The sequence below is a fragment of the Saccopteryx leptura genome, chromosome 11, assembly GCF_036850995.1.
Source record: "Saccopteryx leptura isolate mSacLep1 chromosome 11, mSacLep1_pri_phased_curated, whole genome shotgun sequence".
In the NCBI taxonomy this organism is placed as follows: domain Eukaryota; kingdom Metazoa; phylum Chordata; class Mammalia; order Chiroptera; family Emballonuridae; genus Saccopteryx; species Saccopteryx leptura.
The window spans coordinates 6763690-6835778 of record NC_089513.1 but is presented as its reverse complement, the minus strand read 5'-3'; the positions used below and the strand labels follow the sequence as shown (position 1 = coordinate 6835778).

The following is a 72089-nucleotide window of genomic DNA, read 5'->3' as shown; positions in this document are numbered from 1 at the left end:
TTTTCTCCTAAAATATTAATATTAATTTTTGCAATTCTTTAGTACCTTATCACAAGAGAACCAGAGAGGGAACTGCAAGGCAGCAAAAAAGTGGGATAAAGGAATGTGAAAGAAAGTGTAGGGGCCTGGCTGGGTCGTTCAGTTGGTTAGACTATAGTCCTGATGCACCAAGGTTGTGGGTTTGATTCTTGGTCAGAGCACACACAAGCAACCAATGAATATATAAATAAGTGGAACAGCAAATCAGTGTTTCTCTCTCTCCCTTCTTCTCTCTAAAATCAATCAATCAATCAATTTCTAAAAGAAAGATCAGGAAATGCTATAAGGTTAACAAAGATAAGTATAAAAATTGCCTATTGAATTCAGAGAAGAGAGAGAGATTTGGGGAGACTTTTGCACTGCCATGCCACATGACTGATGACGGCCCGTGTGGAAAGGGTGCATTATTGAGTGTACAATGCTCCACTTCCTTAATCTCAACTGGGAAAGACAGGAGCCAGAGAGGTCGAGATGGACAAAAGACATAGTTAAGGGATGGCTTTATTTTTATTAAGATAGAAGGGACATGCAAATAACTTAAGTAAACGTAACAGCCCACTCTGTAACCACTAAGTAGCCAGAATAGTCTTGCCGAGTGGCATTCAGCACACCCTAAGAAACGTGCATTCGAACAGATCATCAGAATCCATGTTCAGGGTGTCAATCCCTGGGTTCTGCACAATCAGTGTAACTGCCTGCATTTTCACAAAGATAACACTTCTTGTCTGTCCTGCTTTTCCTCAGAAGAGTTGTGAGCCAAGGGGCACTGGGAGGCTCCCACAGAGAGTGCCACAACACCCCTGCAGGCAAGCAGAGGGGACCCCTGTGGTGTGTGAAAACAGCTGGGAGGCTGGCACAGCCCAAGGGCAATGCATCATCCAGCCAAACACCAGGTATGATCTCTCAGTCAGCCCTTCCTCAGAAAAACTGCATCCTAAATAATGACAAGGAATTCTTCCTCTTGAACAGAAGATCACTCTGTAGGGGGTAAGGAAACCTGGTTTATTTGAAGACATTTGCATCTGCACTGATAGAATGCAAAGCCAGCATTTCTAGCTTTTTTTTTTTTAAGATTTTATTTATCCATTTTTATTGGAGGGAGAGAGAGAGAGAGAGAGAAGAAAGAGATAGAGAGAACAGGGGGAGGAGAAGGAAGCATCAACTCCCATATGTGTCTTGACCAGGCAAGCCCAGGGTTTTGAACCGGCAACCTCAGCATTTCAGGTTGAAGCTTTATCCACTGCGCCACCACAGGTCAAGTGTGCATTCCTAGCTTTTGTAACACAATGCCCAAGCACAGCAGGTCAAAGAAGCTCTGAATGACCATTCAATTCCTTTCTTTGCACTTCTCACCCCCCACTGTCCACAGGATAACATCAACCTGCTTTATTCAGGGCCCTGGGAAGCCAGGCTGCAGGTCCCCTTTGATTTGGTTCTCGGGTGCAGCCACCTGGTCTGTCCTGCTAGCTCTCTGCCTTTGCACATACATTCATTGGCCCTCTACCCCATGCTGCTCCCTGCTTCCTGTCTTCCACCAACAGGTGCGCCTGCCTACCAACTTCGGAAGCTCCACCCTCTGTCTCTTAACTCCACAAAGCACCACTTTTTACACCAACGTCAGAAAAGAGTTGGGGACCACATGTAGCCTCTTATTACCTTCCAGGTATTTAGTCAACTACTATTTATTGAGGAATTCCTGGGGGCCACAGGGTACGCATAAAAGTTCTTTTCTTCTTGAAAACTACAGTTCCAGCAGGACATATAAAGGGACAATTGCATATGTTATTTAAATCCTTATCTTTTGACCCTCAATTACCAGAAGACTGGAAGACAGTGTGCTGTACTGAGTGGAGCATGAACGTCCAAGTTACATGCACTGAGTTGTTTCAAGTCTCAAGTCTGTGAGAATGGATGAGCTAATCAGCTTCTCTGATGCTCAGGGTAAAACCAGTAGCCACGGCCACCATCATAGCCGCCTGGCCCATGCAGGTTTGCGTTTGATTCGGACAGACAGTAATGAAACAACGGAGCCAAGAACTGGTAGGCCATTACCTTTAATCCTAGCTTGCACCCGGCAGGCAAGAAATACACATACTGGGCTCCAAAACCCACTCATTCAGTGCTCACAAAGCCACTGACTTATCCAAGTTTCCTAGAATCAAAGGTTTCTACCTCACCAGCCTTATTCACCTCTGTTCCCATCTCCTTCTCTCTGCACAAACTCTGCACTTACTGGCTTCTTCCTCAGTACTCCGCCATCTTGGCTGCTTCTCCTGGCCTCCTCCACATGGCCTCTCTCTGCTCTCCTACAGTATGGGTTCTTCCTAGATGACATTGTGCATCGTGTAATCACTCTTTTCCTAGAACAACATGATCTCTCTTCCTTTTAAAACCTTTTGGCACAAAAGCCCTCCCCCAAAACATATAAACATAATCACATGCATCCCAAGCAAGAAGGGTAACTAATGTTATCACCTGGGTGATGGGCTTCCATGTGGGCAATGTCATCTTTAACAAAGTGAGCATAATCTATTTTATCTGCCCAACACTCAGTTTCCCCACTTGTGAAACGAAGCTGCTACTACTTCCTTTTTAGGTTTCTTGAGAAGGTTATGGAATGCAACCTACATAAAGTTCTCTTATGCTAAGTGGTTGCTCATGAAATAGGTACTGAACGAATGAGTTAATCTTCAGGTCTGTGAAATTATTGATTGTAGTGACATCTATCTATGAAAATAAGTCTATTGCAGCTTCCCCCAAATATAAAGAAAATAAACACAAAAATATAAGCAGATTAAAATATTTTGAATCAGAAAAAAAATCCTTTAAAGATTTCATACTGTTATTTATCAAGTGCTTAATCTGTGCTTGGCACTGAGTGAGGAATGTAATTTTATCACCTTGTGTACCTCTCAAAACCAATCTGTGTTTAACCTCTTTTTTCTTTTTTTTTAAGTGAGAGTAAGGGAGATAGAGAGACTTCCATATGCACCCCAACTGGGATCCACCTGGCAACCCCAGTCTGGGGCTGACGCTCGAATCAGTTGAGCTCTCCTCAGCACTCGGGGCGATGCTCCAACCAACTGAGTGACTGGCTGCGGGAGTGGAGAGAGAGAAGGCGGGGAGGAAGGGGAAGTGTAAAGCCAGTAGCCGCAGCCATCAAAGCCGCCTGACCTGTGCAGGTTCGCATTTAATTCGGACAGATCGTAAAGAAACTGTGGAGCCAAAAACTGGTGGTCCATTTCCCTTTATTCTAGATTCACACTCGGCAAGCGAGTAAACACACACAGCGGGAAACACTTCCCTTTCCATTCAGGGCTCCCAAAGCCACGGAATCATCCAAGTTTTCCTAGAATCAAAGGCTTCTACCTCACCAGTCTTATTCTCTCTGCACTCACTCTGCAAACATGGCTTCTTTCTCCTCTCCTTCTTCTCTCTTTTCAAAACTTTCTGGTGCAAAAACCTCTCTTCCAACAAACATTATTAAAACAATGGCCCCTCTCAAGCAGGAAGGTAATTGCAATTTCACAGACCACATACCTGGTGCTTCCCAGCCCCCAATGCAAACTATAAGCGAGCAAACATAAAAATCATATTACATACATATTTGACTAACACTTTACAATTTGTGTAATACACATATCTTTTTTCTGCATTTGTAAAATTGGGGCATTTTCATCTTTTAAAACTGAATGTGATTTCTGAAGATGATCAAAACTCACTGCAGACCAAAGCAGGAAACCAAAGGGTGTGATCAGGCTGAGAACAACTGTGAAATTACTATGAAGTCATACAACAGTTTCTCACTCTAAGTGAAATGCAGATAAAAGATTTATAGCAAACACTCCTTTGCTGTTGTGCATATGGTCTCTTGCTGCACTCAACTATATGAGAGATTTGATTGATGCATAAAACACACCACGGGAAGAGTGCAATTTACCTCCATTTTTATTTCTGCTCCATTTGGAGGAAATGCATAATCAGCACATGTAGAACCACTAGCAGAATCTATCTCAATACCTTCATCTGTCATTGTGAGTTATAACACTTTACATTTGTAAAGAGATTTATAGTTTTAACATATTTTGCTGTGAGCTACCATCACAGGACCTTCAAGGGATAGCTGTTTTTTTTTTCACTTTCTTTTTTTCTCTTAAGATTTTCAAGGATGGCTTCCTCATAATACCATTTCCTCCATACCATTCTAAGCCTAGAAAGTAATTTTCTTGTGTGGGTTTTTGCATTTTTTTCTTTGTGGGGTTTTGCAAACTATACTGACTTATATAGCATTTATATCACTTTCAACTTGATTTTAAGTTCTAAATATTACAACCTCATGCATGTTCAGAAAAAGCCACTTTCTTTACATGGAAGTCAACACTCATCATAATAACACCATACCAGAAGTAATGAAAAATAAAAAAAAGATAGGCTGATATAGTTACATAATTTAAAAATAAAAATTCTTCTTCACCTCTCTGTAAATATCACAGGCAAAGTCCAAAGTTAGGTGACAATTAGTGAAATCATTTGGACACCTTACATGACATTGTGTAGCATGTATTTGTACTCGTGCAGTGATTTATGATTTTAATACAACATAGTTACATAACAGTTGCTCAAATTCATATCTTTTGGCCAACAAAACAGGACCCTGGCAAACAAGATGTTGTACTTGGTAGAGCAAGCATGGTCTTTAGAGTGGGCCACACCCAACTCAAACATCAACTCTTTCTGGAATGGGGTGACCCAATTAACCTTTCGAGGCTCCAGTTCTTCACTTGTAAAATAAAGCCATTACTATCTATTTCTTAGATTATTTTAAACATGCATGTGCAAGAAAAAAAGAGACAGATGATTTTTTAATATAAGCGTTATCACCAATATGTGCAATCTCAGAAAAAGTTTTTTTTAATCAAACTCATAGAAATAAAGAGTAGAAAAGTGATTATCAAAACTGAGGGGCAGGAAAAATAGGGAGAGGGTGGGGAAAGGGTACACACTTTCGCTCATAAAGGAAGAACAAGGACTGTGGGTCTAATGTGTAACATGGTGCCGGCACTTACCAACACCACACTGTGTAATTTAAATCGGCTGAGGAAGTAGAACTTAAATATTGTCACCAAAAACAAAAAGGCAAATGCCAGGTGATGTATAATGTGTTAATGAACATGATGGGGGATGCTGTCACAATGTTTATATAGGTCAAACCATCATGTTGTGTATGTTAAATACCTTACATTTTTAGTTGTCAGTGATCCCACCATAAAACTGGAAAAGCAAACAAACAAATAAATAAATAGATTCAAGTATCAGAAAGGGTGATGATGGCAGGGATTAAAAAATACCAAAGACCTTACAGGCATGAGTTGTTATTTATTACTACTAGCAATGGTAAATAAACCAGCTTGCCGGGATCCCATATCCTGGCTGGTGATGGTAAGGGCACACAATTGCAACTTCCTTCAGCTACATTCACACAACTAAGACAGTTTATTGATATCATATTCCCTTCCATGAGGGAAAAAAGCACTGGGGGCCCAAAGTAAGATTCCGTTAGTATTTTATTTCCTGTTATTGAAAATACAAAGCAGAAAGCATTTCTCGGTAAAAATGCACAAACCAAAATGATTCCTAAACAAAGTGGATTTAAAACAGCAACGTGCAGATTTTATTGTGTTTCAGAGCCCATATGCAATAGTGTTTCAAGAAAGTAAATCAAGACAATACCAACCATGTTTAAGAGCAAGAGGTAATCTACTAGGGCAGTGCTTCACCAAGAAGGAAAAATAATTCCGCAGTGGTGCCGAAAGTTTCACATCTGTCGGGCAGATAAGATACATTTTGCTCACTGTTAAAGATGGCACTGCCCACATGAGGCAGCTGATTGCCTTTTGGCTTGGGAAGGGGCTTGGTTATGCTAATGTGTGTAGGGGGAGGGCTCTCACACCAAAAAGTTTTAAAAGTAGCAGCTAGGAGGCCATTTTGGAAAGATCATGTTGTTCCAGGGGAGAGAGAGAGGCCAAGTAGGGGAGAGGAGGCAGCCAAAATGCAGGCAAAGAGGTGGGAGCCTTTGATTGTAGGAAAACTCAGATAAGTCAGTGGCTTTGGGAGCCCTGAATGGAAAGGGAAGTGTTTCCCACTGTGTGTATTTACAAGCCTGCCGATTGCAAGCTAGGATTAAAGGAAAATGGACCATGAGTTTTCGGCTCCACAATTTTATTACTGTCTTTCCAGATCAAATGTGAACTGTGTTGGCCAAGTGGCTTTGATGGCAGCCCCGGCTACTGGCCTTACAGCGTCCTAGTCAGAAATTTCCCCCAAGTGCCCTGTCATAATGGCCTAGCTGGAAATTCATATGTTGATATATTATACTAACCACAAGCAACTCAGAATGTGATGGTGTTTGGGAACAGGGCCTTTGCTGAGGTTGTGTGAAGACAGGGTCACCAGGGTGGGCTTTAGTACAATATGACTGTTGTCATTATAAGTGTAGGAAGATCTGGACAAAGCTACAGACAGCAAGAGGATGTGGTATCACCAAGAAAACATGGCCATCCACAAGACAAGAAGAAAGACCTGAACACGTCTGCTCTCGCGGCCCTGGGAAGGAACCAACCCTGTCCACATCTGCTCTCAGACTTGTAGCCTCCAGAATGGGGATAAATGTCTGTTGTTTAAGACACTCAGTCCACGTAGCTTTCTTACGGCAGCCTTTGCAGACTAACGCAAGGGCTGAGCCACATCTTATCCAAGTGACAGTTTCCTAACAGCCCTGAGCCATATCTGGAGCCTTCATTGGGACAGTATCCTCATGAAAGACAAATGGAGAGGTAACAAGGAACAAGAACATTGCGTTGTTATAAAAGGTAGATGCAGATGTGGAAATTCAAAGAGAAACCATTGAATGACAAAACCACGTTTTGGATCCTTTTTTCTTTCCTGTTCATGTATTGTGCTTTTCCCTGGAAACATCAGGAGACTTTTGCTAACTTGTTAAAAACCAAAGAGTTAGTTACTGCATGCCTCAAAAAGAAAGACTCTAGTTTTTATTGTTCTAAACAGGAAGCTTAAATTAAATGATGCAAATATGTCCTTATATCTGTAATTATCCTGAAATGTATTATTCATGTCAGAACTTTTGAGATTGGAGTGAGTCATCTGAAATATTTAAGGGAATGGAGAATTGTGTGCCTTTCTCCAGCAGAACGTGTATTAAGAAGAAGTAATTGTTTGATGATGTGTGGGACGCAAGCAGATCTATTTGTATTCTGCCCTTTGAAAAAAGTCCTTGTACATACATATTTTTATGTCATACTGCTCAAGGGCTGGCGATTACCTCTTTAAAGAAACTGCTAACCATTTCAGGAAATTGTTGAATATCTGAAAATGATTTCAGAGTGTGAAAACATTTTATATACTTTGCAAATAAAATGCATTCAGCTGGAAGGGACTAGCTTCTGTTGCTGCTCTATTTTGCATGTTTTTAATATTTCTAAGAGTTAGATGGCTTAATCTTTGGTTTCTTTGATAAGATACAGGTGCAATTACATTGATACATCTCAGTAAGTGTCTTCCCTTCATGTCATGGGAGTTTTCAAGTTTGCCTCATGACATGGCGTTCTCTGCAGATGACAAAATAGTAAGAAAATTAATGGGTCTTTTCATATAGGATTTTTTTTTTCTTCTTCCAGACACACCTAGAATTAGTGAACATAAAAAGTTCATTTGGAATTGATCCAAATGGAAAAAAGAGAAATAGTACAACTGCAAGCAATAATCTCTCATATATTTGGGCTGGAAGCCAGTTTTGATGTAATATCCTAAATAGCTCATTTTGCTGACAAGGGAAAACCAGTCTAAGGGAAAACAGATGGACATGCATAGCCATTAGTGTAGATGTGCTGCTCCTGTCGACCTCATCACAACCCTATGAGACATGGGCTTGGGTCTAGACCACACTCATCTATACTTTACATTATTTAAAAATACACAGTTCCAGTCAGGTATTTAGGAAGAAACTGTACCTTTATCTCATTTTGCTATGAACTTAAAATTGCTATAAAAGTTGTCTTAAGAATTAAAAGAAAAACAAAACAAAACCCTGCAGAAAAACGAATTAAAAGAAAAACAAAACAAAATAACACTATTCAGAGACAAGCCATAGACTGGGAGGAAATATTTGCAAAAGACATACATAATAAAGAACTGGTAGCCTAATAGATACAAAAATTTTAAAACTCAACACTCAGAAAATAAACAACGCAATGTAAAAATGAACAAGATCTGAACAGATACCTCATCAAGGAAGATATGCAGATGGCAAATATGCCTATTTTGAGGAAATCATAAAATAAGGCAACACTGAAGTGCTACTCCGCACCTAGTAGAATGGCTAAAATCCAAAACATTGACACCGCCAAGTGCTGACGAGGATGTGGAGCAACAGGAACTCTCCCTCACTGCAGGTGGAAATACAACATGGCGCAGACACTTTGGAAGAAAGTTTGGTTGTTTCTTATAGAACTAACTAAATACTCTCTTACCATTTGATCCAGCACTTGTGCTTCTTGATAGCTACTCAAATTGGTTGAAAACTTATGACCACACAAAAATCACACTGAAATTTTACAGCATCTTTATTCATAATTGCCAAAATTTGAAAATAACTTCAACAGGTGAATGGGTAAACAAGCTGTGGTCTAACCAGATAGCGGGATATTACTGAACAATAAAAAGACATGATGGCCCTGGCCGGTTGGCTCAGTGGTAGAGCGTCGGCCTGGCGTGCAGAAGTCCCGGGTTCGATTCCCGGCCAGGGCACACAGGAGAAGTGCCCATCTGCTTCTCCACCCCTCCCCCTCTCCTTCTTCTCTGTCTCTCTCTTCCCCTCCCGCAGCCGAGGCTCCATTGGAGCAAAGATGGCCCGGGCGCTGGGGATGGCTCCTTGGCCTCTGCCCCAGGCGCTGGAGTGGCTCTGGTCGCAACAGAGCGACGCCCCGGAGGGGCAGAGCATCGCCCCCTGGTGGGCAGAGCGTCGCCCCCTGGTGGGCGTGCCGGGTGGATCCCGGTCAGGTGCATGCGAGAGTCTGTCTGACTGTCTCTCCCCGTTTCCAGCTTCAGAAAAAAAAAAAAAAAAAAGACATGAGCTGTCAAGCCATAAACACAAACACACACAAACAAACAAAAACTCCATGGAGGAGCCCTAAATGCACATTGCTAAGGAAAAGAAATCCAATCTCAAAAGGCTACAGACTGTATAATTCCAACTCTATAACATTCTTGGAAAGGAAAAAATATGGAGAAAGTTAAAAAAAAATCAGTGGTTGCTAAGGTTTTAAGGAGATAGAGAGGAATAACTAGGTTGATCATGGGCAGTGATACTACTCTGCATGATCCAGTAATGGTTTCATGTCATTATACATTTGTCAAATCTCAGAGAATGCACATCCCAAAGAGTGAACGTAATGTAATGTGTGGAAATAACAATGTATCAGTATTGGCTCAACTGTTACAAATGTGCTACATTAATGGAAGATGTTAATAATAGGCGAAATTCCACAGCAGTGGTGGTGGAGAGGGGTTATGTGAAAACTTTGCTGCTTGTTCAATTTCTGTAAATCTTAAATTGCTCAAAAAATTAATTTAAAAATCTATGTAGTATCATAAGACATTGAAAGAAATACTTAAGATGGAGACTGTAAGCAATGGGTTATGTTTTATTTTTTGTGGGGAATCAAATAATGCCAATGAGGTATTGTTTCAAGATTTCCACCCATTTTTACTTAGGAGGTTTGAGCTCTAATGGCACTCAGAAATGAAGGGAATAGATACTGTTTCCTGCCATTTTTCACATGTTCCTCTTCCTTCACTACCACAGTGTTAGAAAACAATGGGGAAATCTAATAAAAGTTGTACACAAAGATACAATGTTCTCAGCTGTGGTAAGTGCTTCCTGAGCAATGGGAGAAGGAAATAATTTCACTTTCGCTCAATGCACAATACTCACCCATTTGGACAGTAGTGAAGTTTCAGGCACTGAGATGCACACCTATGTCCCATGTCCTTAGGAGAATTAGTATCATGAGCTCTTATCCTCTCCCCTCTTTCTCCTGTGACTTTTTAAAATCACGTATTTTTATTCCCTTTGCTAACTTTCAACTCAACAAAACTCAACAAGCAGAACTTAATCACCTATACAAATATACAACAAATGCTAGGACTTGTGATGCAAAAGCACATAGACATGTATCTTTATCCTTATGCCATTTCTATTTCTTTAAGAAAAGAAATATAACCATGTGTCATCTAAAATATAGCAAATTAGGGTAAGTTCCCTTCCCAATTTAGAGGTAAAACAACCTGATATGAAAGCGAGCATGCATATGGCTGAGCAAACACGTGTGCGAAGGAGACACTGGGCAGGTGGCACAGAAACGGGACACAGTGTTTACACAAACTAATCAGAAAGGCTCAGGTCATTTCTGGGAGTGACAAGAAAATGATGAAAGGGATAAATTTGATTTTACAACTGTGTAATTCCTTAAATGCATAGGCCCTGGCTGGTGGGCTCAGTGACAGAGCATCAGCCCGGCGTGTGGAAGTCTTGGGCTCGATTCCCATCCAGGCCACATAGGAGAAGCGCACATCTGCTTCTCCACCCTTTCCCCTTCTCTCTCTCTTTCCCCTCCATTCTGCAGCCTTGGCCAGAATGGTTTGAGTGAGTTGGCCCAGGTACTGCGAATGGCTCTATGGCCTCTGCCTCAGGAACTGAAATGGCTGCATTGCTAAGCAACAGAGCAGCAGCCACAGATGCACAGAGCATCACCTTGTAGGACTCTTGCTGCATGGATCCCGGTCAGGGCGCATGCAGGCATCTGTCTCTGCCGCCCTCTCTCCTGCCTCTGCATAAGTAAATAAATAAGTGCATTTACACCTTTTTTACAATTTAAGCTTGGACTATATTTGTTTTACTAATAATTTTGGTTTGGGTTCAATCTGGTGGTTGAGGATATGCCAGCATCATGTTTCAGACTGAGAAAATTTCTACCTTTTTTCTATCATCTGGAAGACAGTAACATGGAAGGAAATTAACTCTCACTAAAAGTTGGTAAGACTTTCCCTTTAAGTTAACTAAGCCCATTTCCAAAATTATAGATCAAACTAGAATGCTTCTTAAACACCTTCTATGATTTTTGGCTCTGTAAGCTTGACATATTTTATTCTATTTTTGATACATGGTATTTACTCAGAAATTATCCATTTGATCTATAAATATGAAATTCCATATATAGTGTATAACATTCAAGATAAAATTCTCTAATCTTTTTAAAAATAACCATAGACTTGATTTAATATCTTCTGTTTCCAAGATCATTAGAAAAGTAAAAAAAAAAAAGAGAAAATTCTAACAGTTGAACAAAAGGCTGAAATAAAAGAAAAAATACTAAATAAGAAAATGAAACAAATAGAGAATAACAAGTAAATATCAATAAGACCAATAGTGATCATTATTCTAATAAATATAAAAGTATCAAAAGTAACAGACTCTCAAATAGGGTTAAAATATTCTATTGCAGTCCCTTATTTTTTTTAATTTTTATTTTTTTTTCCTTTTTGTATTTTTCTGAAGCTGGAAACAGGGAGGCAGTCAGACTCCCGCATGCACCCAACTGGGATCCACCCGGCATGCCCACCAGGGGGCGATGCTCTGCCCATCCAGGGCGTCGCTCTGCCGCAACCAGAGCCACTCTAGCACCTGAGGCAGAGGCCACAGAGCCATCCTCAGCACCCAGGCCAACTTTGCTCCAATAGAGCCTTGGCTGAGGGAGGGGAAGAGAGAGACAGAGAGGAAGGAGAGGGCAAGGGGTGGAGAAGCAGATGGGCGCTTCTCCTGTGTGCCATGGCCGGGAATTGAACCTGAGACTCCCACACGCCAGGCCGACGGTCTACCACTGAGCCAACCGGCCAGGGCCTATTTTTTTAATTAATTATTTTTTTTAATTTTAATGGGGTAACATTGATAAATAGGATACATATGTTCAAAATAAACATCTCCAGATTATTTTGACATTTGATTATGTTGCATACCCCTCACCCAGTCAAATTGTCTTCCGTCACCTTCTATCTGGTTTTCTTTATGCCCCTCCCCTCACCCCACCCCCTCTCTCTCCTTCCTCTGCCTCCCCCCTTGGTTACCATCACATTCTTATCCAAGTCTCTGAGTTTGATTTTTATGTCCCATCTATGTATGGAATCATATAGTTCTTATTTTTTTCTGATTTACTTATTTCACTCCGTATAATGTTATCAAGATCCATCCATGTTATTGTAAATGATCCAATTGTTGCAGTCCCTTTAAAAGTGATTCATCAAGTGGGAAGGACATTGTACACTGAACTATAAAAGTATCCTGACTTTCAACCACTAATCTGCATACAATAGCAGAGATTAATTTTTAGGTGAAACAAACTTATAATCACTTACTAGTTTGATCACAGAATAAATATGCTGTTACAAGGTCCCTCAGCAGGAGGCAGGTTAGAAAAGAGCAACAGTGTTATTGTCTATAATCACTAGGATGGACATGACATCTGCAGGAATTATCCACTAGTTTAGGGGTTTGTACCCTCCAACACCATGTCCCCAGCTCTCCTACCGCCCAGTCCCGGGTAATCATCATTGTCCTCTCTGTTTTCACAAGGTCAGATTGTTCATGTCCCGCACACTAGTGACATCAGGAGTGATTTTTCTTAACGTTTTTTTTGTTTCCTTTGGGTTTGCAGAATGCAGAGCTGGCTGGCGGGAGCATCGGAAGGAAAGACTAGTTGAAAGACAGCCACTGTGGGTTTGCTCCTGCATAATGAATTCGTACACTTCAACAGAGCATAGTGCCCACGGGTCGGCACACTTTGGGTTAATGTCCTTGCACTGGTTCTGCCTCCTTCTTCAAGAGGGTCTGTGTGCAGAGCTACCATTTTATTTCAGAAATATCGCTCGGCATGGCTTAGAGATAATAAACTTAACTGGGGAGCCAAGGGCATAGATTTGTCCCTGGAAACCTGCTCTTTCTGAGTTCTGCTGTTTTATTGGAGAGTCACGGAGTTAGTACTTTTTCCTCCAGATAAAATCTTCCTCTAAATAACCACCCAATAATGTGTGGTTAGAGATGAGTGACAGGATGTAATGAGAATGTTGTGTGCTCAACCCCTGGATTTTTTTTCTCCTAAGGAAGAAATACAAAACTAAATAATTCATACAACATGACCAACTCCCACACTATTGATTATAACTGTCATCATCAATTCAAGGCCCCTTCAGCCCTCCCAATGGGTTATTACTTACAGATTGTGGTATTCTTTGCTGCCAGGGTTCTATTTTTAAAAATATGTATCAACAAGAGAAAATTTTTAGCACACCAGAGAGTTCCTTTCCTCTTGAAAATAACCCAAGCCTGCACGTCTGGTTTTTAATTAATCTGACACCAAGAGTGGATCCTAAAATTTCAAGCAAGATCCAAAGGAGTGGCAAATAATAAGGCTGAAATAATTGCATCGATTAAGGGGGGAAAAGTTATTAGCATGAGTTTACAATTTAAGACTATTGACAGGGCAACCAACTATTGATCATTTTCATTGACAAAAGACTACATTTAAATGGTATATTTACTGATTGAACTATAAGATGACAACACTTTCTTTTATTATCAGGTCAGGCTCTTCGATGTAGAGAGAAAAATTTGAGAAATGGCAAGGTATAAAAAGTACTTATTATTGACTAGCTATTAGATGTTTCATTAAATATGAAGGAATTACCTTGAAGAGTTTTCTTCATCAGAAGGCTGAGAAAATTCTATTAAACCTTTCTCAATGGTCAAGTTAATAACAAGTTAGGCAACCTGTCAGGGTACGAATCTCTGCAGAGGTGTTACTATGAAAAAAAAAATCACTATTACATCATACAACAAAAAGGATCCTCTGCATCGTATACAAGCAATACTGGGGGCCCTTTCTACTTCCCACAAAATGCTTAGTTAGCATTGAGCAGCTGTTCACTCTAAGTCACGCAAGCAACCAGCATAGTAACAATGTCTGATTCCAGATTTCCTTGGAGTGGGTCTACCATGGTTTGTCAATGCAAATGTCTCATAGTGTATTCTAAGATTTGTGACAAGTATTTTCTTACCTTCAGAATTATCCCTAAGGTATGATTTCAGCCATCTGAACTCTAGATGGATAAGAGAGACTGCTCCAAGACCCCAACAGACAACAAAACCAAAGGCTTTATTCAACAATAGTCCCTGACCCCTGATGACGGGTGGGCACAGGGGAAGGCTGGGTCGTGTTCCTGGGTTTCTTACAGTCTTAACCACCTTCTACAATAAATTCCTCCTATGTATCTCCCACCTTAACAACCCATTTTATTATATATTTTACTATATGATTTATTATAGTCTGAGAGGGACCCCTTATGTCTAAGGCTTTCCTTATTATTCTAGCTTCCAGATATAGCATTTGCTATAGAGTGGGTGATGAATGTGGAGTAGCTGAATTCAATTCAACTACCCACTTTACACATAATGCAGAGTTTTCAAATAGAATAAGTGGGACTGTTTATTTCCCTTCTGTGGCACAATCCCAGGCAATACCAGAAACACAAACAACCCCCCCCCATATCTGCTCTCTACAGCACGCTTATTCACTCTGCATTTAATAACTTATACCCATTTTGTTCCTTTAAAGAATGAAAGACCTTCTGAATTGCTTAACAAATTGTAGCCACCCACCTGGCCAGCTCTGCCCCACCCTTCGGCATACTGTAGCCCACGGATTCGCCAGTGCTTTCTACTTTATCTTCCCGTGGCTATCACACTGATGAGCCCCCCTGTTTCCAGGGTGCTCGACCAGCTTCCAGTTGCTTCCATACATCCCTCAGGAGGAGAAATAAAGGACCGGGTGGGATGTCCTCACACAATACTGGTTTGAGAGTTTTATTCAGAGTATTCACATCTCAACCGAGTGGAAAACTTTGGGGAAATGATAGTACAATGGGAATTAAATCACCATTACTTCTTTCTTCACAATTGATACTTATTATTATTCAGGTGGAACTGCTGAGCCTTCTTGAGGGCATTCAACTTTGGAAAGCCAACTTTCTGTCGAAACAGACTTGTCAGGAATTCACTGATCCGCTGATGGCTTTTCAGATTCCACGACATCTTTTCTTCTTCTTTTATATTAATCATGGATTCTGGCGCCAGTGAGATAGTCATATCTCATCTGCAGCTAAAGAAAGAACAAACTTCTGGTGGTCTGGAGGGCACATTTAGATTTTTCTGGGTACTCAATAAGTACCCTTTCAGAAACAGATCCGTTATGAATTGTGCTCCCGTTAGCATTTTTCAACATCATTTGTTTATATAGACCCAGATGATACGTCGATATATCTCAGGAATTCAGAAGCAGTAAAGGACACACTATTACACCTGAAACTGCAAATCAACAACTAGTATTGACTGCTGTTTGTACAATGCAGTATTATTCACCACTATTCTCCACATAAACCTCTCAGACGGTGAGCACTAGTTCACTCAGTACCTGCAACACAGATCCCCCACCGGCCTCAGCGCTGCTCTGTGATCTTGGATGTCTTTGCCGGCTCCGGATGCTTGCTTCCATTTCAACCATCATTACATCGCCAACAGTACTCCTGTTAAGGACCTAACCCGACTACTGTAAGCCACAGATTTCTGCAGGCGTGTGCGATGAAAAGCCGTGAAAAGACTTGGGTTTGGTCCCGTTTAAGTGTTCACAATCCCTAGGACACCGGGCGTACCCCTTAGTTCACACAGCCTAGACTCATTTGTAAAACTGCCTGATAACTACATCTATTTCTCAAGTATATGATCATCCTAAAACAATTAAAAAATATTCATCAAAAGTTATAATGTATAAACGGTTTGAAAATTTCACAAGCTGGCCCTGGCTGGGTAGCTCAGCTGGTCCAAGCATCGTCCCCATACACCAAGGCTGAGGCTTCGAGCCCCAGTCAGGGTGCATACTAGAGTTAACCAATGAATAAATGAATAAGTGGAACAACAAATCGATGCTTCTCTCTTTCTCTCTCAAATCAAAAAATTAAAAAAAAATTTCCACAAGCTACTATTACACTTGGAGTCTGCCCCTACCACCTAGCAGTTAAATAACACATTGTTTCCTGTCTCTCTAACCCCTCAGAATAGATCGTAAGCTTTGTGAGGCTTAATCATGTGTAGAGTAATTTTATTGTGTTCTGCACAGCATATGGTATGGTGCTGGTCATACATCTGGTTCAGTACAATCTGACTTTATGTAGATGGATCAGTTCTTTCTCTGACTCATTCAACTAGATGACTAAGTAGATTAACACATGAATTTGAACTGATGAATCTCATTTGACATTCATTACCTTCTCAAAAGTGATGAGGCATTTCTGTTCAGTTTCTTCCTGGAACAAAACATTGGAGGAGTCAATAAACAGAACAGGCACACTTTAGTAATGGGACTGAAACATAGCTTGAGGGTAAAGCAGTGATAAAATTGTTGAAGATTGCATATACTGAGAAAAACTGGCCCTGGCCAGTTGGCTAAGTAGTAGAGTGTCAGCTGGCGTGTGAAAGTCCCAGGTTTGATTCTCAGTTCAGGGCACACAGGAGAAGAGACCATCTGCTTCTCCACCCTCCCCCTCCCCCTTTTCTCTCTTGCCTTTTCTTGCAGCCATACATCAAATGGTTCAAGCAAGTTGGCCCTGTGCACTTAGGATGGTTCCATGGCCTCGCCTCAGGCACTGAAATAGCTCGGGTGCCGAGCAATGGAGCAGCGACCCCAGATGGGGCTTGCTGGGTGGATCTCAGTGAGGGCGCATTCAACAGCCTGTCTCTCTGCCTCCCGATCTCTCACTTAAAAACAAACAAACAAGAAACCTAAACCAAATCGGCGTCAGCCAAGACAGAAATAACTCTGAAAATGGTCTATCCAGGAAAACTCCAAATTCCTGCCACACTGACAGCATTTGGGAAGTTGTGGGGGGAAAAGCTCTGAATTTTGGTGACTGTCACAGTGTAGCTTTGAGATTTGAAACAACTAGGTTCAACTCTGCTTACAATAGTCATCATTTATATAATAACACTTGGTTCATAAGAGCAGGGGACAGTGTTGAGTAACTTGTAATTTTGTCAAAAAGCAAGCTCCTCTAGAACATTACACTTAGGAAGCGTGAACAGGAATGGTCTAATATGAGTAGGTGATGAACTAATATAACTGAGTACACGCCCAAGGTCTTGATTTTTCTTCATGATTATCTGAAAGAGGTGATAATTTATGAAGCAGGCTGAATTTTGTTGTTAAAATTAGTGATGCTGGAGTCCTGGCCAGTTGGCTCAGTGGTAGAGCATTGGCCTGGCGTGCAGGAGTCCCGGGTTTGATTCCCAGCCAGGGCACACAGGAGAAGCGCCCAACTGCTTCTCCACCCCTCCCCCTCTCCTTCCTCTCTGTCTCTCTCTTCCCCTCCCACAGCCAAGGCTCCATTGGAGCAAAGTTGGCCCGGGCGCTGAGGCCTGGCTGCTGAGGATGGCTCTGTGGCCTCTGCCTCAGGTGCTAGAATGGCTCTGGTTGCAGCAGAGTAACGCCCCAGATGGGCAGAGCATCGTCCCCTGGTGGGCATGCCGAGTGGATCCCGGTCGGGTGCATGCGGGAGTCTGACTGCCTCGTTTCCAACTTCAGAAAAATACAAAAAAAAAAAAAAAATTAGTGATGCTCTGATACATATATATACTAAGTGACAGTGGTCAGACAATATTTAAATACTTTCCTAAAAAAAAACCCTATAATCTGGGTATGCTTATGTATTTGTTAGTTACCAAGTTGAGTAAAAAGGATGAAACTTTCAATCTATACTCACTACATTTGAGCATGATTTGTCCATTTATTATTAATAGCGGGAAGCTTTTTAGAGTTGCCATGGACCCATTTTGTTCAAACCTTTCATGCACATCTTTGGCATTATGCATTCAATTGCACGTAAACCATTTTGCATCTCAGTTATCTGAAGTATACTACGTCTGAAAGTCCATGTATACTGCTGCCATAGTACATTTTATCTAAAACAATGTTTATGTCTGTCATATTTGATATTAAAAAAAATCTCATGGTGGATACTCACGATTATCACAAGGAAACAAGAATTGCTTATAATGCTTACTTTTTTTCCTCCCACATCTATTTTGTAACTTTTCAAACGAACATACGAGTTGCAAGAATGGCACAGTTCGTGATTCCAGGTGAGGGGTACATGCTATCCACTTGCCCTTTACTAAGAATCACCAATTGTAAACCTTCAGCCACATTTGCTTTGCCTATTCACCTATCTGACTAGATACAATAAGAAGTCTTTGCAAGGTGTTTTACAAAAACCAGAACATGTAGACTGACCAAAGGCAGAGTGATGGAGGCCAAAGTCCTGGAGTATTCCTTCCCCTTCCCAGAGGGCATTGCGCCTGGGGACACCGGGAATTCTAGCTCCTCTCTTGCTTTCTTATCATTCTATCATTTGAAAATAGTTACACACTCCAATTTCTTGGGGAAGAAGCTGCTTTTGATCACCAAATCCAATTACCTAGAAATGAACTGTAGCCGATCACAAAATGGTTGGGGAGAAACTCCTCCCCTCCCCCAACCCCCTACAGAGCTGTGATTTTGGCTATTTGTGGGGGTTTTATGTTCCATTATCTTGGTATACATTTCATATCTGGGACAAGTTACTGGTCACATAAAATCCTGCTTTACATTAGGTAGTATAGCAAAAAGAAGCAAGACATACTTTAGTATTTGAAATTTCATTTTCTACACAAATAACTCAGGAGGACGAAGCCAGAGGTTGGAGCCTTGACTCTTCGTGCCTCCCTGGTGCTCCCCTATCACGCATGTCCCCGTCACGCATGTCCCCAACAGCCAAGGCCAACTTCTGTCCCTGAGCCACTGCTGTCTCTAGGGGAAGGATGGAAGAATAAAAAAGAGGTATATCAGCCAGCTGAACATAACCTACTTTCCTGCTTAAAAAAATGAGAGCCACTTTGCTGAAGCTGGCCAGGGCCAGGGGGTCACGATGGCACTATTGAAGCATGTCGTACTCCTGTGTCATTACTTGACCTCTAAATGCTCGCGGAAATCACAAGAAAGCACAGCTTCTCTCCAAGGTACTGAAGCTCCTACTCCCAGTTATCATTTTAAACCATTGCTTCGCAACTTGGAGTACGCATCAAAATCAGCGGAGGAAAATTGCTGTCTGCGCTGGCTTTGAGGACGTGGCCACCCAAGACCATCCAAATGGACTCTCTTGGGCTTATGTGTATTTTTATAAATCATGAGGCAATCAATACTCTTATAATTCTGATATGCACCATGGGGTAAGAATCCATGTCTTTAAATGCAGTAATTATTAACACAGAGGCTAACAAGTATAGACGAACATCTGTAGAAGAGTGAGGGATTTATCTTCCTGCAGTATTTGAAGGATAAATATTTGGTTCCCTAAAAGTTCCCTAGTTATTAATCTCTAACCTATTATTTTCAATGGCTGCATAGATCTTAAGATTTTAGATCCTAAGCTAAATCATATAAAGATTTTCCATATGAAAACAAAATATTTCCAAAGCTTATGACTCTTTTATATTACTTCCCTTACTAATCATTAAGCATTTAGATACCTAGAACATGTAGTTAAAATCCTCAATTAAAATGTATGCTTTTGATTTTTTAAAATCAGAAACTTTTAGCTCTTAACACACTAGTGATCCAGACGTCATTACATAAATATAATATATTCAATTATTCATTCATTTACTCCACTGACATTTATTGAATGCATACTTCATGCCAAGGACTTTTTAGGAACTGGGAGTACAGCCTCAAAAAAAAAGTCTCTCACCATTTAGAGCTTACATTTAGTGTAGTGGTAGCAGACAGTAAGCAATTACCAGATGATATTATTTAAAAAACAAAAGTGCTTATAAAGAATAAAGCACCAGAGGAAAGGGGTTAGGGAGAGCTGGAGGCCGGGAGGTCCAATGTGGACAGAATGACTAATGAAGGTGTGAAGTAGACAGTGACCTAAAGGAAGGAGGGTTGAGTAGTGAGGGCGAGTCCAGGGGTCCTCGGGCTACTACAGTCCTGACACACGATATTTCAAGCTTACAATGCTTACTTACACAAAAACATAAAAAAATTGAAAGAATTTCTTTTTACACTTCTTTATTTTTGTCATTTTCTGTTACTATACTACAGTGTACACGGTATAGTCTGTTTATGTTCTTTTCCCTTTTCTGTGGCTTAGTTGTGGTTTTATGTTCTGGATTATGATTTTACACTGAGTTAGGATAGGTAAGTGACTTAGGCTAAGGGTTGTTTCGACTTACACCAAAATTCGGATGACGCCGCTGTCGTAGGAACGAAACTGTGTCCCACCACCCAAGGGCCCCCTTGTACATGAGTCTAGTTGGAGGGAACAGCAACTCACCTGGGCCCGGTGAGACCCCACAGACATCTCCCCTTTTGAAACCAGTGCTGCCACTGGACCGCCTGCGGTTGTACCACGAGGCCAAGAGCCCCTCTAGGCACAACCCTCACAAGGCTTTGAAGAGAATGTTCATTATTTACAGGCCTGCCAGGGGCACGCAGAACAGTGGTGGGTAGAGAGTACCTACCGACCTGGCCTGGGCTTCTGCATTTCCTGGGGTCCAGGGCAGGGCCTAGGACAGGGGTCCCCAAACTTTTTACACAGGGGGCTAGTTCAGTCCCTCAGACCATTGGAGGGCTGGACTATAAAAAAAACTATGAACAAATCCCTATGCACACTGCACATAACTTAAAGTAAAAAAAAACAAACAGGAATACAATATTTAAAATAAAGAACAAGTAAATTTAAATCAACAAACTGACCAGTACTTCAATGGGAACTATGCTCCTCTCACTGACCACCAATGAAAGAGGTGCCCCTTCCAGAAGTGCGGCGGGGGCCCTCAGGGGGCCGCATGCAGTCCGCGGGCCGTAGTTTGGGGACCCCTGGCCTAGGGTTTCGTGCGCTCACTCTGTGAATGTAGTACATGAGGGCGAGAATTTAAAGCATGGGAGGAGATCCGGAGCACAAGCCGCCCACGTGGTCAGTTACGGAAATCAACCAAGAGATTGTCTCAGAGGAAACACCTGAAGATAGTGATGCTAGCTAGATGCATGTGAAAAAATGGGAAGCACGGAAAATACCGTTTCTTCCACACAGTTTTCAGTTTCACTTAACTGCTTCGTCTCCACTTTGCTACAGGAAAGCTGGACAAAGTATCTTCTGCATTTTTTTGTTGGCAAGAGAAGGGACTGTTGTTAACATGGGCACAAAGGATGGCTTTAGAACTCCCTATGGTGTCGCAGAATCTCGGGTCTCAGAAGGAAACACCACCAAAGGACTGCCTGGAGTCTGTTGTTTCCGTGTGGGTCCCTGGCTCTCCTAGGATGGCCCGTGCTGCATGGAGATCCCTTTGGCTGGGCTGTCCTTTATCCTGGTCTGTGCTGCGTTACCTACCCACAGCGGGGGACATGCCCCATAAATCCAACCCCTCCGTGTATCTGTGGAAAGCTGATGTGCTCTGTTGTCCTCATCCCTTACCCTTTGACTCCCAACATCTAATAGCAATAATTTTATGTTGGAACAGCATTCTACGGAAAGGGAAAGGAAGAACAGAAAAGGAGGAAGACGTGTGATCGAGGATTCTCAGTAAAACCTGAGCAACCGTGCTGTGGCCTCTGACCTGCACCAGGACTGGGGACATGACTCCCTTCACTGCTGTGTGCCCTGGGCGGCACTGACAAAGAGTGCACATGTTGAAAAAATAAACTGCAAGAAAATGATGGCCAGTTCTTCACTAGTTGTTCGTCACAGCCTCTGTTACGGGAGACGGGCTGAGGGCAAGTTGGAGGGCTAATCGCCCCCGTCGGCAAGGCATGCAGAAGTCAGCGGTCTCCCTCTGAATTCCCTGTCCACAGATACTCTCAGTGTGTCCACATCATAGTGATATAGACCCGACCGGTCACCCACAGCAGTAATCCTGCAGGAGTCCTACATCCCCTGAAGCTTACTCATTTTCATCAAGAGCACAAAATTCAAAGGATTTTCAGAGATATTTGCGAACCTAAATATTTGTAATTAAGTGTAATTTCAATGGTAAAGAAACATTTTCATTTCTATCCAAAATGTTAGGACTTAAATTTAATAGAAAGGCTGAACAAATTAAAACACATTAGTCTACATTCTTAATGTCCTTGCTTTAAGATAAATTCAAACAAAGCGAGATCAATACAATAAATTGGGTAACTGAATGTTAATTTTGGAGTTGTCACTATTTTATCTTCTAAATATGGCCTATGTGTCACTCATTTAATCTTCATAATCCAACAAAACAGGGGCCACCATCCCTGAATTACAGCCACAGGGCAGAGAGGGCGAGTCACCGACGGCACACAGGGTGAGCGACAGAGGCCTGGGACCCAGTGTGGGACACCAGGGCCTCCCACACGCAACGGATGCAGCCGCTCAGCAGCGACAGGCGGCTGCTGTGCTCCCGTGGGATCCACCTGCCCCTGTACAGGCTCGGCCACTCTCATGGACACGGCTCCTTCTGACCAGCTACTCTGTGCTCATCCACAGGGGTCGACCTTTCAGCTGCTGTTCCCCGGGTCAGGGTTGTTCTCATTAGGGGAGATGCTCATGGTATAAAAGCTAAAACAAAAAGTTAAAAATGGACCATGTGTGTAAAGTTCTAATTTTCTCTAAAAGGCTCTTCCCATTTGATGCATCTTGAGGCTTGAGTCCCGTTTTACAGCAGGACAGTGAAAGTGAGGGGTGACTGCTTTGCCCAAGGTCACAATGTAGCATTTGGATCGTGGACGCAAATCCAATTATTCTCACTTTGTTGTAATTAATATTTTAAAAAATAAGGTTTGAAAAATACAAAATGTATCAAACCTCTGAGTCTCAGTTTCTTCACATATAAGGGCATTAGATTAGAATGCTATGTTTCTCAAGTCTGTCCCAGCTCTGAAATTATTTTTATACAAATAACTTACAAGCTAATCAAGGAGGAAACACGTTGTGGGAGACAGTCTCAGCTACCCTCTTTGCTTACACAGAGCATTCTCATGTTGCAGAAAAAAAAGAACTACATGTTTTCAATTAATTTATTTTAGAAAAAACAAAAGGTTTACAATGGGTACCCTAAGGAAGGCTATCAGGATCCAACTAGTAATCCAGACTTTCAAAAACCCTTTACACATTAGTCCAAAGCAGAAACTGTTTGCCCACTCTCGGACCCAGACACATTCAGAAAAAGAGATTTATAAAAATAAAATGGCAAACCTCACCCCACCAATTTACTGATAGTCTGAACATCTCACTCACACGGTTTATGTGAACAGTGTCTCTACATAAGAACAGCAAGAGATTTTCCCCCCATCCAACCTCCCGATCATAAATAACGAAGCATGATGAAAATATTTAATTTTGCAAAATCAAAACCAAGAAAAAAACAAAAACTCTGAAATAAAACACAAGAGACAGCAAACAAAAACTCAGTGAACGAAAAACAACACACCTGTTTATTCACACACACTCTCCCTGCAACTTCTTGGCGTCTGACTCTCAAGGTCACTCCTAAATCCCGGACCGGGAAGCCTGTGCGATAAACATGGAAATTCCCTATCTAATCCGCCTCCAAGAAGTTTCAGAAGCAGCAACATTAGAGAAATATGAAAGTACACAACAAAACAAATTAGAAAGGGCTGCAAGCTACCGTGGGATGCACAGCTTGATGACCACGCACTTTCTCTGGAATACCGTTGCATGTTGTCAGAGCACCAGATTCAGCAACAGCAAGCATCCAGGACTTTGAAGTTTGGAAATTAGAGTCAGAACTTTATTGCAACTACGAGAAAAAGCAAAAGAGTCCAACAGACTGAAGGGCAGTCCGTCTCCTAATATGTAACATTCGTCAATGAATTAGGATGACACCTGTTCTTCTATATAAGATTGCTTAAGAAACCTACCATGACTATGAAGTATTTTTTTTTCAAAAAATGAAAAAAGCATTCCCACTAAGCTCTGATATCCCAGTCAAGGGAGAAGCATGCCTCTGAGTAAAAATTTAAACTCATTTTGTGAAGTGTCTGACAGAACCCTGAAGTGGAGATATGCAAAAAGCAAAATATTAAAACATAAGGGAAGAAATCAAATTATTCACTACAAACCACCTACACACTTTGTTTTCCCAACAGACACATCTGGTAAACAAAGTAGAACAGGAGGCAACAGTCTCTAGAGTTGTGAAAAGGGGAACAGAGAGTAAGGCAGCAATTTCTGGACAAAAATCTCAGAAGACAAAGACTGCTGGACGTGTCTGTTGATACCAACAGAGCTTTCCTGTTTGGTTTTTCTTTAAATTTTTTCTAATCGAGGCCTTTATTCCGACGCTGAGAAATGACAGGAACAAGTGTGGAAACAGACTGCCGACACAGGACAGGGGGAGCAGGAGGAAAGGCGGCGGCACGCTCCCTGGCGCCTGCTGTCCCGGCAGCTGCCGGGCGACCTTCCTCCCCGGACCCGGGCTCGCAGGAGGCATCTGGGCTCGCCTCGGCCTGTCCCTGCTGCAAAACAAACGTGACCTGGAAACAGTGACATTTATTTTCCAAAACAATCTCTCATTCCTTGTTGGAGAGGAAATCTACTGGTCCAATTAACAGCACTGATCTCCAACTTTCACTACAGAACATTTCATTCTAGTATTTCCTGGAACTCCCTGTGACTACATATGTGAACCACTATTACAAATAATAATGGGATGCTAAGCGTTAGGAATAATTATTACACACTAATAAAATAACTGGGCACAATGAAACAATGACTAGTAACTCCTCAGTACTTGGGGTAGAGTTCCAGTTGAGCAGTGATCCACATGGCTTTGGAAACAAGCAGGGGCTGCCCCTGGGACCAAAGTCCTGAATGACTTCAGCATCAGGACCAGGAATTACATTTTTTAAAAGTGAATGAACATTTTTAAATGTTTAATACAATTCTTTGTGTTGGATAACTCAATGACTAATCGCCCAAATAAAAGCCAGCTAAAAAAAATCCTAAACTTCATTAAACATAGCAAACTGTTACTTTAAAAAAAAAACAAACCAAATTTCTGCGTTCCTTGGGCTAGATTTCCTACAGCATTTCCTTCTAGGGAGGAGAGACCACAGGCCACTGGCTGGAGAGCGGGCAGACCTGAGGACGGAGAGGGCATCTAGTCAACCTCTGAAATCGCTGCCCACGATTTTGCTGACAGGCTGATTGTGTCACTCATTACTCATTATGAACACAGACATGCCCATATTATATAACAGACGAATGCCAAGAAAATTGTATACGTGCACGTGTGTGTGCATACATATACACACCTATATGCACGCAAGTTACCATAAAATAAGATATATATTACTTTTTTAAAAAACAGCAGGAGCTTTTTATCAAAGGAAATTTTCACAAGAAATCTCAATATAGAAAACAGAGAAACAGGTTGGCTGTTCTGGCCAAAGCAGGAGAAGGGCCCAAGACGGCCCCTCCCTGAAACGACCCCCTCCCTGAAATGTTGGCTGAGACACCTGCCGTGTAGCCAGTTCATGGTGTGAAGTCCCCGCTCCAGCTCCGCCTGGTACAGTCACCAAGGTTGAACGTCAGAGCACCTACCCTCTGTCACTCTGCAGGCTAATAGGAAAATTTTATAATGCAACCAAGTATAAAGTTAAAAAGTAACACTTCTCCCTTAAAAAACAAAATAAAATTACTATGCTCTATATAAAACCAGAACTTTAAAATTTCATCCTGATTCAATCCATGGAAAGAGTGATTAGTTCTCCTTAAAGTGCCCACATTTTAAAGACTGACTTTTGTCCATGTGAGTGTTGCCCACCGTGGGGGAGACCGCAGCGGGACACGGGGCGCTGCTCTCCCCTTGAACACAGCTCTTCTGCCTGGCCCCGCCCTTCACCGCTCTGCCCAGAATCGGACGTTCAGGGAGAAACACGCACAGGGAGCTGGCCTGTGAGAACATCCGGAAGGTGGACACCGATGGAGCATCCTTTGTGTGAGACCAGCGTTTCCTTTCTGCATCAAACAGCCCCCATTTATGGAGGACTACTTTAATCCATGCAGTTGGTATTAGCAAAATACAAACAACCTTTCTCTTTCATAACGATCCTGATTAAATGTCTCAACTCAGTAAACAGACTCTCGAGCGATCTGAAGTCCTGGCACAGTCTCAGTCTGTCTTCTTCTCTAGGAGGTCCTTGGGCTCCGGCCCGGCAGGCCCGGGAGAGTGTCCACCCCTCGGCTGCTGCGCCTGGCCGTCTGCAGCCACTTCCGGGCTGTCCACCTCGCTTCTGGACACCTCGTACCTCTCCTCTATGTAGCCGCCGTCTGTGTCGGCCGTGTAGATGCCGTAGCACATGATGCTGATGACTCCCAGGGGCAGGCCGAAGAGGAAGCAGCCCATGATCGGAGAGCTCCTGAATATGGACTGTGGAGAGAGAATCACAGCTCAGTGCCGCCAACGCACTCGCATGCCAGCAGCATGAATGGACGGATGGACAGACGGACAACCACGACAGGTTGGTCCTCCTGCTGCCAGCTAATCCGTGCATGTCAGTCATGTCAATGTTTCTGCAGGGACCTCCACGTGAGACAAAAATTGTATGGTGTGTGCAGGTGTATGTACGCACAGGTGTGTGTAACCGGCTCCTGGCAGGAGAAAAGGGCACCCACACTCTGTACCCTTCTCTAGCGACATTTCCTTTGCTCACGTGGACCCTGAAGGCCTCTGCAGTGGCTCCCACAGGCCAGACAGGGTGTGGTGCGTCCAGCCCACCGAGAAAGCTGGCTGCTTACCGTGAGCAGGCATACACGCCTTCTCTTCACATCACCCTTTGGATATTTATTTCTTCTGTGGTTCCGAGGGAAGCCACATGAACTTAATCATTTCCTTCAGTTGACATACTGTCTCCTAGGCTCCCAGGAAAGTGAAAGCCACTCCCCTGGTTAGGTTTTTCAGCGGCAACACTGTGGGTGTGATTGTCGCTCTCAAGAGCCATGCCAAGAAACTTAGAGGGGAGCAAGGTCAATGTGGACTAAGGAAACAGAAGAAAGCTTCATCAAATCATGGTGTTTTGAGGCAGAAACATAAGGAAGGGTGAGGAAGTGACAGACCCGTGCGGGGTGAACGTGGGCACGGGGCACACGGCATCCGGACCGTGGCACACGATGGAGAGGCAGAGGGCTCTGCCTCCATCACTGCAGGGGGCTGGTGTGTCAGTGATGCCAATGGTGCAGTGGGCACAGTACAGCAGGGGCCAGGCGAGGGGACCCGAGGGGGCCGGGGGAGTCAGAGTGCGCAGGACACACGGGGCTGAGGGCCAGTCCGTGTCGGGCTGACAGGAAAGTAGGGGTCACTGGGAAACTGCAGGATGCACGGAGTGCTAGTAGCAGAACCAGCTTCTTAGCAAGAGGAGATGGTTGGCTACACTCCGATGACTGCCCCTGGCCAGAGTGAACGAGAACTCCCACGGGCAGCACGCGACAGGCAACAGAACAAGGTAAAGGCTCAAATTCAGGGAGGCCTCTGCTCTCAAGCTGACAGAAAGGCAGCCGGGAACAGTAAGACTTCTGAGAGCTCCAAGCAAGGAGGGTTCAGCTCCAAGGGCGGAACGGGCAGAGCAGGAGAGACTGAGGGACCCCTGCCATCATGCGGTGATGTTAACTGACCGAAACCAGTTCCTCAAAATCATAAATGAAGGAGGAGAGAAACAAGTACCACCTGACAAGCATGACTTCCTAATATAAGCAGACTTGTCCTAACCTAAAATAGGTATTTTTACCCAATCCTTTCCAATCCCCGAGTTTACCTGGGATTTACCATAAAGAGCCTATAACCCTATATATATACACTGTCAATTACCAATGAAATGAGACAAAGCGTCACAACTTACCACAACAGTGGACTTGGCATCAAATACCATTCTTTTCAATCTCTGCAGAATGCTATCACCTCCTTGGGCCTTAAATATAACAGGAAAAGACAAGTACATCATTAACTTAAAGTACTACTACTTCATGTTTCTGTTACATAATCTTGCAACTGCCGGTCAAGGGCTGAGGACACTACGCACAGCACCCGGGAGAGCCATGTAGTACCCGCCCTGCGTCCCTGGCCACCCACTTCCCGGGTGAGTGTGGTGCCGCCAGCCGCACCCACCCCGCCCAGCCCCCACTGCGGGGTACAGCGGACACTGGTCCACCCGGGGGCAGCGGGCCACCTCTGCTCTGCGCACGGCCAGTCCCGAGGATGACGCACAAACAGGACAGTGTTGAGAGGCAGAGTCAGGAAAACTCGGAACGGGAAATCACCAGATGGCTGACACCGGCCGTCGCTGAGGTTGGTCCCCGTCCTGATGTCCTCACCCCGTGAGAACACACCAGAGAGACCTCTCTGTGGTTACACAGCATAGGCGGGGACTCACTAACCTACATACACACGGGAGGGCTCTCGCGCACACAGGTGAGTGTCAGCAAGTGACATTTTCACAAATATTAAATTCTGACTATATGATTTCCAAATCAGAAATACGTGCTACTCTGTGAGCCGAGTTTCATGTAAGGTCTGTGTGATGCACAAACTGAAGTCTCAAGAAATAATCAGACTTCACGACTGCACAGAAGACTCCTATTTTCTTTCCTACTATAATTGGACGTGATTTCATGATTTTAATATGGGTGCAACCATCTGAGACACACAGCAGTAAGATTTAGAGAAAAAAAGAAAGCTAGAGCTATCTGTTCATTATACAGTATTTCCTATCTCTTAAGGAAATGTCTTGTTCACAGGTCTCCTAGGAACGTCAATCTGACTGCACTCCAGGGAGGTTCACCATCGGGACAGCCGGTGCACTGTGGGCAACAGCATCCCTACACCCCAACGCTCACCTTACTGCGACAACCACAACTGCCATCAGAGAACCTTAAAGGACACGTCCAACATTCAGCAGCCCACGGAAGAGGCTTCTCTGTGTCAGAGCACGTGACCAGCCACCACGTGAGGGAGGGGAGGCCTGCCCCTCCCCCGGGTGACGGCTGACTCTGTCTCTCAGAATCTGCAGACAGGAACTGCTCCCGCCATCCCCTCCCATTGTCCAAGATGGAAGGGTGCAACTTACTTCCACCGCGCCGTCCAAAACGCTGTTAATAAACTGGACCATGTCCTCCGTGTTCTGAATCTGTCTGTCTAGTAAAAAGTACTGTTGGTTTGAGGTATTCAGCACAACTACAGTTGGGACTTTCAATTCACTGAAAACAGAAAAACAAAAAAATCAAAATATACTAAACACACAAATAAAAATATTCTGATTTTTATATTATGTCTGAATAACTATAATCACAAAAAGAGGAAGCTAAAGTAATAGCTTTGCCTCCTTTTGACTATATCCAAAACATCTAAAATTATCCATCAATTTTAAAAAAATAGCTAAATCAAGGATATATAAAAAACATTTTAGTATGCAATACAAAACAGCTGAATTTTCAGTTAAACTTAAGGATAAAACACATTATGGACGAATGGTAAATTGCTGGGTAATACTGTTTCATGTCACAGATACACTTTAAATACTGCTGTCAAGCACACACAACACCCACGGTGACAAGGTGCTCAGGTGACTGGCCGGGCAGAGCGAAGTCTCTGAAGTCACGATGCTCCTGTGTACACTTCAGGCTTTCCCAGAATTTAGTGTTTTAAGCTTAATGTTTTTCATTTATAAATGAGTAAAAGATGTGAGGGTACGGAGCTGGTGGTGAAATTAAATGAGAAAATTCAAGTTATATTCAGCACAGTATCTTGTACAAAATAACACGTTTCAGTAACACTGCAAATTCTCTAAGTTCCCACGAACCTGCAGGGACAGCACACCACCAGGACCGCGCAGTGCCGCGGGGACAGCACACCACCAGGACCCCGCAGTGCCGCGGGGACAGCACACCACCAGGACCCCGCAGTGCCGCGGGGACAGCACACCACCAGGACCCCGCAGTGCCGCGGGGACAGCACACCACCAGGACCCCGCAGTGCCGCGGGGACAGCACACCACCAGGACCCCGCAGTGCCGCGGGGACAGCACACCACCAGGACCCCGCAGTGCCGCGGGGACAGCACACCACCAGGACCCCACAGTGCCGTGGGGACAGCACACCACCAGGACCCCGCAGTGCCGCGGGGACAGCACACCACCAGGACCCCACAGTGCCGTGGGGACAGCACACCACCAGGACCCCGCAGTGCCGCGGGGACAGCACACCACCAGGACCGCGCAGTGCCGCGGGGACAGCACACCACCAGGACCCCGCAGTGCCATGGGGACAGCACACCACCAGGACCGCGCAGTGCCATGGGGACAGCACACCACCAGGACCCCGCAGTGCCATGGGGACAGCACACCACCAGGACCCCGCAGTGCCATGGGGACAGCACACCACCAGGACCGCGCAGTGCCGCGGGGACAGCACACCACCAGGACCCCGCAGTGCCGTGGGGACACACCACCAGGACCGCGCAGTGCCGCGGGGACAGCACACCACCAGGACCCCACAGTGCCGTGGGGACAGCACACCACCAGGACCCCACAGTGCCGTGGGGACAGCACACCACCAGGACCCCACAGTGCCGTGGGGACAGCACACCACCAGGACCCCGCAGTGCCGTGGGGACAGCACACCACCAGGACCCCGCAGTGCCGTGGGGACAGCACACCACCAGGACCCCGCAGTGCCGTGGGGACAGCACACCACCAGGACCCCACAGTGCCGTGGGGACAGCACAACCAGGACCGCGCAGTGCCGCGGGGACAGCACACCACCAGGACCCCGCAGTGCCGCGGGGACACACCACCAGGACCGCGCAGTGCCGCGGGGACAGCACACCACCAGGACCCCGCAGTGCTGCGGGGACACACCACCAGGAACGCGCAGTGCCGTGGGGACAGCACACCACCAGGACCCCGCAGTGCTGCGGGGACACACCACCAGGACCCCGCAGTGCCAGCACACCACCAGGACCCCGCAGTGCCGCGGGGACAGCACACCACCAGGACCCCGCAGTGCCGCGGGGACACACCACCAGGACCACGCAGTGCCGCGGACACACCACCAGGACCACGCAGTGCCGCGGACACACCACCAGGACCGCGCAGTGCCGCGGGGTCAGCACACCACCAGGACCGCGCAGTGCCGCGGGGACAGCACACCACCAGGACCGCGCAGTGCCTCGGGGACAGCACACCACCAGGACCCCACAGTGCCGCGGGGTCAGCACACCACCAGGACCGCGCAGTGCCGCGGACACACCACCAGGACCGCGCAGTGCCGCGGGGACAGCACACCACCAGGACCGCGCAGTGCCTCGGGGACAGCACACCACCAGGACCCCGCAGTGCCGCGGGGACACACCACCAGGACCGCGCAGTGCCGTGGGGACAGCACACCACCAGGACCGCGCAGTGCCGCGGGGACAGCACACCACCAGGACCCCGCAGTGCCGCGGGGACACACCACCAGGACCGCGCAGTGCCGCGGGGACAGCACACCACCAGGACCCCGCAGTGCTGCGGGGACACACCACCAGGAACGCGCAGTGCCGTGGGGACAGCACACCACCAGGACCCCGCAGTGCCAGCACACCACCAGGACCCCGCAGTGCCGCGGGGACAGCACACCACCAGGACCCCGCAGTGCCGCGGGGACACACCACCAGGACCCCGCAGTGCCGCGGGGACACACCACCAGGACCCCGCAGTGCCGCGGGGACACACCACCAGGACCCCGCAGTGCCGCGGGGACAGCACACCACCAGGACCCCGCAGTGCTGCGGGGACACACCACCAGGAACGCGCAGTGCCGTGGGGACAGCACACCACCAGGACCCCGCAGTGCCAGCACACCACCAGGACCCCGCAGTGCCGCGGGGACAGCACACCACCAGGACCCCGCAGTGCCGCGGGGACACACCACCAGGACCCCGCAGTGCCGCGGGGACACACCACCAGGACCCCGCAGTGTCAGCACACCACCAGGACCCCGCAGTGCCGCGGGGACAGCACACCACCAGGACCCCGCAGTGCCGCGGGGACACACCACCAGGACCCCGCAGTGCCAGCACACCACCAGGACCCCGCAGTGCCGCGGGGACAGCACACCACCAGGACCCCGCAGTGCTGCGGGGACACACCACCAGGACCACGCAGTGCCGCGGGGACACACCACCAGGACCCCGCAGTGCCGCGGGGACACACCACCAGGACCCCGCAGTGCTCACCACCAGGACCCCACAGTGCCGTTTGGGACAGCACACCACCAGGACCCCGCAGTGCCGTGGGGACAGCACACCACCAGGACCCCGCAGTGCCGCGGGGACAGCACACCACCAGGACCCCGCAGTGCCGTGGGGACAGCACACCACCAGGACCCCGCAGTGCCGCGGGGACAGCACACCACCAGGACCCCGCAGTGCCGTGGGGACAGCACACCACCAGGACCCCGCAGTGCCATGGGGACAGCACACCACCAGGACCCCGCAGTGCCGTGGGGACAGCACACCACCAGAGGAACAGCACACCACCAGAGGAACAGCACACCACCAGGACCCCGCAGTGCCGTGGGGACACACCACCAGGACCCCGCAGTGCCGCGGGGACACACCACCAGGATCCCACAGCACTGTTCCCTGAGCCTTAGTGGTCACCAGACATCAGTTGAGCTTGCAGACAGGAAACTACCACCACCAATGTGTCATTTCATTAAAATAACTTTTTTTCTTTCAAAGACAGGTTTTGTATAATCACAAAAGGAAGGTACTCGACTCCGTGTGTCACCCATACATCAGTCTATGGTTATCTGTGTGTCTACGAAAGTACACGCAAGAGGAGAACACTCACTCATGTCACTTAAGAAACCAGGTCCAGCAGACTGCTCTGATGCTCGTAAGTCTCCGTCCCTCCCTACACCACACCCTTTCCCAGTGGGGCAAAACACGCTCATCCAACCCCTGATGTTGGGCACGGCCTGCAGTCTGGCCAACAAGAAGCAGACAGAAGTGATGGAGCAGAGGCCCGAGATCGCCTGCCAGGCTGGGCTTCCCTTCCCGTGCTCTGCGGTGCCCTGAGAACACCCCCCAAAACCAGCCCTCCAGTCAAACGCTGGAGCCACAGGGAGCAGACCGGCGGGGGGGTGGGGGGGGGCACATGGTGCTGTGCCCACCAGTCACCAAGCCCATCCAGGGAGAGACGACAGGACACCTACTGTCAGGCCCTGGAGACCAAGGTGCCTGGGTACCCAGCATCCTCATTAGGCAACGGCTAACTGTAATTCCCTTCCATTTGAATACTAATGGAAGAAAACATCTCATTCCACTTCTCTTCATTATACTCAAAAAAACCCAAAACAAAATAATTTAATAGACCAATGATCTGACGGTGCTCTATTGAGAAAAAAAAAATACAGTCAATGTTGCAGTGTAATATTCTTACATTTTATGACGTATTTGCCATAAGTTAAAGAATATTTTAGGCATCAATACCTATTAAATTCCAGTAATTCTGTCACTATTATTGTCACAGCAGTAACAGTTTCGGGAGGAGATCCAAATTTGAGAACTGACCTCTAACTTACTTGTTGGCATCCTCTGGTATATTATTTACCTTTAAGTTTCTTCTAAGAAATCTGAATTTCCTCACCCACATAAAATGGAGTAAATAGTACTTACACCTTACTGAGTTCCTATAAAAGTTAGAAAATATACACTGACCACTCAGTCCAGTGCTGGTCACAGAAATGTACAGTGCAGACTTCCAATTATTATTATACAGACTCCACTGTATGCCTTCTCTCCTCTCAAAAAACAAACAAAAAAAACAACCACCAAGAAAAGCACAATATGAATAAAAAGCCCAACCACCCCAAACTATGAGGGGATGGAGACAGAGACTACTGTTCTCTGATCAAAACTGTAGCTCAAAAACTCTACTTCATACCTCACATTAGAAATAGCACTCCTGAAGAAATGTCGACCCACCCTGACATATTCTGAAGGTTATCCTGGATCACACACTTGTCCACTGGACCCAAACTACTCTCGCCTCTTGCAAATGCTGATAAACTGAACCAATATCCTAGCCTGCCTCGAAGGCTATTATAAGAGATGGTTGTATGAAAGTCCCTAGTACACATGTAGTAAATATCCTAGTCAAAACACATTTCCATTACAGAGCACCACCCTTTATGGTAAAGATTACATAGCATAGCAATTTCTCTTAGGTTTCCACAAGGTCAATCATACTCCTATAAGCGGGTTATTTTCCAGGAAATAAAAATGTGTCATGTTTTTCTACTTAGTGTTGAGTATTAAAAATTCAGAGGCCAATTCTTCAAGCATCTTTGCTAACTGTACAGACCCTTTTTTATTTTCCTTGTCTTGATCTCTCCATTCTGGTACTCTGTATCTCTGGTCAACCCTCCCCACTGAAGGAAAGGAGAGAAAAAAAGTTGAACATACATGAAAAAAAGTAACACTAACTACTTCATAACTTTAGGCTTTTAACTAAAAATTATGCATTTCCCTTTGAGTTTGCAGATCTGGTTTTTCCGTTCCCACGGTGTTACGTGGTGAACAGAGGGTTCTAATTCACCCTAGTGCACCGCACCACAGGCACGGTCTCAATTCTCACCTTCTCCCTCTCTGGCCCCCCACACAGGCGTCCCCAGAGGCTGTCCCCTCCCCTCCGTGAGCACCTGGGGTGGGGGAGCGGGCGTGTCCATGCCTGCGTGGTCCCTACACTTCCAGGCTTTGGCCACACAGACCGTTCCCGCGAGGCCCGCTGTCTGGCCCCGCGCACTAGAAGCACCGGCAGACGGGGATCCAATTTACTCACTTCTGACGCCAACAGAGCCAGGCCCAGCACGTGACATAAAATACCAAATGTCCACTGAAATAAGTAGGTTTTGTTTGAAATTTATTAAGTCAGTATAGGTATTACAAATGATTCCTAATATCAACTTTATTAAATGACAAATCAGATATTTACATCATAAATATAATGGATAAAATTACTTTAAAATTGCATATTTTCCCTATAAAGGTAGCCTGTTTTGTTAAATTCTTCTAGGCGAGTAATTAATTCTGATTGTAAAAGATTTTCTACTTAAGTTAAATTTGTTCATTAAGACTGAACTTAAGGTAAGGTGTCTAATAAACAGAAACTACAAAATTTATCAGTTTTTGAATAATGTCTTCTCAAAATAATGTAAGTTATTAACACCAACTGACATACGCATTTTTTTGTACAGAACAATTCGAAAGTTTTAATGTAAATTTTAAAACTGAAGTAAAATATTCCATGGGAGAATGTCGGCATCAGCACACACCAAACATCTGCTCTCTCAGCTCCTAGTCCTTCCATCTGTCTCTCAGAAACAGAAACACAAAAACTGACACAACTGATAGGAAAATCATTCAGTACTTACTCCATCAGCAAGGTGTTTATGTAGTCATTCCCATCCATATGTCCAAACTGAAAGTCCCTGACCAGCAACAGATGAGCAAACAGAAGAGAAAGAAACATTGAAAAAAACATTACTGACCTTGGTAAGCATGTAAACACTGTACACATTTAACCTGCAACAAATGTAGAAAAGAGTGGATTCTGCAGGCTGTTGAGGTAGAAATACAAATTAGAAAAATTCACAAATTCTAAGATATTTCTACTTTTATAGAAGCATCAACTCCCACATGCGCCTTGACCAGGCAAGCCCAGGGTTTCAAACCAGTGACCTCAGCATCCCAGGTCAACGTTTTATCCACTGTGCCACCACAGGTCAGGCTGTTTACATATATTTAAACGCAGGACAATATAATTTTTCTTAAGAAAATCACACACTCTAAACAGGAGTATTCAGAAAAGGCCCATGCTGTGGGACAAGAAAACTATGAGTATATACATATATCTAACTGATAGGTCATTAGAAGAGTCTATAAGGGAATGGTATTAAACAATTGATATTGATTGTTTCATGTCAGCAACAAACCATGATTTAACACAGCAAAAACATCACTGGTTTTTATATTCCGTTATTCTTTGAATTCCTGTTACAGTATCACTTGTCTGGCTTGTGACTACTCAAGCTTTATCTCAAATGGATAAGCATATGTGCCTATTTCCTTACTGAAAAACTTATACCAAATCCTATCAAGAATCAGATATAATACAAATTTATAGATGGGACATATCAACAAACCTCAGGTCCAGACAATCTATACAGAAATGCAGTATGCTGTAATGCACCTGGCTCCTTGAGTCATCTTGCAAAGTATGAAAAACTACCACTTCTGGTTTGCTGTGTTACCAAACATAGTTTTTTAACGAGGAACCTTATTTGTAAAAATAAAGGAACTATCCACACTGCAAGCACCTACCTGTGGAACTGATCTCTGTAATCTCGTGCAACTTCCTGAATAATTGACTTCAATCTGTAGAACAAACACACAAACATTTCATTATTTCACGTGAAAAATACAACACCAAAGGAAAAGATAATATGTTAAGTTCCTCTGAAGCCACGTAGTCTGAATTAGGTGATATATGAAGCTTAAAACTATTTCAAAAAGAAAAATTGAAGGCACTGTACCTGGTATGTTCGACTGATGTGTTCTTCTCGTCAATGACTGCAATGGCCACAAGCTTTCCTGAAAGTAAGAACAACACGTCTAAATTCAATAGCCTGTATCACACAAACTTCTCAGTTTTTACCGAGGCCGAAAATCGGGAATTAGTAAACACTGCTTCCCGAGTTTGACTCCGTTTATCCCAGACGTCACATTCGGTACAGTGACTCAAGTGAGTCGACTCCAAGAGTTGAGTTCCCTCCCAACTTCCACCCTCAGAATGTAAACAACAGTGAATACTGAACAGTTCATCCACACCAACTGTATTTTTTCACACAACCCACAGAATGAATGAAATAAGGAGTTTGCCACGAGTGAAAACCACAAGAAATAAGCTGACAAAAGAAAGTTACTGAGAACCATGGAGCTCTAAAAGAGGAGTATATAATGGAATGGCTGTTACACTGCTGGTCCCTTCCTCCCCACAAGGCACTACCTGCCAGGAACAATACACAGAATAACACCGCCACCATGCGAATGTAACCCTGCAGGCACACAACCGCACTCCCCGCTGTACTCTGGGGAGGCGGCGTGACCCGCAGGGACTACTGAACTCTTGGCCTCCGAGAGCAGAGGACGAGCACGGTCACCTACTGGCTATGTGGCTCAACCTCAGTGAACTTCACTCCACTTCAGAAACTAGTATCTATTTCAAAGTTATCAGGAGAGATGAAGGGAACTACATGCACAGAAATGCCAGGACCGTTCCCGGCTCAGAGCAGGTATAGAAATGCAGGGCTAACCCGATCCTCTCACTCCCACCCAGCCGCACATCGTAAGGCCCCTTCCACACTGCTCAAACGGGTCCTTAAGCTCCGCACAATGCTGACCCACCCACAAAGTGTGTTCTTTGATAATATTAATCTCCATTCTCATATATCAGAACTGCCATTTGAGTCTAAGGAAATAAAATGATTAAACAGAGCTAAAATCCATCTCCTAGAGAGTCCGATGTAAGTGACTGATCGGGGAGAATTCTGTAAAGTGACGGAGAGCAGTCTGTGTGTCCGTACCCGTGTCTCCGAGTTCATACAAGAGGAAGCCGTCCACAGCCAGGTAATTCTGAAACCTCTCCCTGTTGATCCAAGACGACAGGTCACCATCTTCATACTCTTAAGACAAAAGAAAGTTAATCACTACAATGTAAATGTCTTTAAAACGTTTATGGTGCGGTCTAGTGCCCAGAGTAAGTCCGCACTGGGGATGCGCTGCAGGGCCCCGAGGTGCCCCGAGCGCCACCTGGAAACCGTGGCAGTGGGCACTGCAGAGCGCCACGGGGCCGCTGCTGACTGTGCGAAGTGCTCTAACAGCGCGTGGCCACCTAAACCAGGACGTCCACATTTGTAAGAGATGCGTAGTGAAGCAGTCAGTAATAAAATGCTGCCAAGGTCTGCTTTCAAATACTTCAACAAAGAACTTAATTGAAGCAAATGTGGCAACAGCTTGTCACTGTCTACCCCGGTGACGGCTGCGTATGCAGGGATTCACCACGCTAGCATTCCTTTACTATAACGTACGCTTGAGACAATTGAGTTATTCTAAAAGCCAAGCATTTGCTTCAAGGAAGAAATGCTGAACCGTGGCCACTCCTGTCGGGGGGCAGGATACAGAAGGAAGAACACACGGCATCGCCACCACAGATGTTTCACTTCACTTTTCTGTGTGTCTGAAATATATGTTCTTAAAATGTTAATTTTAAATATTTTAAAGTAATATGTAGGAACTGTACAGGGTTCATGTCTCAAAATGACAAATGACCTGAACAAAAACAAGCAAAGACTCAGAAGGTAGGAACACTGAGTGGAAAAACAAAAGCTGACAGGTAAGAAAAGTGCATCAGTCATTCAGCTAACAGTGGGAGCTGTCAGCAGTCACATGTCCTAATCTTCTGTCCACACCTATGTCCTGTAACAGACACAGCATCGTTAACTTTCATCTGAGCTAAAGCTTGGAACTTACCGTCATAAACAAAGTAAGTTTCATCTTTGAAAACAAGCACCGCAGGCATCTCTTTCAGGGTCACATACTGCAAAAATGAGATGTGTAAATAATCTTAGTGTTAAAAAATTTCCAATTGGCAACTATAATTTAAAAATTACTACAGGGTTTCAGAAAAAAAAAATAACCTAACAATGACAAAATTGTTAGAGTTAAAAAGAGCACAGTGAACCCGAAGTTCATCCAAAGACGGGATGTGGTCTCACCCGTCCCGACCCAGGGCCCCGCTCACTCTGGTGGAAACGAAGGAATCGTCTCAGAGCTGATGTCAGACTGTCAGACTGAAAAGGACGGGAAGGAAAGGACACAGCACTGTGAAGTGGCCGGACGGCAGGGCCCGAGGCGGCAGTCAGCAGGGCAGGCTGCAGTCCCCCCACCCCCGCAGGGCTGGGCGAGGAGCCATCGCTGCCTGGGCAGTCAGGACATCCTCTGAACACCAAGGACTCTGAGCTCCGCCCGACCAGGGAGGCCACAGCTGGGTCAGCTAACATACGTGAGAACAGGCTGACACTGTCAAGTGATTTATAAATGGGAACTTATAAGGTTAATTAACAATAAAGGATTCATTCAGAAAGTAGCTATTTCTTATACTTATGGTGTAATTATTTCAAAATAGTAAAATGAGAGTAGGGAAACCAGTATCAGAGCAGAGGAGAGATAATCTGGGTAAGCCACAGTTACTGCACGAGTGTGGGATACTGAAGGAAACAACAAGCAAACCAGTCAGTACATTAACAATACATTTAACAGCAGCTGTCCTGGTAAAATGAGAAGTGGGGGGAGGGGAGGCACACCTCAGGCCACACAGAAGGGGCTGGCCGCATGCTATAAAACAATGGGACACCCCAGGAAAACAGGTACTTTAAGGACAGGAAAAGCTCTCAGGTGACATCACCATCCAGTGCACCTCCCCCCACCCTTTGGTGCCTCCACAAGCACTTTTCTACACTCAGCATCTCTCTTGAGGCCACCTGAGGGGTCACACCAAGCACGAGACACTGAGACCTGCAGCGTCCATCTCTTCCAAACGCCCTGAACCCTCCTTTCCTGTGCTCCTTTAAACTCACCATCGTCCACTAGTGATCTGTCTACGTGACAATTCATCTTTATTCTGAAGTCAGAATCGGTCTAATTCATCTTTCCACCTGCTCATTACATGTGTCTTCATAAACAATAGTTGAGCTAAGGGAGCTCTGCATGGCCACACATTAAAATCCAAAATATGGCAAGAACATAAAATCATGGGCTTGGTCCTAATTTGAGAATTCTTTATGGAAATAAAAATCTTCATGTTATTCTGAAAATAACAATCACTCCCCCTAGCAGATTCTAGCAGCCACATACCCAGAAATAAAAAGATGACAAACACTGATACTAGCAGGAATAATTAAAGAAAGCTTAAGAAACCAGTGGAGAAGGCTAGTTACATAAATAATGCAAACCAGATATCACCGCTCACTACTGATATTATTTTAGAGGGAAAAAAGCACTAATGTAATAATGATTCTAAATGCTATCACTCTAGTGACAACTGTTTATTAACAACAAGCAATCTGGTGCAATTAGAAAAGGGTGAACAGGTTTAGTTTCCAGATATATCACAGTTACTAAATCTTAGAGAGTTAAGTAATGACTTCAGAAATAAAATGAAATTATCACTATACCTCAGGAACGACGTCTTCTGAGGCAGAAAAGAAGTATGTATACACAATTAATTCTGAGGCGGCATCTAGGTATTTCTCCTGGGAAAACACGAACAAAGGTGACTCGACAATATTAAGATCAACATTAATTCCTCATTAAACAATCAGAGCAAGCTGTATCACTCACTAAGCAGTACCACCGTATAATGCTACCATACATCCTTTTATATGAATAGACCGTAGGAGAATGAAATAACTGTTTGTAGGTCAAACCACTTTAACTAAGAGCTGTCATACTCCCCCAAATAAAGTTGATTAAATATAACAGAAGCTTGATTCATAGTTACTGACTTAATTTGATGACTACAGGAAGAGATGTGTGAGCATACAGACATATGTATATATGTATATAAAATAGGACAAGGACCTTTTTGACTTTAAAAAATTTACACTCAAAATACATTCTGTCATCTCAAAGGTTCAAAATGCTAAAAGATTTAACCAGGTCAGTAATGGAAGAAACGCTAAGGCGGGCCACATCTGCCTCCTTTTTCATCCACTTTGGTTTCATGAAGGCAAACAGTATAGAAGATATATATGAAAGCATTTTCATTATAAAAATATTTAAATTAAACTAAAGTATTTCCAATAAGAGTGAAGTAATTTTGATTCTTTGGCGAAGTTGTGACTATATAGAACATTAAATTACAATATATGTGTTTTTGGATTTAAAAAGTCATTTGATACCTTCAAAGGTGACTCCCCGCCTATATAAACGAAAAATACACGATGTCTCTTCTGTACATGTGCAAACATTTGCTGACTTGGAAGTGGCCGAATTAACGCTCTGTTTGAAAACACCACAAACGAAAAACAAAATTTGCATCTGAACTAAAGATAGAACAAATCAATCCTATCCCCAGAGTTTATGAAACTGTAGTAAGAATATCTACGTCTTATGCTATCCATTTAAATGCTGTAAAGTTTTAAATATCCTATACCTGTAGAGGTTAAAATCTAAAATGTTTCCTAGATATGCTATTTATCCCAGGAAAAATAAAATGGAATGAGGTAGTCACAATAGTACATGAGAAACTCATAAAGAGAAAACAAAACTGTTCAGAGACTTTATTATTTCAAAGCCAACAGGACTGAGAAGTAAATTACATCAAAGGTTATTGCAAAACCTACTTTTTACAAAATATTATTAAAAAACTAATAGAGCCTGACTAAGTGGTCCAGTGGATAAAGCATCGGACTGGGATGCCTAGGTTCGAGACCCTGAGGTCGCTAGCTTGAGCGCGGGCTCATCTGGTTTGAGCAAAGCTCACCAGCTTACCTAAGGTCGCTGGCTCAAGCAAGGGGTCACTCACTCGGCTGTGCCCCCTCAACCCGTCAAGGCACATATGAGAAAGCAATCAATGAACACTAAGGAACCGCAACGAAGAACTGATGTTTCTCATCTCTCTCCCTTCCTGTCTGTCTGTCCCTATCTGACTCTGTCTCTCCCACAAGAAAAAAAGAAATACTAAAAGAAGCGGCAGTCTTCTTTTAAAGGTGGCTATAGTATCAGACTTTTGACTCCACCAAACAAGCAACAAGAAGAGAACACATTCTGCAAAAGGAAACACACTTTCAAACTGAAGAACCTTTAGCTGCACTGACTGCATCACTCCACTCCAGCCCGTATTTCTGCTTCGGTAATTAGCTGGTCAGTGATGCACCCCCAGAACTGACTCATGAAATTTCATGTGCAACAAAGTCACCCCTGGGTACATCAGGAGAAGCCGTGCTTCGGTGTAAACTAAAGCTCATTAAAAATGGCCATTACAAAAATAAAAAAAATAAAAAATGGCCATTACATAAAGACTGAACTACATCACTGCAGGTAAGTACAACCGACTAGCAACCCCCTCAGGCAATATCAAGTTATCTCAACATGTATTTATTCACAAAGCACACAGACACCATGAAATATGCAATCAATGTGAAAATTATATTAAGCTTTGCCAACTTTAATATATAAGGATCATTTCATTCCTAATTTTGTGCCTTTCTTCAAATAATTTAAGCCAGATAGTATCATGCCATCCAACAAATCTATCCCAATATTTCAATTTACCTTAAGGCTATTTAAAGCTATCAATAATATATCCTGTCCCTTAAAAAAGCGCCTCTCCATTCAAAGTCAATACAGGTTAAACTATCTTGATGAATGTTTTCTTCAAAAAGTGACACATAATCACTTTAATAACTATAAACACCAACTTTCTTTGTATTCCAGCAAGATGTAAATTAAAAAACCAAATTAGTTAATTCAAATCAACAGGAAATGCTTACGGAAGAATGTGTTTCCTCATCAGTAAAACCTCAGAGATCTGTAACTCAGGTCTCTGGGTTCTGTTACGTTACATTCCACACAAAATGTGTAGGAACACAGGTGGCATAAAGCAACAGGGAGAGGTTGGGCAAGCATTCCAGCTGTAGCTACAAGCACGCTTTATTATCACAGACTAGGGATTAAAAAGCCCAAATCTATTCAGAACAGTATTATTGTGGGCTTTCTCTTAAAACTCTAATATTAGGTAATAATTTTAAAAAAACTGATGTAAACCAGGTAAGACTGTAATAAAATAAATATTAAGATTCACAAAGTTGTTAGAAGCAATCAAAATTTAAAAATGTATTAAAAGTTGGGGGAAAAATTCTGTGCAGTAAATAAATTTAAATATGAGATGAACAGGTATATAATACAAATCATGAACCCCCTTTAAAAAAAACTCTTTGCCTATGCTACATAACTCTATCTTTGCTCATAAATAAAGATTTTATTCAAGTTAAGTTCTTCAGTCATGATGTATAAAAGGTACAGCTAGTTTTCATACATTAATGTTATATAATAAAGGATTTTCCTAGTAAAAACTTACCCAGATACTCTGTGGGCAAACTCAATAATATCATCTTTAGTTCGTGGTCCTCTATAATTATATGCCATGTCCCCCTTTAATCTTAAAAAGAAAGAACAGAACAAAAACGCTTGGATTATTTCAACTGTTTTAGTATTTAATGTAACTCATTCTACTGTTAGATAAAATTACAGTATATAAAGTAGTAAACGGAGAGATTTGGGAGAAATAGCATAATCACATAAAATACATATAGTAGACAACTGGCGTCGGGGGACCAACAACTCAAAATATAAAGAAAAAGGCTGTATTTTATTAAAACGACATGAAAATCATTTACTCTGTATTTGATAGTTGCATTGTGTCTATGCCTTCTAAATAATGATTAATATACACATTCACAGCCAAGAACTCAAAGCATTATAATTCTCATTATCTTCTCTTTTAAAAGGCAAGTATAAAAAGCCAGGAAATGAAAATATTGGTAGTGACAAGACAAATTTTAAGCACTACAGCATCACAGTAACCAGACAGATGTCCCAAGATTCGAGAGTAGAACAATGCATCAAAACATCTCTTCTAGAATGTGATGATTTCCTAAAGTCTGTCAATGAATCCTGTGTCTAAGTGAGATTTTTTAAAATGCTGTAAAAGCACAACAGAACACCAATAATTAAGCAAAGAATGGAAAGAATAATTTACTTAACACAATAAAGTAAAAGAGTTAACAAACATTTAAAAAGTGGGCGAAAGTGGGAGGTCAACACAAAACCCAAGAAATAAAAATTAAAATTACTCAAAATTTGAAATCTGAGTTTTTGAAATGAACTGAAATGAAAACTTACTTTATTATAAAACAAGTTTCAAAATTATTTAACTCCCCACATTATCAAAATAAGGATACAGATGAAACTCCTGAGAAAATACAGTAAAATAATGATTATAAAATAAGCCCTTTAGAATTATTGCACCATCTCTTCCAACTTACAAAGTCCCTGTTAGCCTTGACCAACACCTACAGAGTAGAATTAACATCCGTAAACCTGATTCTCTTTGTTTGTTATCACTAATGAAACAACTACTATAATTATAGACAAGCAAAAAAATCTTAGGAACCAGGAGTCACATGATAATGCAGACTACTTGAGCTCCCGAGAGAAAAATCTTCTGTAACTGTACACCTTGTCCTGCACAGTGTCTGTCAGTCAACACGTGTTTAGTGCACTAGCCGTGAAGAACACACTCACTTAAATACAGAAACAGGGCTTAGAGAGGCAGGGCCTCCTGTGCTCACACTGCACCTCGAGAGAGCGGCTGAACCCATGTCTTCAATCCTCCATGGAAGCTACCAGAACTTAATATAATAAAGCGTAAGTAGAGTGAACTAATAAAAGTACACATATAAACATACAACACTCAACTTACAGCTTAATTGTTGGATAACCTCGAACTCCAAACTCTGAAGCAATGCCTTGATAAGAAAAAAAATAAATAATTCTAAATTTTTTTTAAAAACAAGGAACTAGGTAATAAATGAGCCTTTTTACTTAAGAATATATATATTTATATAAACATATATAGATATGCTATTTTAAATCTAAAAAGAATATAAATATACAACAAAAAGAAAAAACAGGACATTTTTATCCAAAGTATTTACTTAATAATCTAACTTACTGCCTGCACAAAATACCATGGGCAAAGTAAGAAATCAGTGCCAAAACAGTTAAAATTTTGTCTCCACTTGTTTTAAAAGATAGTCTTGTTTTAAATATATGCGCGCTCATACACAAATAAAGTCCCACTTCTCATTTAACTTCATTTCCAGGACAAATATTTCTAAAGAAAAAAATATAAAAGCCCCATCTCTTCCTTTAATGTTTTCTAGGTCTTAAAAGATTTAAAAACATAGCCATATATGCAAAACTCTTTAATTTCTATAGTCAATATATGATCTAAAAGCAACTTTATCCACGGTTTAGTTGTTTTCTACTTTTGTAATAAGCTAGAATAATTCCAACTGACAAAAACATTATTCTGAACTCCTCATGTTAAAATGAGACGGTTGCTACAATGGCACCTTTTTACGGGCAAGAACAGCATGGTGATTACAGGGGAAGAGGGGGTGGGGTGGAAGAGGTAAAGGGGTGATGGGAGGAGACATGGCTCGGGGTGGTGAACACATAGTATGCAGATGACGCAGTCTCGACTTGCACACCTGAAACCTACAGCATTGTACTAACCAATGTCACTGCAGTGAAATTCAATTAAAAAACAAGGAGAGATTAGGATGCAGACGTGCAGAGGGAGGATTGCAGGGGACAGGAGGAGGCTGGTCACTACACACCCAGGAGGAAGGCCACAGGAGGACCCGGCCCCGCCCCCAGGAGGGAGGCCACAGGAGGACCCAGCCCCGCCCCCAGGAGGAAGGCCACAGGAGGACCAGCCCCAGCACACCTTGACCTCTAGCTTCTTGCCTCCAGAACTAAAGAATAAAGGTCTGTTGTTTAATCCCCTCCAAAAAACAGTAACGAACACAAGCAAACAATAACCAGAACTTTAAGAATTATAGAAACCACAACAGCAAATTAATACTATATTACTTATAGATTCAAGGCAAGTAGGACAGTAAAGAGAAAATTAAATATTCTCAGTTAATATATACAATATATTTACATAATGATACTAGTATACATAAAATACAGTTTTTACTGACATGATCTATTTGTTAATTTTTTTTTCCATGCTTTTTTCTTATCTCAGCTGGTATAAGGAAACTACAGTGGGTCCGTAAAGTCATGGTGCACTTTTGTCTGGTCACAGGAAAGCAACAAAAGATGATAGAAATGTGAAATCTGCACCAAATAAAAGGAAAACCCTCCCAGTTTCATACCTATTCAGTGCAGTTTGATGTGGGCTCATGCACAGATTTTTCAGGGCTCCTTAGGTAGCTATCCCGTATAGCCTCTACAGACTCGTCACTGACTGATGGCCTACCAGAACGGGGTTTCTCCACCAAACTGCTGGTTTCCTTCAACTGCTTATCCCACCGAGTAATGTTATTCCTATGTGGTGGCGCTTCGTTATAAATGCGCCGATATTCACGTTGCACTTTGGTCACGGATTCGAATTTAGCGAGCCACAGAACACTCTGAACTTTCCTCTGTCCTGTCCACATCTCACCTGGCATGGCCGTGGGCTGCTCCCTGTATACAGGGTGTTACGTTATCATCTGCGCATGCGCACATGCTACTACATCATCCTACAGAAACTGGGAGGGTTTTCCTTTTATTTGGTGCAGATTTCACATTTCTATTGTCTTTTTGTTGCTTTCCTGTGACCGGTCAAAAGTGCACCATGACTTTACGGACACACTGTACTTCCCCACTGGGTTCTGCTTACCAATCACTTTAGTGATTATGAACCTCTGATTCCAAATCACTCTCAATACCCAAGAATAAGGACAAATCTGTGGCAAAATAACAGCCCAAATCTCTCTGCCTTCCCTAGGAAAGCCCAGAGCTTCTCTCTTAAATACGGAGAGGGGGCCTGGAAAGTGGGTTTTATCAGAGCAACACAAACAGCACAGGTTACAAAGACAAGGACTCAGGTTCCCAGGACCAAGTCCTGTCTCGATATTGCCTTGTGAACTTACGGCCAGTTACATGATTTACAGGAACCCACCTGTATTCAGGGCTTACTTCTCTCCAGTGTATTCGAATTGAGGACTGCTGTTACAGAGACTGCCTTCTTCCAGGAACTGCTTACCCCAAAGAAAGAATTATCTCCCCCTAATACCAACCGTGCTGAGTGTGAGCAACACTGCAGACAGTCACTGACCAAAAAGGGCTTATCTCTGCAAAGGTAACGCTAATTTGCAAACATATCTAATCTGTGAACAGGGAATCAGAATAAAAATGTTACTGAGCCAAATGCCACTGCAAGTTCATACATCACAGAGAGGTAAAATATGCTCTTTGCCATGAAACTGTCACACACAGGTTGAGAAATAAACAGCATTTCAGTGGTTTCATAATAAAAATTAATACAGCATTACAGCTAACATCACAACCATTTTAAATTCTGAATGTTAGCCTTCATTTGTGAAGGGATGTGTGCAAAGAGAAAAGCAAAAATACGTATCTGAATTTAAAGTGGACATTATACAACTTTTTAATGTTGTTTTGTTATAGTAATTAGTTAAAACCATGTGTCAAAAAAATTCTGGTACCATTTCAAACACAGAGTAGAATACATCATGATAGTCCAAAACTCTCTAATTCCAGAATTCTCTATGGAGGTCTGCGGGACTGAAGGTGATGGATGCTACTATGTGCTTCCACTCTGCAATACCACAACGGAGCAACAGCTACACCCACAAATACTCAGAGAGTCTCCAGCTGATCACTGAAATATCCAATCCCACTCCAAAGCCGAGTCCTATGAAAAGTATTCGTCAAAATAATACTTTACTTTGTGATTCTCCAACTTAAGTGTGCAGATCACTGAATTCTATGTAAAAATACAGATTCGCAGGACCCCACCTCAGGGGCTGCCATTCGGAGGGCTGAGGCGGGCCCACGGAATCTGAATTTCCATGGGCACCCACGTGACCCTACTGCAGGCAGCCTGCAGCTGACACCCTGGGAACACCGAGTCTGTGCCCGCCGGGACAGAGACCGATGGGATGGAAGAGCCATGAGACAGCCCTTTCACGTCCCACAGGCCAACAGGGAGTCGTGCTGGCAGCCAGCTTGAGAAAACAACTCAAGTTCTTTACTTCTTTGCGTCCCAGTGTTACTAAAATGCCCGCATTGGAGAGGTCTTGAATTATTTAAGGAGACTTTAAGAACTATATGACAAAAATCTATTTTGTAATCTATAGACAATAATTCTTGAATACTTATCAACTGTTTTAGATGCTAAGAAGATAACTTTCTTTTCCTCCAAAGCACATACATCTCGATTCTATAAAAAAATAAAATGTGCATGCACCACTGACTTCCAACACTAAGTAATACCTGACAATTTCTTACGTTTATTGGTTATTGTTTCTCTCCCATTAGAATATAAATACCGCGAGAGGAGAGATTTTTGTCTGTCTTGCTCACTAAAGAATCAGCAACGCCTAGAATGTGTCTGGCACACCCTGGAATACGGTCAGCACCAAGTACCGGCCCTGTGATGCTTACTCCACAGCAGTTCAGAGAAGGGCTTTTCGATGAGCTTTATATATGACTCAAGCAGTTGCAGGACTTACAAGCAAGCCTCACCCTGCAGGCTGGGGGCTGGTTAGGAGGCGGGTGGAGGGCTACTATTCCAGATCCATCGGAGGAGCAAAGGACAAACCGTGAAAGGGGCCTCTATCTCCACGTGCCGCAGAGGGCAGTCCTCAGTATACACCAGCCCCTTCCCTTTTCCTGAAGCTAGAGGCTTGCTTCCACAGTGCGGCAGGGTTCTGTTTCATGCAATGCAGCCTCTAAAGAGGTTTTATCCTCCTATTAATTCAACATAATCCATAACAATGCTAAACAAACAGGAAATAAAATCTGTAACAATCGTGACAGCAGAAACCAAGTGTAAACCTCTTAGTGGTTTATGAAAGTGAAATGAAAAAAATGTCTCATCATAAAGTACCTAAAAAGCTATAAACTGTGTATAAAGCATTAAGACCTGTAAGAATCTTGCTCTCTTAGTCACAGCCTTTAAAATACTTCTCTAAACTATTCGGGAAAAACCTCTTGGCTATTTTCCTCAAATTCTAGTGCCACTTAATAAATACTGAATAAGCTAATGAATTAGATACTATAAAGTGACATAATGTAAACTATTATCACTGTAGCATCGTGAGTAGCTCCCATTAAGACTGTTACTGACTTACAGGGATGGCTTTTCTTACTATCTTTTTACTCCCATTTTCTTCATGACTTTATTAGTGCCCTGAACAACGAAAATGACCACAAGGATTCTGTGAAGGCCTGACAAGGCGGTGGCGCAGTGGATAGAGCATCGGACTGGGATGCGGAGGATCCAGGTTCGAGACCCTGAGGTCGCCAGCTTAAGCGCAGGCTCATCTGGTTTGGGCAAAGCTCACCAGCTTGGACCCAAGGTCGCTGGCTCAAGCAAAGGGGTTACTCGGTCTGCTGAAGGCCCACGGTCAAGGCACATATGAGAAAGCAATCAATGAACAACTAGGGTGTCACAACGAAAAATGATGATTGATGCTTCTCATCTCTCTCCATTCCTGTCTGTCCCTATCTATCCCTCTCTCTGCATCTCTAAAAAAATAAAAAATAAATAAAAAATAAAGGATTCTGTGAGGGATGCAGTCTGTCACAGCCACTCCCCCTGCCACGGGGACACGACACAGCCCAGGACCACAGTTACCAAACCCAGTGGCTCCGTCCCAACAGAGCTGTTCACGGATGCAGGTAGTACGCCCGAGCATCCATGGGCTGGAGGCCGCCAGCCTCCCCTGTGAGACAGTGTCTTCTCCGCTACGTACTTACTAAGCTCACTTCCCACTCTGTGAATCTGCTCCAATGTTCTCTCTAATGTGAATCCCTTCCCTGAGCCTCAGTGCATTTATCCTAACTCAACTCATCCTTCACATGCCCATTTGTCTGCCATGCCCCCTCCCACTACTCGAACACCAAATTCTCCTCCCACAGTAAAACAGCAACGTCCAGGGTTTCGGGCTCCAGTTTCTGTAGCTGCCTCAGGTCAATGATTGTCCCAAGTGTGCTCAAAACAGCAACAATGGCTCACACATCTCTAGGAGGCTCCAAGTTAACATCCAGAGCGTGTTATACAGTCAGTGGTTAATTCACTTAACTCATAAAGCACAGTCTTAAATTAAAATAACTTTAATTTTACATGAGCAATAACAACATTTCTTCCTCCTACCTTGAATACTGCTTTGCATAATTTAAATATTTGCATGATAAGAACAGTGAAAAAATAAACCAAGTAAATGCTTACTAGAATAGGAAGTAGCATCCATCTTTCCGACTTTAACTGGCGAGCCAATCCTTTTCATCTCAACACCAACTTCATTCCAAATCGGTTCCAGTTTTTTACAATGACCGCACCAAGGCGCATAAAACTTGTTTAAAAAACAAACAAACAACCACTAAAATGTTGTGCTCCTGTGGAAAATGACCTTAATTTTTAAAGAATCTCTTTGAAGAAATGACCTGATAATAATCTGTTGTAGACCAAAAAAGTCTAAATGTAACTTTCAAATTGGGTGACTTCATAAAAAACTCACACAAAATCCTAGACAGGTTAACTCCCAACATACACCCCAACACTGCCACTACTTGAACTTTAAATGACTACTGATATGTACTTCAAATAGACAGGACTTACAATGACAGCATCTTTATTTCCCAGAGGTGTGTCCATGTTATATATAAAATGACACCACCACATACACAATGGCATGCACACCCCGTGAGTGTTAATGATAAACGTCAATCTATTTCCACGATAAAAATTCCAGCACAGCAGGTGCCTGTGCTCCCTCAAGTGTAACCTCTGGTAAGTTATGAGAGGACCAGTGAGGAGACAGGTTTGGCAGAGGGACAAGTCAGGCTGATCAAGCTAAAATCCATTCTCCCTTCTTCCGAACCACAAGCTTGCTGGGACAGTAACTGGTGTTAGGGTACACAGTGTAACTAACTACTGTTGTACTTCCGTGAAATGGGATTTACGTATTTGTTAATGCCATGCTGTGGAAATGTTCAAACACACGCGTGTGCGATGAGGGCGTGACAGAGTGGACCTCTTGCCCCGTGGCCTGGCTCACCGAGTGTGCACGTGACATGAATCCCAGAGTTACTATGGTTTGCATGTATTCCAAACTAGTGAGGAGAGGATGATGCAAGTTTAACATTGTTCACCATCAAGATAAAAGATGATTCTGGCTGCCAAGTGACTGATACACACAATCTCTTGGATAACATGACAAAACCAAGAGTAAATTCTGTAATAAAATCATACCATAATCTCCCTCAGACATAATCCACGAGCTACCCTCATTAGAATTTCATCTAAATCTGGCTCTTCCCAGGAATCTTAAGGCTAAGATTCACTTTAATATAAAAATCCAAACAGTATTACCTAAGAAAACAAACTGAGTAACATACCTAGGTACTAGTTGTATAGATTTGAGTGGAGGAAAACAGAAAAGAACACTTAAACTGATGGTTCATTAGCACAAAATATTTGCATACTCACATCTACAAGCCAAATGTCATCTTTTCTATTTTCTTTAAACCTAAAAAACACAAACACAAGAAAACAAATCTTGTACAGTTTCAACTTTACCATTCAATAGTACAGGTGCAGATACTCAATTGATAAATACAGGAGAATTAAAAAAAAACTTTCAATTGATTTCTTTTCTTTTTTTGGTGACAGAGACAGAGAGAGACAGAGGGACAGTCAGGGAGAGAGATGAGAAGCACCAATCTTTCATTGTGGCACCTTAGTTGTTCATTCATTGATTTCTCATATGTGCCTTGCCCTGGGGGCTAAGCAGACCGAGTGACCCCTTGCTCGAGCCAGTGACCTTGGGCTCAAGCTGGTGAGCCCTGCTCAAACCAGATGAACCCGCGCTCAAGCTGGCAACCTCAGGGTTTCGAACCTGTGTCCTGTGTGTCCCAATCTGACGCTCTATCCACTGCGCCACTGCCTGGTCAGGCTCAATCAATTTCTGCATAAAAGCGATGGTGTGGCTGGCAGACCCAGCTCCAGCCTCTGTGCCCCACTCTGCTCCACTCCACTCACACCGGGCCCTGCAATGACCTGGCAGCTAAGGCAGTGGGCCAAGGCCACCATCCAGCTCTGCTGGCCTCTAGCTGCCCCTGGTCAGCATCAGGAACCTGAATTTCAGCTCCTCCCAGTGGTGACTCAACGGTCCTACCCTGAGCAGTGACAGGGCTGTGTATGAACATTTGCCTTCCTTCTGGCCTTTCGGACCCCAGGGGTAGAGCAGAGGTCCAGGCTGACCGGCTCATCCAGCTTCTGCTACAGCCACAGAGCCCACATGGGGAGTCGGGATGGTCCCCACCCAGCAGGTCATCAGAAAGGCTGCTGCTGGTGTGCAGGGCCCCCACCAACAGGATCCCTTGGGGCCTTTCAGTGGGCCCCAGGACTCTCTTCTCCCCATTCTCGGGGGTCCACACCCACCACGTGAGCCACCTGTCTCCGCAACCTCAGTCCACGGACCAGGGCCTGTGCAGGACAGTGCCACAGACCAGCACGGAGCCATCACTCCCAGCCCGGCTGACACATGCATCCTGAGAGGCTGCCGGCCTCGCTGGACAAGCACAGGGGAAGGCTCGTGAGTGGAGATCCCAGACACACAGGCTGAGCGGAGAGACCCGCAATCCACTGCGGGAGAGCTCAGCAATCCACCAGGGTCTCAGCGCCATGAAGTCTCCCAGGGGCCCCTCAGGCTCTGAGGAAGAGCCTCCGGGTCCTCCTCTGGCCCAGAGGAACCCAGATCTACAGCCCTGCTGGAGCGCCTCTGGCCGGGGTCCGGGAAGGTCCTCCAGTTAAGCAGACTGGAAGGGAACTGGTGTGGCTGCAGCCCAAATGGAAAGGCCTGTCCTGCCCCAGGCACGGTGGAGGCCCTTTGCTCGTGGCACTGACGATGCTTCCCACCGCCCTCCCCTCACTCAGCACCAGGAGTAAGGGGTGGTGGGTGCCCTGGCCTCCTGGCCGTGTGCCATGTAAACATGACCACCTGTGAGGATGAGACACGTGAATAAAGACTGTCTCTGCTCGTAACAGAGTTTCAATACCGACACGAATGCTCACCAGGAAGGCGCCTATGCTGACAAAGGGAAACGTGACCTAGGAACACACCGTGCACGTCAGCTAAATGCAAAAATGAACTGTCGTTCACCGCACTCTGGGTCCACCAGAGGACGGAAATTCAGACTCCAGCCTAGTTTGGGCCAGCATATATGGACTGACACTGTTGTTGAGAAGACATCGAACCAGCATGAGAAGACAGTCTTGCTGGACAGAACACACTGTGCCCCTCAGGACAGTGGGCCCAGCCCGTCCGAGTCCACAGAGCACCCATCTGAGGAAGGTGAGGGCTTGAAGAGTCTGCCTGCTCACCGCCCATCCCTTTCTTCGTCCTCAAAGTCCCCACTGGCAGGCCATTCTAAAGGACCAGGCTCACAGTGAGTTCCCAGGATTGCCCTGCTGTTAACAACGCTTCCCCCCAGAACCACCGATTCTGGGAACAACCTGCTGCCACTCCCCATAGCTACTGGCGTGGCTGGTGAAGTGCCCAGGGGACCCTGAGGCCTTCTGTTTTTCCAGGACAGCGCTGTGTTCAATGACCACTTTGCTGCCACACCAGTTTTACAGTGCAGAGGTGGTTAACTGGGACAAGGCAAACAAAGTGACAACCGACGCTTTGTTCCCTAGCTGCTGTGATCAAGTGCCAGCTCCTCTGTGTCCCATTTTCCCCAACGGACAAGCAGGCAGGGGTCAGGTGGGTCAGCAAAGACAAGGATCCATCTCACTGGTGAGCACTGAGCCAAAGGCTTCTGCCTCTACCTCTCTATGAACCCATGAAAGAGGGCATGACGGGAAAAAGGGGCAGGAGTAGACAGGCACCGAGTCCACGTGGAGACAAGGGCCTCAACCAAGCCCATCCGTAAGGAGGCCTCTGCAGAGATGCCGAGAAAATGCTGTAAGTGAACACCCCCTCCCCAAAGCAGCCAGGCTAGGTAAGAATGCAGATACGCATCTGAGCCTGGCTGGCCCGGGAGGCCGAATCTATGACTACAACTCCCTCCAGAGACTCCAGGCACTGGCTGTGCACTAAGTCTGGGACAGGGAAGGCAGCTTCCCCTGGAGGCTTGCCAGGAAAAGCTTTGAAATTGCCTGAAAGATCACACATCGTGTTTGGTCTGGAGCAGGCTTCTTCACCCCCTATGAATAAGAAAAAGCTTTGTGATTAATACTGTGGTACTATGTATGGGAACAAACAAACAAAACATGGTATGGCTCTCAAATTCCAGCACCCACTTACTGACTGAAACAGAAAAATGTAACAAATGCAGGTGAAATTTTAAAATAGAACACAGATGAGTTTTGCCCATTTTTTTGACCTTGTACCTTAGTCAAACACTTTTGAGCACAACCCCATTTTGTACATACAAAGCACTGAGAACAACACCTAAAACAAAACTGGTACTATATAAGCGTTGGTCAGGACTGTCCCTATTATTAGATTAGACTCAAACACACATGAGTTTGGAAAAAGTTGTGATGTTATTTAAACACATATATACTCACGATTCATCCAGATCTTCTACAAATCCTTTACAGAAAGCCATGTCCAGCAAAAAAACTGGAAGAAAAAGACAAAACGTGAATGTGGCCTGTACTACATGCTCAGTCACTTACAAAATGTTTTGGATGGTTTACAACCTACCAAAAATCTCACCACTGCGCCACCCCCAGAGCACCAGTGATGCAAAAGCATAAAGAATTCACCTGTTTCATACATGCTCTGCGTGCCACCGCTCTGGGAGCAGAGGCAAGTTAGGGTGCCAAATCACGGTGCTGCTTTTTAAGTCTACTTTGACTTTCAACCTATTTCCTTTTTTGTCCGTGCCATCTTTTCGGCATAAAGACCGAAGTCATTCTACGTTCCTCTTCTTATTCTAATACCAACGATCTCCTCGGGATGAACTACAAAGACTTAGTGTTCGTGCACAAACTTGCAGGTGGAAAGAGAACTGCGCTCTGCCGCTAGGACGTATTCCGGAGCAGAGTCCGGGTCAGTGCGACCCAGGAAGAACCGGGCCACGGCCCGAGCCTGCTCTGGGCTGGGCCACCCTCCCTGCAGCCCGGACCAGGCTCGGGACCTCGCGCCCACGCGCGGGGCGGCCGCGAGCCGGGGAGGTCGCATCCTTCACGAGCGTCCGAGGAGCCAGCGTACCGGACTTCCCGCCACCCTGAGCGTCAGAACCGAGCGGAACCAGACGGAAAGCAGCCGCACGTCGCATCGGGGAAGGAGCCACGATGGGGAGCCAGGCCCGGACCCCACACCCGGGGACGGTCCCCGCGCCCACCCGCATCGCCCCCGCAGGGCGTGTACCTGTGACGCAGAGCGGCAGGGAGGCCCCGCGTCTCGGAGCTGCCATGGTCACCGCAGGACACCCGCAGGCCGAGAGGAAGCCACCAGCGGCCGCCGCCTGCGCTCCCGGAAAGGGAACCGGGGCGCGGAAGCAAAGCTTGGCGCCGACCGCGGGGGCGGGACAGGCCGGCTTCCAATAAGCTCCCAGGACAGCCCCCCACCGCCCCGCTGGACTCTGCCTCTGAGCATGCGCGGGGCGAGAGCGCACGCGCAGAGCTGGGACGCAAGCGCAGTCGCGTCCTCCAGGCGTTGGCCGTCTGGGCGGTGTCGGGGAGCGTGGGAACCGTGCGTGGGGTCGCCGGCGCGTGCGTGCGGAGCAGCGGGTGCGGCTTGGGGGCGTTTCCGGGAAGTTCAAGTCCCGCTGAACTTGAAAAGGAGTTCGAGTCGTGACAGGTGTTTCCCTAGCTGCTCGGGCGCAGTGAGCGATCAGGTTCCCGAAGTGGCGGTGTTGGCCGCGGTCGGGAGGGTCAGGTTTCTGCGCGATCGCCATATACTGTTTCTGCAGTGATTGTGGAATCGTCTTTGAATCGTCTGCAGAATGGGAGATCAGTCTGACAGTAGAAAGCCCCACGGAAGCGTTTTGCCAACGAAAGGAGTCCCTTAAAGAGATATTTTTTTCTTTGACTTGAAACCTGTAAATGGGAAGCTGCTCATCCGGTATTATCTTTGATGACTCGTTCCTCTTTTTTTTCTTTTAGTTCTAAAATATTTATATTGCTGTTTTTCCACGCAACAAAAATGACTTATAAAAGCGACATCGTTTTCCATGATGGTTCCATCAGCAGTCACTACATCTAATTCAGTTGCGATTTTTGAAGGACACATAAAATATCAGGATTTAGATTAAGTCCGTTATTGAATATGGGTTGTGAGAACAGAAATGGATTTCGATGTCAGTCGACTCACCTTAGGTTCAAAATTCCGACAGGAAGAAAAAAATCTGATAAATACTGCAGTTTCCGATGACTGGAAGGTTAAATTATAGTCTGTTGAGGGTAAGCCCTACGTTTTCTCCCTTTTGTGCGTTTAGCACTGTATCCAATGCAGACCTTCAGATTCCTCTATACTTTTAAGTGGGATGTCTAGTATTCTAAGAGCTTAACATGTATAAATATTCCATCTTTTTAAAAGTTCCTAAAGTAGGAAATATTATAGATGAGGATCCAGGGGCTCAGAGTAAGTGATTTACTTAATAGCTAAGAAGGATAGAGTTGCTATTTGAAACAAAATTTTAGACTCCATAGTCCTTCTCTCTTTCTTTCTTCCATTTCAGAACATCACTTTTATTTGCGACTTAGATGAAACATAACAGATTGGATTGTTCTCAAGTTAAGAACAAGCTATTTTCTTGAAAAACAAATGCACAAATACACAAAAACAAATAACTATAAGTCATATGCTAAAAGCAAGTAAAATACTAGGATAACTGTACATCAAAAAATAAATTGTCCAAACCTTACGCTTTCAAAAATAACTTAATTCAAGTCCCAAATTTACCCTAACTTTTCCTTCCATCTCCAAATTTCTGCAGCACACTTTCTGAATTTGTAACATACTTCCTTGCATTGTCTATATTGCTTTTATACAGACAAGCATTAATTATACCTCAAGCTAGACATTAAGTTCCCTTGAGGAGAGAGACTTTACAGTTTCTACTACTACCATGTAACAGGTACTCATCCAAGACTAGTTGGCATCTCTTGATCTGCTCAATCAAGATTCTATTTGTGTATCAGACCATCCAGCTGATGATACATCATCACAAGAGTTTGATAATCAATAACAGTCAAAGTAAAACATGTAGAAGCAAAAGTGACTGGAACAGTGTTATGAATCCCAGTTGATGTCAGTGGCTTTCAACTGCAGGAAAAACCACTGGTGATGGCAGGTGACAGTGATGGTGGTCATCGTTGACAGTGTAGTAGACACTGATCCACCTGCTCATGAGAATTTTAATACACAATCTCAAAGTTATACCACCAAGTGTTACCGACGAAGTTGTTGGGGCGCCAGTGAGAACCCAGCAGCAGCGATGGAGATGGAAAACTTTGATATTGATGTATAAACTAGTAGTCCTGGCAACAGGAGATGCTGGAGACAAACCTTGGTGGCTAGCAAGGCTTGTTGGCATTCTTTCTGTGACACCACCCTGTCACTCAGGATTTCTTTCTGTCCTAGAATTATCTCCCCTTCCACGTCATTTCCAGTCCTCATATTTTGGCAAATGGCACAAATGTCTGACAAATCGCTTTCCCTGGGAGTTAAAAAGCACATAGACTTGTATTACCTGTAAATACTTTCATCATTTATTTCCCCCAATCTCTCCCCTGACCATGCACACGACACAGTTCCCTACCAGATCCTGCTGAGCCAGCCATGCAGTGTGCATCCTCTGTGCCTTTTGTAAAATTAACCTCATCCTAAGTTAGATTGAATGTTATTAGCAAAAACTATGCTGCATTACCTTTAAAAAAAAAAGGCTTTACTTTTTAAAGAGCTATTTTAGGTTCACAGCAAAATTGAGAAGAAAGTACAAAAATGTAACCCCAAAATAGAGTACACTAAAATTTTATCATTCTTACCTGATTTCAGAATTCTCTGCCTTCCACAACATGTAAAAGAAGATATCTGTTTTTAGCATTTGCATAACATCTTAAATTAGCATGTGGAGGATGACAAAACCACTCTTAATCAAGATCTATGCGTTGAGGTAATGTAACCACTAAACCACTTTTGGCTCTTAAGCTTTTGAAATGTGGCTAGTGTAGTGCAGTATTTACTTTCAGTGCTTAGTTTTAATAAAGTTAAATTTAAAACTGATACTTGATTCAGTTGTTGGAAGACTTTGAAGTATGGTTGGAAAAATCTGATTATGTTTTCATTTCAAAGATGGTCAATATTGTTAGATATAACCCACATTTTTAAAAAAGTCTCTGGAGTTGTTTTTTTGTGGTTTATCTTGTTGTTGTTTGTTTTTTTGTAGCAGGTCCCCAGTAAATGCTGGTGGTTTTTGATAGTAGGCTTGTTGGGCAAAATAGAATTAGGTGTTGTTGTTTTTTTAATTAATTTTAATGGGGTGACATTGATAAATCAGGGTACATATGTTCAGAGAAAACATCTCTAGGTTATTTTGACATTTGATTATGCTGCATTCCCATCACCCAAAGTCCAACTGTCTTGGGTCATCTTCTATCTGGTTTTTGTTGTGCCCCACCCCTCCCCCAACCCCTCCCTCTCCTCCACCCCACCCTGTAACCACCACAATCTTGTCCATGTCTCTGAGTCTCATTTTTATGTCCCACCTATGTATGGAATCATATAGTTCTTAGTTTTTTCTGATTTACTTATTTTGCTAAGTATGTTATCAAGGTCCATCCATGTTGTTGTAAATGATCCGATGTCATTATGTCTTATGGCTCAGTAGTATTACATAGTATATATGTACCAAAGCTTTCTAATCCGCTCATCCAGGGAGGTACACTTGAGCTGTTTCCAGATCTTCGCTATTGTGAACAATGCTGCCATAAACATGGGGGTGCATTTCTCCTTTTGGAACACTTCTATGCTGTTCTTTGGATATAGTCCTAAAAGTGGGATAGCTGGGTCAAAAGGCAGTTCAATTTTTAATTTTTTGAGGAATCTCCATACTGTTTTCCACAGTGGCTGCACCAGTCTGCATTCCCACCAGCAGTGCAGGAGGGTTCCTTTTTCTCCACATCCTCAGCAGCACTTATTCTGTGTTGTTTTGTTGAAGAGCGCCATTCTGATTGGTGTGAGGTGATATCTCATTGTGGTTTTAATTTGCATTTCTCTAATGATTAGTGATGTTGAGCATTTTTTCATATGCCTATTGGCCATCTGTAAGTCCTCTTTGGAGAAGTGACTATTCATTTCTTTCGCCCATTTTTTGATTGGATTGTTTGTCTTCCTGGTACTGAGTTTTACAAGTTCTTTATAAATTTTGGTTATTTGTTGTGGACCGTAAATGGCAAAAAGCCATTATAGATTCGAGGCTTAGCAAACTGCTAAGTTTTCCGTCTCCATATTTGGCTTTGATGCTGAGTATTTGCACCCACTCCACTTGCTTCCTTGGGTTACTGGAAGCAATATACATGCCCTTCCTCTGACTCTTTGTTTGTTTCAGATGTTTGTAAATTTCACTAATGTATCCTGTTTTTGCCTTGGGAGAGTTCCTGTCTTAGCCTTTGATGTGCAACTTTGTATCAGGGTCTTTGATTTGCATATGTCTATATAATAAAGCGAACTGGGGCTATGAGGCACTCAGATACTGCCAGGCAGTTTGAAGAGTCCTCCCGGTCCCATCAGTTTTGTTCTGACAAAGTGTGTTTTCTCAATTCCACACCGTTATAGGAGCCTCGCTGGTCCGCGGCAAGTGGCACCCGAACAGACGACCTGAGTACGAAGAAACTAAAACTGAAGGAAGGTGACGGAACTCCCCAAAGTGAAGTGCACACAGTGAGTAAAGAAAGTTTTGGGGGAAAGTGTAGTTGGGAGTACAAGATTATGGGACAGATAAGGTAAAAAATAAGGGACCTATATGTAGAAATGTTTCCGTATGAAGACAAATTGTTGTCTGAAGAGTATCAGGGTGAGCTGAAAACAGAGGGATGTGAAAACGAGGATAACTTGGAGTCTGAGGATGACAGGGGGGATGAAAGATCCGTGGCTATGGCTGCCTTAGCCGCGGGGCCTCCACTGCCCTCAGCTCCTTCCTACATTCAACCCTCTGCTCCTCCGTTTCCTTATCGGGCTGATTGCGGAGTCTATAGCTCAAAATCTGGGAAATCCCCTCTCCAACAATCTATAGACCAGACTCAAAATGTAGGGGAAACAATAAATGATGGGGCTTTACCCGTTTTCCTGTTGTAGAAATACAGGATGATACAGGGAGACTAGTGCGAGAACATGAACCTGTACCTTTTAGAACTCTGAAAGAGCTTAAACTTGCTTGTGTTCAGTAAGGGCCTACTGCCCCTTTTTTACTTTATTAGATACTATTAGGGCAAAGGCTGTTCCCCCAAATGACTGGAAAGGGATTGCTTGTGCTTGCCTCTCTGGGGGTAATTATTTGCTGTGGAAGTTGGACTTTCATGAAGGGGCTGTTGAGGTAGGGGAGAAATCTCAGCATAGTCAACCTGAGCCACCAGTTACAGCAGGTATCTTTCTAAATGGATGTGCTCTGAAATCCCGGGTTTCTCTCTGGGTTGTCTGGTTCATCTAATTCTTATTTCTGTTTAGTCTTTGTTTAATGTTGTCAAAATGTGTCTATTTTTAAGGCTTGAATTAAGGGTTTTTTTGCATGCAAAAATTGGAAATGCTGGCTCTAATATTTAGAAAAAAAATGTTTTTAGAACTTGTAAGGAGTGTTCATTTAAATTTAAATAGAATAGAATGTAGATCCTTAAGACTTACTGATTTGGTTAGTGCATTGTGAGGTGTGTTCAGAGTTAGGAGCCAAATAGGAACTTAAGTATTAGGAAACTCCTGCAAATCTTCTTTGTCATGCTCTTTTTACTTTAAATTTTCTGAATACTGGTGTACAGGGTCATTCAGCAGCAGAGAGACTCTGGAACCCTGCAAGGAAAGCCTTCCCTGAAGTGCGATGGAGGGACCCGCTTACAGGAATCTGGCAAGGGCCAGACCCTGTTCTCTTATGGGGCCGAGGATATGTGTGTGTTTTTCCTAGGTCTGCTGAAGCTCCTCAGTGGATCCCTGAACGACTGGTGAGACACCATGATTCTAGATGAGAGACTCACTTCCCAAGAGCAATTGTATGAGGCTTATTTTACTATGCTCTTTTCCCTTTCTCAATTATTATTATCTAATTTTTTTAATGTTTTAGATCATTTTATTTCTTTCCTGCTTCATTGCTTGAAAGGAGGGCCTGATTTGGGTGTTGCTGAACAGAAATCTCATATGGCTGTCTTGAGATTTTTCAAGAGGGATCTCTGTTTAGTATATATCCTTATTATGTTCCTATTAAGGTAGCCTTACTTAAGATCAAGCAGGCCATAGTTTAATCTCTAAAACCCCGGGTTTCACTCTTGATTTGTGTGATTGTATGTGAAGTCTTTGTTTAATGTCTATGTGTCTTTGTTTATAAGGCCTGAATTAAGTCCTTACATGAAAAGTAATAATAATAATAATTTTGGAAATGCCGGCTCTAGTATTGAAAACAAAATAAAAATAATTTCATTTCCCTACATAAATATAATTTTGTTTGGAATAAGTAAGGCACGCTCATTTTGGATCCAAAAGATTTGCTGGTTTGACCAGGCTGCTCCAGGCTGCAAGTGGAAGGCTTGGGGCAGCATAGATTTACATAATAAAAGAGTAAAGATTTTTTTTTTTATTCATTTTTTTTTTTTTAGAGAGGAGACAGAGACAGAGAGAGACAGAGAGGAGAGAGAGACAGGGGGGAGGAGCTGGAAGCATCAACTCCCATATGTGCCTTGACCAGGCAAGCCCAGGGTTTCGAACCGGCGACCTCAGCATTTCCAGGTCGACGCTTTATCCACTGCGCCACCACAGGTCAGGCCAAGATTTTTTTTACTATAGGAGAATAATGAAGATCACACTGGGGTTTTTCAGTTTTGATATGTACTCTTTAAGGTGCCTGTTAATTAATATTAAGGGGGTGTTTTGGTAAGTGTGGGAATGTTGCTTGAAGGTGCATTTACTCTATTTTTGTTAAAAGTTAACAAAGTCAAGAATTTCTTGCAATCTTTAAAGTCAAAATATTGTAAAGTGTGCTTAACATTTGCTTGAAGATTCAACTGTAAATAATATAAAAAAGAAAGGGGGGGGGGTTATGTCCTGGAGCTCCTGCAGGTCTACCCTATCATGCTTTATACTTTAAACAATTTCTTTAGAATGCTGATGTACAAGAGATGCCAAATTTTTGTCCTGCAAACGTCTACCCTCTTTTATTTGATTCAGCTAATAACACTGTTTTGTCTTTTTCTGAATAGCTACAGATATATAGGCAGATAGGGACCCTCACGCCCCTCAGTGAGATCTTCTGAGCATGGCTTTTAAGGTATCAAGAGGCAGAAAAAGCCCAAAGGAGATCAGGTAAAATACTAGCTCTTGGCATATGCCCTCAGAGGCTCCAACGCTCCAACTGGAACTTCATCAGGGCCCTGCTTCAATAGTGGAAAGGATGGTTATTTAAGCCAAAGCCTGCCAGGCTTACATGCTTTTGCTGTGAGGAAGAAGGGACACTGGAAGGTAGGCTTCCCCTTTGCTCCTCTAAGGGAAGGTTCAGTCTTTTCCAGCCCTGCTCCAGCCACCTGTGACCTAACCTTACCCAGAATACTGGGATTTGCCACTGAAGGCTGAAGGTGCCCAGGGCCAGTGGCCCCATCTACGACACTGTGGACGAGCCTGGGGTATTTCTTCCAAGTAGCCGGTAGACTGGTCTCATTTACACAAGGGCCACTTAACTATGTCTTGCCTGAATATTCAGGTTTTTTTATTCTTCCCTCGAAGTTCTCTGTTGTGGGTATTGATAGTCCTGTTTTCTGCTGCTTTGTTTAATATATAGTCTTTCCTTTATTCCTCCTGCCTCAATGCCCCACTCATATTTTAGGCTAGGACCTACTCCTAATTCAGAGCTCCTTTTTTCCTTTTTTTGCCAACTTACAAATTTACCTCTGCCACCAAGCTTAGTGTATTCCAAGGTTCTCCTCACCACCCCATGGCTGTAAAGCTTCAGTATAGGACCCCTGGGTTCATCTTTCCAGTTTAAAGAAAACGGAAGCTCCATCTTCATGCGTGCTGCAGATGGCTTTTCCAGTCCACCTGGCTCATCACCAGCTAGAAGCAGCGGTCATTGGGACTTTGACGCTAACTGCAGAGTGTGGAAGTGTGACAGCAATTCCTGTGCCATATGAACTTTTCCTGAATGTGGACTTTTCCTGGACTCCTGCTCCTGTGACAGTTTTTGATAGACTGAACTACTTTTGGGTTGCATTTGCAGAGATTTGGAATGGTGTTGGCGCCAACTTGGACTTGGTGAACACTTTAAGGACATTACTCTTTTATAGATTCTTATTGTATTAGCTTAAAGAGATTGCTTAAAGACTTTAATCGCTGTGATGTATTAGTATATTTGTTTTGGGTATCTGTTAGCATTAGCTATACTAATTTTGTGTTTGTTCTCTATTTTTTCTGTCTGCCTCCAAATTAGAAAATCAGATGAATGCAAATCTCAGCACACAAATTAAAAAGAAAAGGGGGATATGTTGTGGACCATAAATGGCAAAAAGCCATTATAGATTCGAGGCTTAGCAAACTGCTAAGTTCTCCCCCCTCCATCTCCATATTTGGCGATGATGCTGAGTATTTGCACCCACTCCACTTGCTTCCTTGGGTTGCAGGAAGCAATATACATGCCCTTCCTCTGACTCTTTGTTTGTTTCAGATGTTTGTAAATTTCACTAACGTATCCTGTTTTTGTCTTGGGAGAGTTCCTGTCTTAGCCTTTGATGTGCAACTTTGTATCAGGGTCCTTGATTTGCATATGTCTCTATAATAAAGCGAACTGGGACTATGAGGCACTCGGATACTGCCAGGCAGTTTGAGGAGCCCACCCGGTCCCATCGTTTTTGTTCTGACAAAGTGTATTTCCTCAATTCCGCACTGTTATTAGGAGCCGTGCTGATCCGTGGCAGTTATTAACCCCTTATCAGATGTATTGTCAAATATGTTCTCCCATTGTATAGTTTGTCTTTTTGTTCTGTTCTTATTGTCTTTACCTGTGCAAAAGCTTTTTAGTTTTTTATAGTCCCATTTGTTTATCCAGCCTTTTATTTCACTTGCCCATGGAGATAAATTCACAAATATATTGCTGCGAGAGATGTCAGAGAGCTTACTGCCTATGTTTTCTTCTAAGATGCTTATGGTTTTACAGCTTACATTTAAGTCTTTTATCCATTTTGAATTTATTTTTGTGACTGGTGTAAGTTGGTGGTCTAGTTTCATTTATTTGCAGGTAGCTGTCCAATTTTCCCAACATCATTTGTTGAAGAGGCTGTCTTTACTCCATTGTATGCTCTTACCTCCTTTGTCAAATATCAGTTGTACATAAAGGTGTGAATTTATATCTGGGTTCTCTGTTCTGTTCCATTGATCCATATGCCTGTTCTAATGCCAGTACCAGGCCTTGTAGTATAATTTGATATCTGGAAGTGTGATACCTCCCACTTTATTCTTCCTATTCAAGATTACTGAGGCTATTTGTGTTCTCTTTTGGTTCCATATAAATTTTTGGAATATGTGCTCTATATCTTTGAAGTAAGTCATTGGTATTTTAATTGGTATTGCACTGAATTTATAAATTGCTTTCAGTAAGATACACATTTAATGATATTTATTCTTCCTAACCATGAGCACGGTATATGCTTCCATTTCTTTGTATCTTCCCTGATTTCTTTTATCGTACAAGTCTTTAATCTCCTTGGTTAAATTTATTCCTAGGTACTTTATTTTTTTGGTTGCAATGATGAAGGGGATAGCTTCCTTAATTTCTCTTTCTGACAGTTTATTGTTAGTGTATAAAAATGCTTCTGATTTCTGAGTATTAATTTTATGTCCTGCCACATTGCTGAATTCATTTATCAGGTCCAGTAGTTTTTTGACTGAGACTTTAGGATTTTCTATATACAATATTATATCATGTGCAAATAATGATAGTTTTACTTCTTTTTTTCCAATTTGGATGCCTTTTATTTTTTATTCTATTCTGGTTGCTGTGGCTAGGACTTCCAGAACTATGTTGAATAACAGTGGTGAAAGGGGGCACCCCTGCCTTGTTCCTGATCTTAAGGGGATTGCTTTTAATATTTGCCCATTGAGTATGATGTTGGCTGTGGGTTTGTCATAGATGGCCTTTATCATGTTGAGGTATGTTCCCTGTATTCCCACTTTGCTGAGAGTTTTGATCATGAATGGGTGCTGAATTTTATCAAATGCTTTTTCTGCATCTATTGAAATTATCATGTGGTTTTTCTCCTTTTGTTTATGTGATGAATCACATTGATTGATTTGCAAAAATTGTATCAGCCTTGCCTCCCAAGAATAAATCTCACTTGATCATGGTATATGATTTTTTTCATATATTGCTGGATCCAGATTGCTAATATTTTCTTGAGGATTTTAGCATCTAAATTCATCAGGGATATTGACCTATAATTTTCTTTCTTTGTGTTGTCCTTGCCTGGTTTTAGAATCAGAATTATGCTCACCTCATGAAAGGAGCTTGGAAGTCTTTCTTCCTCTTGAATTTTTTGAAATAGCTTGAGAAGGACATGAGTTAGTTTTTCTTTGAATATTTGGTAGAATTCACTTGTGAAGCCTTCAGGCCCAGGACTTTTCTTTGTTGGGAGTTTTTTTATAACTGTTTTGATCTCATTTGTTGTAATTCATCTGTTTAGGTTTTCTGATTCTTCCAGATTAATTTTTGGAAGATTATCTGTTTCCGGAAATTTGTCCATTTCATCTAGGTTGTCTAGTTTTTTTGGCATACAGTTCTTCATAGTATTTTCTTATAATATTTTGTATTTCTGTTGTGTCTGTTATTTCTTCACTCTCATTTCTAATTTTATTTATTTGAGTGCTCTCTCTTTTTTCTTGGTGAGTCTGGTTAAAGGTTCATCGACCTTCTTTGCCTTTTTAAAGAGCCAGCTCCTGGTTTCATTGATCTTCTGTATTGTTTAGCCTCTATGTCATTTATTTCTGCTTCCTTCCTTCTACTACCTCGGGGCTTTACTTGCTGTTCTTTTTCTAGTTAAGATGCAAGGTCAAGTTGTTTATTTGAGCTTTTTCTAGCTTCTTAATGTATGCCTGTAGTGCTATGAACTTCCCTCTCAGGACTGCTTTAGCCGTGTCCCATAAATTTTGAGTTGATGTATGCTCATTATCATTCATTTCTAGGAATTTTTTTATTTCTTCTTTCATCTCATTGTTAACCCATTCATTACTTAATAACATGCTATTTAATTTCCAAGTGTTTGAGTATTTTTGAGTTTTTCTGTTGTGGTTTATTTCTAGTTTCATGCCATTGTGATCAGAGAAAGTGCTCGATATGATTTCAATCTTCTTAAATATGTTGAGACCGCTCTTGTGTCTTAACATGTGGTCTATCCTAGAGAATGTACCATGAGCACTTGAAAAGAATGTATATTCTGCTGCTTTAGTGTGAAAGGTTCTGAAGATATCTATTAAATCGTGTTGATCTAGTATGTTCTTTAAGTCTGCTGTTTCTTTTCTTTCTTGAGGATCTATCTAGTGATGTTAGTGCGGTACTGAAATCCCCTACTATAATAGTATTGCTGTTGATCTCACCCTTTAAATTCATCAAAGTTTGCTTTATATATTTAGGTGCTCCTATATTAGGTGCTAGATATTTATAATGGTTATATCTTTCTGTTGGATTGCTCCCTTTATCATTATGTAGTAACCTTCTTTATCTCTTACTATAGCCTTTGTTTTAAAGTCCATTTTGTCTGATATAAGTATTGCTACCCCAGCTTTTTTTCATTTCCGTTTGCGTGAAATATTTTTTTCCATCCATTTATCTTCAGTCTATGTGCATCTTTTGTTTTAAGGTGTGTCTCTTGTAGACAGCATATGTATGGGTCCTGTTTTCTTATCCACGCAGCTATCCTATGTCTTTTGATCAGATCATTTAATCCATTTACATTTAAGGTTATTATTGATATGTAGTTGTTTATTGCCATTTTATTCTTTAAAACTCTATTTCTCTTTTGCTATATTCTTTTTCTCCTTTGATCTGTTTACAACAGGCCCCTTAGCATTTCTTGTAGCACTTGTTTGGTTGTAGCAAATTCTTTGCGTTTTTCTTTTGTTTTGTTTTGTTTTGTTTTTTTGTCTAGAAAGCTTTTTATTTCTCCTTCAATTTTAAATGATAGCCTTGCTGGATAATGTAGTCTTGGTTGTAGGGTTTTATTCTGCATTACTTTGAATATTTCTTGCCATTTCCTTCTGGCCTCAAGTGTTTCTGTTGAGAAGTCAGAAGTCATCCTTATGGGGGCTCCTTTGTAGGTGATAGCCTTTTTTTCTCTAGCAGTTTTTAGTATTTTCTTTTTATCACTAAGCTTTGGTATTTTAATCATGATGTGTCTTGGTGTTGATTTCTTTGGGTTTCTTTTTAATGGAGTTCTCTGTGCTTCTTGAACTTTTGAGACGTTTTCCTGCCTTAATTTAGGGAAGTTTTCAGCTATGATATGTTTGAACAAAGTCTCTATCCCTTGTTCTTTCTCTTCTTCTTCAGGAACCCTATGATGCAGATTTCATTTCTCTTAATGTTGTCACAGAGCTTTCTTAGAGTTTCTTCAGACTTTTTGAGTCTCTTTTTTTTTTCTGCTCTGCTTCCGTGCCTTTATTTATCTTGTCCTCTAACTCGCTGATTTGATTCTCAGCTTCCTCCATTCTGCTTTTAATTCTTCCACTGTGTTCTTTATTTCTGATATTGTATTTGTCATCTGACTGATTCTTTTTTATTATTTCAATGTCCTTTTTTATATTTGCTATCTCTTTATTTAGGTGTTCATAATGACCATCTATTTTTGTTCTAAGATCTTTGAGCATCCCAACAAGCATTATCTTAAACTCTGCATCTGATAATTTGGTTATATCTGACTCATTCAGGTCCTTTTCTGGGGATTTCTCTTGATTCATTTGTGTTGCATTTCTCTGCCTTCTCTTTTTGTCTGTGTAAAAGAAGGTTTTGGCCACTAGAGTCCACTGGGTATGGCCTCTGTGTTCCCTAGGTGTGGTCTGTCTGCAGGCCTGCCACCCCCTCTAAGTCTCTGCAGTTCTTAATATATGTTTAAGTATGTGCAGAGGTTCTGAGTTTAAAAGTTTGAGAACAAAGTAGACTTTTTTAGAACTCTGCTTTCAATAAGCAAGGAATGCAAAGTGAAAGAAAGCCACATACCTAGCATATCATAACATTGAAAGAAATGTGGTATTATTAATATGTTATCTCTCAACACAATTTGGTTATCTATAACAAAAGATAAAATTACACCCAAATTGGGCAATTTAAAAACATACTTATAAATTATATCTTTGTAAATATAATAGTAATTGAAACTAAGATATACACAGAACTAAATAAGAAAGAAAATATCTCTTTAAAGCTATAAGATGCAGCAAAATGTGCATTAGAGAAACTTCCAGACATAAATGCTTTTTTATTTTAGTATAAAAGAATATTAGTGAACTCAACTTTGTTCTTAAGAAGAGAAATAAAAAAAAATAAAAAGAAAAAAAAGGAAAGTGTGAAAGACAAGCAGGGACATTCATCTTAGTGTACCAGAAACTGTTCTCTGAACTGAAGGAGAACACGGCATTGAGCAACAGGGACCCGATGCAGTGTGTTTCTGAGTGGGTTATAAGGGATTTCACGTATGTGGCACATGCCTACTCAATCAGTGTTATAAATGCTTAACACACATACATCAACGCATTTAGAGAGAAAGAAAAACAAGACACAACTGAAAGACTTAAAGAAGTCCCAGAGTATATCTCAATCCAACCAATAATAGGGACAACTTTTTGCTATACTGAATTCTGAAACGGACTGAGAGCACGTGGCAGAGGACGAAGAAGAGAGAAAACATCTGATACATTCGGACATCAGGATGCACTCTGAAAGGCTAGCTGAATCATCCCTCAGGCCTAGAGAACTGGAAGCCAATTTAATGTTAGACCAGCTGAAGTAAGACAGCTCCTGCACCTACTGTACTCCCCCTTTCTGCAGACCAAACCTTGAAGAGTAAAGCCCCGGTTAGCTAGCTGGAAAAGGGGGGATACAGAGAGAGACCCCCCTATCCTAATGCAGATGTCCAGCCTAAAACAGAGTGCAGGAGAGGAAGAGGGGGAAATTATGATGGCAAATCGAGTTCAGAATTTTGATTAATACTAGGACTGGCTGTGCCAATTATTAGACTCTGTTTGCAACTTGTAGATTTTCAGAATGATCTTTTATCTAAGTGGGCTTGTTAGAATTTTTATACATGGCCAAGGGGGGAAATCCCACTCCAAAAAATGTCTAATGAATGATGAGAGGACAATCGGTTATATTTTATTTCAGGGGTCAGGAACCTATGGCTCATGAGCCAGATATGGCTCTTTTGATGGCTGCATCTGGCTCGCAGACAAATCTTTAATAAAGAAAATAACGTTAAAAATATAAATCATTCTCATGTATTAGAACCCATTCATTTCCTACCACTCATGTTCATAGTTGCGGGTGGCTGGAGCCAATCACAGCTGTCCTTCAGGACAACACCAAATTTTTATTGGATAGTGCATAAAGTACATGGGTCATTGTATGGCTCTCACAAAATTACATTTTAAAATATGTGGCATTCATGGCTCTCTCAGCCAAAAAGTTTCCCGACCCCTGTTTTATGTCGACATTATTGCTTATTCATCATATTAATTATGTGAGGAATACTAGGACCAAAAGAGGGACATAAATATAAAAAACAGAGTTTAAAAAGATATATAATATTATCACAGCATATATGAAAGATTAAACCAAATCAAAAAGTTCTAAAAATATAACCTAACCTAGATTGGTTTAAGATCTGGAAAGGTAATATTTGGATAGTCATTAAATAAACTGAATAAGAAGTTTAAAATTGTCTCATAAAAAAGTGTGCTGTCCAACTTTTGTGAACTAAGAATCTATTACAAACTCTTCTAGTGAACAGAAAAATAGGAAGCACTCCTCAATCTGTTTAATAAGGCTACTAGAAACTTGGTAAAGAAACCCAATGAGGCATGTGTGAGAAAGATATTATACAGGTCAATTCATTCAGGAACAAAAATGGAAAAAATTCCAAATGAAATGTCCAACCCGATACAGCAAGGCACCAAGAAAGACAAAATTGGGTTTATTTTCCAGGAAAGCAAGCATGATTTAACATTAGGGGGAAATAATTGATGTGAGTATTCCACAGTAATAGATAAGAGATGAAAAATATGTACTCATTTCAATAAATGTGGTCAAAGAATTTGATACGTATCACCTCCCAAACATAATAATGTAGTGAACTAGGAGTAAGGAGGACAATTTTTCATCATGGTGTGTTGAGCAGGTTCGTTCCCAGCAGTCCTGGCATCAGCTTGAGCCAGTTTGCTAAAGTTCCTGCATTTCTCTCTCAGCTCTGGCCCCAGTGCCCAAAACATGCTGGCTAATAGTGTTTCCTTTGTAACCATGCATCTGAAGAGTTTCAGGGTGGCTTTTTATCAGCTCGTCAGCACTGTTGATTGTCAAGGGTGAGTTTTATGGTTGCATCTGGTCCTAGACCTTCAGAGAGCTCTGCTTTTGAGGCTGATTTTATAGGAGGAATATGCCTATGTGACCAGAAAAATATTAAAAAACCCAGCGAGTTTCCTGGACTCCATAGTTCCAAAGTGTTCTGTGCACAAATATAGGTGGGCGCTGATACAAAAGGGTTAGTGCTTACAGCTACGACCTATATAAAATGTGCAGGGAGGAGCTTGGACCAGGCCTCCCCAGGCCCCTGCTGCAAGACAGCCTTTTCACAGTGATCCACACCTTCCTTCAGTTCTGTCGTTGTGTGGCTTTCTTTTTCTCTGACAAATTACAGATTTGTGTTGTTGTTTGGGGTCCTAACAGTCTTCCTTAGCAGTTGAGCCCTGTTTTGGTACTGTTGGCGTTAGAGATGAGCAATAAGTTCGAAAAACACTACTTTCAATGCCTAGGCAAGATGCTAATTTTCTATTATCGTAGCTGAAAACAACAGAAATGTACTACTGTATTCCAGTAGTACATTTCAGAATTCCACTGACCACTGGTGGTCATGATGGAAGAGTGAGACTTGAAGGACAGGGTCTGCTGAGCAAATCCCCGTGGGAGAACCAAGCCTCTTACCAACGTGAGGGGCGACGGAGCGGTCTTAGGTCACCTGGATACGGGAGCATGGCCTGGGTCTGCTCAGGGGCCCCTCAGGGGTGATAGAATTCATTTAGGGGAATCAGGAGATGCTATGGGAAAAGGAATAAAAGTTGAAGTCTCCTTAAACATTGAAATATATGTTTTTTTTAAAAGTATACTGTGGGGTATCTCCTTTACCTGGATGTATAATCTGTATGGATAGAATGATTAACTAAAAATTGCTTCCTCTACTGAGTAAAAGGAGAAAAAATAACTTGTAGCTCTGCCCTAAACCTGGTACTAATTGGCTATGAGCAATGGGAGGGTTGGAGTTACCAAAGCCTACCGAAATAGTATGAAATACCATCCTGTGCCGAGGGCAGCAAAAAAAATTACAGCCTAATTAAGGACACATGAGGTGCAGGAGTGTGAGTTCTTACACACTTCAGTAAGCTGATGTTGCCAGGGAGGAAGGCTGATGGATCATGGAGGCTGACCA

General features: G+C 43.1%; 1 protein-coding gene across 3 annotated transcripts; it reads right to left on the bottom strand.

Moving 5' to 3' along the window:
- Positions 1-23283: 23283 nt before the first annotated feature.
- On the bottom strand, positions 23284-55785 carry TMX3 (thioredoxin related transmembrane protein 3). Of its 3 annotated transcripts, XM_066352343.1 has the most exons (16): positions 55594-55785; positions 54786-54840; positions 51699-51738; positions 50439-50562; positions 44883-44928; positions 43479-43559; positions 41299-41398; positions 40573-40650; positions 38870-38936; positions 37924-38022; positions 36874-36931; positions 36662-36715; positions 35713-35769; positions 29364-29493; positions 28140-28208; positions 23284-26674 (listed from the first exon to the last, which is right to left on the bottom strand). In XM_066352343.1, exons 1-16 carry the CDS (start codon positions 55637-55639, stop codon positions 26417-26419), a joined length of 1362 nt encoding a protein of 453 aa, XP_066208440.1. In that variant the 5' UTR covers positions 55640-55785; the 3' UTR covers positions 23284-26416. The 3 variants fall into 3 exon arrangements, with proteins under 3 accessions (XP_066208440.1, XP_066208438.1, XP_066208439.1); XM_066352341.1 differs by lacking the exon at positions 50439-50562 and having other exon boundaries at positions 55594-55613; XM_066352342.1 differs by lacking the exons at positions 44883-44928; positions 51699-51738; positions 54786-54840; positions 55594-55785.
- Between the last annotated feature and the right edge of the window lie 16304 nt (positions 55786-72089).

Coding starts and splice junctions, on each gene's coding strand:
- TMX3 (XM_066352343.1), bottom strand. CDS start 55,639: ATGGCAGCTCCGAGACGCGGGGCCTCCCTGCCGCTCTGCGTCACAG. Junction 54,841..55,593: donor CCTGCCGCTCTGCGTCACAG/GTACACGCCCTG, acceptor TTTTTCTTCCAG/TTTTTTTGCTGGACATGGCT. Junction 26,675..28,139: donor ATGCCAAGTCCACTGTTGTG/GTAAGTTGTGAC, acceptor CTCTCTCCACAG/TCCATATTCAGGAGCTCTCC.